At 46.0% G+C, this 71,859-nt stretch overlaps 3 protein-coding genes across 3 annotated transcripts; all 3 read right to left on the reverse strand.

The window, feature by feature from the left end:
• Positions 1-7,908: 7,908 nt before the first annotated feature.
• Positions 7,909-10,443, reverse strand: LOC109751563 (uncharacterized). The gene is made up of 3 exons (XM_020310447.4): positions 9,866-10,443; positions 8,476-9,741; positions 7,909-8,365 (listed from the first exon to the last, which is right to left on the reverse strand). Exons 1-3 carry the CDS (start codon positions 10,252-10,254, stop codon positions 8,287-8,289), a joined length of 1,734 nt encoding a protein of 577 aa, XP_020166036.1. The 5' UTR covers positions 10,255-10,443; the 3' UTR covers positions 7,909-8,286.
• Positions 10,444-16,398: 5,955 nt separating this feature from the next.
• Positions 16,399-19,539, reverse strand: LOC109751559 (BTB/POZ domain-containing protein At5g03250-like). The gene is made up of 4 exons (XM_020310440.4): positions 19,349-19,539; positions 18,771-18,840; positions 17,229-18,464; positions 16,399-17,152 (listed from the first exon to the last, which is right to left on the reverse strand). The coding sequence occupies exons 1-4, from the start codon at positions 19,420-19,422 to the stop codon at positions 16,580-16,582; spliced, it is 1,953 nt and encodes a 650-aa protein (XP_020166029.1). The 5' UTR covers positions 19,423-19,539; the 3' UTR covers positions 16,399-16,579.
• Positions 19,540-31,768: 12,229 nt separating this feature from the next.
• On the reverse strand, positions 31,769-33,342 carry LOC120974745 (probable nucleolar protein 5-2). The gene is made up of 4 exons (XM_040401149.2): positions 32,850-33,342; positions 32,600-32,773; positions 32,293-32,493; positions 31,769-32,196 (listed from the first exon to the last, which is right to left on the reverse strand). Exons 1-4 carry the CDS (start codon positions 33,000-33,002, stop codon positions 32,026-32,028), a joined length of 699 nt encoding a protein of 232 aa, XP_040257083.1. The 5' UTR covers positions 33,003-33,342; the 3' UTR covers positions 31,769-32,025.
• Between the last annotated feature and the right edge of the window lie 38,517 nt (positions 33,343-71,859).

Below are 71,859 nucleotides of genomic sequence, written 5' to 3' on the forward strand. Positions count from 1 at the left end.
AGGAGGACTCCTCCTCCTGGCGCGCCCTACAGGGGCCGGCCGGCCTCCCCCTTGCTCCTTTATATACGGGGGCAGGAGGGCACCGTAGAACACACAAGTTGATCTGTTGATCTATTCCAGCCGTGTGCGGTGCCCCCGCCACCATATTCCACCTCGGTCATATCGTAGCGGTGCTTAGGCGAAGCCCTGCGTCGGTAGCAACATCATCACCGTCACCACGTCGTCGTGCTGATGGAACTCTCCCGTGAAGCTCTGCTGGATCGGAGTTCGCGGGACGTCATCGAGCTGAACGTGTGCTGAACTCGGAGGTGCCGTATGTTCGGTACTTGGATCGGTCGGATCGTGAAGACGTACGACTACATCAACCGCGTTGTGCTAACGCTTCCGCTTTCGGTCTACGAGGGCACGTGGACAACACTCTCCCCTCTCGTTCCTATGCATCACCATGATCCTGTGTGTGCGTAGGAATTTTTTTGAAATTACTACGTTCCCCAACAGTGGCATCCGGGCCAGGTTTTATGCGTAGATGTTATATGCACGAGTAGAACACAAGTGAGTTGTGGGCGATACAAGTCATACTGCTTACCAGCATGTCATACTTTGGTTCGGCGGTATTGTTGGATGGAGCGGCCCGGACCGACATTACGCGTACGCTTACGCGAGACTGGTTCTACCGACGTGCTTTGCACACAGGTGGCTGGCGGGTGTCAGTTTCTCCAACTTTAGTTGAACCGAGTGTGGCTACGTCTAGTCCTTGAGAAGGTTAAAACATCACTAACTTGACGAACTATCGTTGTGGTTTTGATGCGTAGGTAAGAACGGTTCTTGCTCAGCCCGTAGCAGCCACGTAAAACTTGCAACAACAAAGTAGAGGACGTCTAACTTGTTTTTGCAGGGCATGTTGTGATGTGATATGGTCAAGACATGATGCTATATTTAATTGTATGAGATGATCATGTTTTGTAACCGAGTTATCGGCAACTGGCAGGAGCTATATGGTTGTCGCTTTATTGTATGCAATGCTATCGCCCTGTAATGCTTTACTTTATCACTAAGCGGTAGCGATAGTCGTAGAAGCATAAGTTGGCGAGACGACAACGATGCTACGATGGAGATCAAGGTGTCGCGCCGGTGACGATGGTGATCATGACGGTGCTTCGGAGATGGAGATCACAAGCACGAGATGATGATGGCCATGTCATATCACTTATATTGATTGCATGTGATGTTTATCTTTTATGCATCTTATCTTGCTTTGGTTGACGGTAGCATTATAAGATGATCTCTCACTAAATTTCATGGTATAAGTGTTCTCCCTGAGTATGCACCATTGCGAAAGTTCTTCGTGCTGAGACACCACATGATGATCGGGTGTGATAGGCTCTACGTTCAAATACAACGGGTGCAAAACAGTTGCACACACGGAATACTCAGGTTAAACTTGACGAGCCTAGCATATGCATATATGGCCTCGGAACACTGAGACCAAAAGGTCGAGCTTGAATCATATAGTAGATATGATCAACATAGTGATGTTCACCATTGAAAACTACTCCATCTCACGTGATGATCGGACATGGTTTAGTTGATATGGATCACGTGATCACTTAGATGATTAGAGGGATGTCTATCTAAGTGGGAGTTCTTAAGTAATATGATTAATTGAACTTAAATTTATCATGAACTTAGTCCTGGTAGTATTAGCATATCTATGTTGTAGATCAATAGCTCGCGATGTTGCTCCCCGTTTAATTTTTATATGTTCTGAGAGAAAACTAAGTTGAAAGATGTTAGTAGCAATGATGCGGATTGGATCCGTGATCTGAGGTTTATCCTCATTGCTGCACAGAAGAATTATGTCCTTGATGCACCGCTAGGTGACAGACCTATTGCAGGAGCAGATGCAGACGTTATGAATGTTTTGACAAAAGCTCGGTATGATGACTACTTGATAGTTAAGTGCACCATGCTTTATGGCTTAGAACCGGGACTTCAAAAATGTTTTGAACGCCACGGAGCATATAAGATGTTCCAAGAATTGAAGTTGGTATTTCATACTCATGCCCGTGTCGAGAGGTATGAGACCTCTAACAGTACTTTGCCTACAAGATGGAGGAGAATAGCTCAACCAATGAGCATGTGCTCAGATTGTCTGCGTACTACAATTGCTTGAATCAAGTGGGAGTTAATCTTCCAGATAAGATAGTAATTGACAGAATTCTCTAGTCACTATCTCCAATTTAATAGAACTTTGTGATGAACTATAATATGCAAGGGATGACGAAAGTAATTCCCGAGCTCTTCGTGATGCTAAAATCAACGAAGGTAGAAATCAAGAAAGAGCATCAAGTGTTGATGGTTAACAAGACCACTAGTTTCAAGTAAAGGGACAAAGGGAAGAAAATGGAACTTCAAGAAGAACGGCAAGCAAGTTGCTGCTCAAGTGAAAAAGCCCAAGTCTGGACCTAAGCCTGGAACTGAGTGCTTCTACTGCAAAGGAAATGGTCACTGGAAGTGGAACTGCCCTAGATACTTGGCGGCTAAGAAGGATGGCAAAGTGAACAAAAGGTATATTGGATATACATGTTATTGATGTGTACTTTACTAGTGTTTATGGCAACCCCTCAGTATTTGATACTAGTTCAGTTGCTAAAGATTAGTAACTTGAAACGGGAGTTGCAGAATGAACAGAGACTAGTTAAGGGTGAAGTGACAATTTGTATTGGAAGTGGTTCCAAGATTGATATGATCATCATCGCACACTCCCTATACTTTCGGGATTAGTGTTGAACCTAAAATAAATGTTATTTAGTGTTTGCATTGAACATGAATATGATTGGATCATGTTTATTGCAATACGATTATTCATGTAAGCTAGAGAATAATTGTTGTTCTGTTTGCATGAATAAAACCTTCTATAGTCATACACCCAATGAAAATGGTTTGTTGGATCTCGATCGTGGTGATACACATTTTCATAATATTGAAGCCAAAAGATGCAAAGTTAATAATGATAGTGCAACTTATTTGTTGCACTGCCGTTTAGGTCATATTGGTGTAAAGCGCATGAAGAAACTCCATGCTAATGGACTTTTGGAATCACTTGATGCTTGCGAACCATGCCTCATGGGCAAGATGACTAAGACTCCGTTCTCCGGAACAATGGAGCGAGCAACAGATTTGTTGGAAATCATACATACTGATGTATGTGGTCCGATGAATATTGAGGCTCGCGGCGGGTATCATTATTTTTTGACCTTCACAGACAATTTGAGTAGATATGGGTATATGTACTTGATGAAACACAAGTCTGAAACATTTGAAAAGTTCAAAGAATTTCAGAGTGAAGTGGAGAATCATCGTAACAAAAATAAAAGTTTCTACGATATGATCGCAGAGGTAAAATATTTGAGTTAAGAGTTTGGCCTTTAGTTAAAACAATGTGAAATAGTTTCACTACTCACGCCACCTGGAACACCACAGTGTAATGGTGTGTCCGAACGTCGTAACCGTACTTTATTAGATATGGTGCGATCTATGATGTCTCTTACCGATCTACCACTATCGTTTTGGGGTTATGCATTAGAGACAGCTACATTCACGTTAAACAGGGCACCATCTAAATCCGTTGAGACGACACCGTATGAACTATGGTTTGGCAAGAAACCTAAGCTGTCGTTTCTTAAAGTTTGAGGTTGCAATGCTTATATGAAAAAGTTTCAACCTGATAAGCTTAAACCCAAATCGGAGAAGTGCGTCTTCATAGGATACCCAAAAGAAAATGTTGGGTACACCTTCTATCATAGATCCGAAGGCAAGATAGTCGTTGCTGAGAATAGATCCTTTCTAGAGAAGGAGTTTCTCTCGAAAGAAGTGAGTGGGAGGAAAGTAGAACTTGATTGTACCTGCTCCCTTATTGGAAAGTAGTTCATCGCAGAAACCAGTTTCTGTGACGCCTATACCAATTAGTGAGGAAGTTAATGATGATGATCATGGAACTTCAGATCAAGTTATTACTGAACCTCGTAGGTCAACCAGAGTAAGATCCGCACCAGAGTGGTATGGTAATCCTGTTCTGGAGGTTATGTTACTAGACCATGACGAACCTACGAACTATGAAGAAGCGATGGTGAGCCCAGATTCCGCAAAAGGAGTGAATGACATATTGTTGATCGGAAATAATGTAGAATTATTCTACAAAGCATAAAGGAGTGTTTGAAAGGAGTTTTTCAAAAGAAAGACCTCGGTGAAGCTGCTTACATATTGAGCATCAAGATCTATAGAGATAGATCAAGACGCTTGATAAGTTTTTTCAATGAGTACATACCTTGACAGGATTTTGAAGTAGTTCAAAATGGAACAGTCAAAGAAAGAGTTCTTGCCTATGTTACAAGGTGTGAAATTGAGTAAAACTCAAAGCCCGACCATGGAAGAAGATAGAAAGAGAATGAAAGTCATTCCCTATGCCTCAACCATAGGTTCTATAAAGTATGCCATGCTGTGTAACAGATCTATTGTATGCCCTACACTAAGTTTGACAAGGGAGTACAATAGTGATCTAGGAGTAGATCACTGAACAGCGGTCAAAATTATACTTAGTGGAATAAGGATATGTTTCTCGATTATGGAGGTGACAAAAGGTTCGTCGTAAACGGTTACGTCGATGCAAGCTTTGACACCGATCTGGATGACTCTAAGTCTCGATCTAGATACATATTGAAAGTGGGAGCTATTAGCTTGAGTAGCTCCCTGCAGAGCATTGTAAACATATAAATTTGCAAAATACTTACGGATTTGAATGTGACAGACCGTTGACTAAAATTATCTCACAAGCAAAACATGATCACACCTTAGTACTCTTTGGGTGTTAATCACACAGCGATGTGAACTAGATTACTGACTCTAGTAAACCCTTTGGGTGTTGGTCACATGTCGATGTGAACTATGGGTGTTAACCACATAAAGATGTGAACCATTGATGTTAAATCATATGGCGATGTGAACTAGATTATGACTCTAGTGCAAGTGGGAGACTGAAGGAAATATGCCCTAGAGGCAATAATAAAAGTTATTATTTATTTCCTTATATCATGATAAATGTTTATTATTCATGCTAGAATTGTATTAACCGGAAACATGATACGTGTGTGAATACATAGACAAACAGAGTGTCACTAGTATGCCTCTACTTGACTAGCTCGTTGATCAAAGATGGTTATGTTTCCTAGCCATAGACATGAGTTGTCATTTGATTAATGGGATCACATCATTAGGAGAATGATGTGATTGACTTGACCCATTCCGTTAGCTTAGCACTTGATCGTTTAGTATGTTGCTATTGCTTTCTTAATGACTTATACATGTTCCTATGACTATGAGATTATGCAACTCCCGTTTACCGGAGGAACACTTTGTGTGCTACCAAACGTCACAACGTAACTGGGTGATTATAAAGGTGCTCTACAGGTGTCTCCAAAGGTACTTGTTGAGTTGGAGTCAAGATTGGGATTTGTCACTCCGATTGTCGGAGAGGCATCTCTGGGCCCACTCGGTAATACACATCACTATAAGCCTTGCAAGCATTGCAACTAATGAGTTAGTTGTGGGATGATGTATTACAGAACGAGTAAAGAGACTTGCTGGTAACAAGATTGAACTAGGTATTGAGATACCGACGATCAAATCTCGGGCAAGTAACATACCGATGACAAAGGGAACAACGTATGTTGTTATGCGGTTTGACCGATATAGATCTTCGTAGAATATGCAGGAGCCAATATGAGCATCCAGGTTCCGCTATTGGTTATTGACCGGAGACGTGTCTCGGTCATGTCTACATAGTTCTCGAACCCGTAGGGTCCGCACGCTTAAAGTTAGATGACGATCAGTATTATGAGTTTATGTGATTTGATGTACCTAAGGTAGTTCGAAGTCCCGGATGAGATCGAGGACATGACGAGGAGTCTCGAAATGGTCGAGACGTAAAGATCGATATATTGGACGACTATATTCGGACATCGGAAAGGTTCTGAGTGATTCGGGTATTTTCGGGGGTACCGGGGAGTTACGGGAATACGAGGAAGAAGTAATAGGCCTCATGGGCCAAGTGGTGGAAGAGAGGAGGCAGGGCGCGCAGCCCCCCTAGCCCAAACCGAATTGGACTAGGGGGGCAGCCCCCCTTTCCTCCTTTTCCTCCCTCTCCTTCCTTCTCCTTCTCCTTCTTCCTTTCCTCCTCCTAGTAGGAGTAGGAAAGGGGAGTCCTACTCCTACTAGGAGGAGGACTCCTCCTCCTGGCGTGCCCTACAGGGGCCGGCCGGCCTCCCCCCTGCTCCTTTATATACGGGGGCAGGGGGGCACCCTAGAACACACAAGTTGATCTGTTGATCTTTTCCAGCCGTGTGTGGTGTCCCCCTCCACCATATTCCACCTCGGTCATATCGTAGCGGTGCTTAGGCGAAGCCCTGCGTCGGTAGCAACATCATCACTGTCACCACGCCGTCGTGCTGACGGAACTCTCCCGTGAAGCTCTACTGGATCGGAGTTCGCGGGACGTCATGGAGCTGAACGTGTGCTGAACTCGGAGGTGCCGTACGTTCGGTACTTGGATCGGTCGAATCGTGAAGACGTACGACTACATCAACCGCGTTGTGCTAACGCTTCCGCTTTGGTCTACGAGGGTACGTGGACAACACTCTCCCCTCTCGTTGCTATGCATCACCATGATCCTGTGTGTGCGTAGGATTTTTTTTGAAATTACTACGTTCCCCAACAGTTACATAGCCTGGCCATCCGAGGACCCCCTAATCCAGGACTCCCTCAACCACATCAACCGAAAATGCAACTTCACACCTAACTGGACGTCCCTTGTCTACATGGGCCGTCGATTGCTCTAAGATTCGTGATTTTTTTTGCAATATACACCTTTAGCTCTAATTGTTATCCATAGAGTCACACCAATGCCACTACAGGCACCTCCGGAAATTGTACTAGACCCACATCATAATCTTATTGGTTGCCCAAAGTTTCAATCCAACATAAAGATAGCATGAGCAAGATTCAATTCACGACAAAGATAATATGAGGGGATACATACATAGTTTAACTCCATTAACAAAGCTGACCGCAATCAAGATCAGACACTTACATGATCAAAGGAGAGAGATAGAACACATCAGTGGCGGAGCTACACCAGAATTCCTTGGGGGGGGGGGGGGGGAGGGGACACAAAATGTGAACATTTGAGGGGGCAAAATACTAATTTTCTTGCAGCTAAACCCTCTACTTAATATTTTCTTCATAGAATTGTCCAAGGTTGAGCTCCCCCCCCCCCCCCCCCCCCCCCGCAGTACACTCAGCTCGCCAGTGAACACATAGCTACTGGTACAAACCCTCAACCTCGAGGGTTAACTACTCCCGGATCATCATAGGAGCAGCAAGGGATGATGGAGAGGTTAATGAAGATCAAAATTTCCCTATGACATGGTGCCAGAACACGGCCAAAACCAAGATTGGGAAGTGGAAGCGGCGAACAAATTAGGGTTGAATTACGCCGGGTTATTTTTAGTACATATGGAGCTAGGGCTTCAAAATGCGGTGGAGGCGATGCCCACGCCTCGAGCTCATGCCAAGGGTGGCGGGTGGAGGTTGTGCCCCCCCTCTCCAGTTGAGCTTCTCACCCAGTGGCTCCTCTGACTTGAAAACTAGCGTCCTATTTTTATTTTCTTTCTTTTTGGATTCAAAAATTTTATATCCCGAAAAGTCCAAAAACAACAACTGACTCTACGCACTAGATTAATATGCTAGTCCAATAACAATCAACGAAATTATGCCACTCATGCATAAATTGTGAATATAGCATGAATACTTAAAAAATTATAGATATATTTGAGGCATATCAGTAGCTGAATGTTGCCCTCATCACTGACACGGTCAGTGATGAGTGATCAATAGTAATTTAATTTGTAGTAGTGTGCATAGTTCGTTGCAAGCCGGACATTATAAAACAAGCACGGCGATTGCTAGCTCAAAGACATGGTTGACTCTACCCTAATTACAAATCGAAAGTGGCAAGAATATTATTGTCACCAATCCACACCGACAAGTGGAGAATCAACCAAACAAAGCTGTACAACCTAATTAATCAAGGTTCTTTTCCTGACTAGATTTCCATTGTTCGCTCGAGGAAACATTTTTTGGATGAAGGCTTGAGGAAATTAACATGGCCGAGATGAACTCATGTGGTAGTTGGTAGTAAGAAGCGTCCCTCCATAGCCAACCAGACCGTTATTAGCGCTTGCACTTGTTGCAGTAATGGTTTTGCGCGGACAACTCGGATGCGCATCGGTAGCAGAAGCTGTATCCACACCTACAATCGGCCGGAGAAAACAAGCCGGGGATGAGCTCAAATCATGCATGCATGCATGATGAGATCGTAATTTACAATAAGGAGAACGTAGGATGATGGATTTGTCGTACCTGCATTTGATGTAGTTGCACCCTTCCGATTTCTCCACGAACATCTGGCACTCGGGGCACCGCTGCCAGCCCTCCTTGCCGACGAGACGCCGGAGCAAGAGGTCCTCCCGGCCGCGCTCCTCCGGCCCGAGCTTCTGGAACTCGTCGCACCCGAAGCCGCCGTGCCACGGCACGGCGCACCGGGCGCAGAAAAGCCGGTGGCAGTGCGGGCACTCCGCCTCGGCGATCGCCGCCTCGCTGTCGGCGAGCAGGAGCGCCGAGCATTCCCGGTACGGGCAGTACATCCTCTTGGCGCCTACCGCGAGCTCGCACAGCAGCAAGCCCCACTTGTCGAGGAGGTCCGTGGGGATGATGCCGTGGCAGCTCTCCGGCTCGACGGCACCGTCCTCACAGCCTGGGTGCGGGCATCCGATGCGAGCGACCTTGTCGTCAAGCTTGGCGGCGATGTACTGGGCGACGCAGCCCGAGCAGAAGGCGTGGGCGCACGAGTTGACGCTGAACTTGAGGGTGCCGGGCACCAGCTCCATGCAGATGGCGCAGTCGAAGAGCTCCCCGCCAACGTCGACCGGCAAATCTCCATTGCCCTTGGGGAGGAGGTCGGTGTCGGTGGGGTGATGCCGCGGAAGCTTTCCGGCTTGGCAGCGGCGTCCTCGCAGTTGACGAGAAACACAGCTCGAGCAGAAGTCGTGGGCGCACGAGGTGAAGCTGGGCCGTATACATGCACATGGCGCCACATGCATGCACTTGGCGCAGTAGAAGCGCTTACCGTTGCCGTCCGCCCGTGAATCTCCATTGCCCTCGCCATCGCTGTTCAACAAGGGGTCGCGGCAGGCGTCGTCCTCGCAGTCGGGGCATTCGACGGGAAGAGCGATGTCCTGGCGCTGCTTCACAGCGACGTACTTGGCGACACAGCTCGAGCAGAAGGCGTGGTCGTCGCACGAGTCGAAGCGGGATTTGAGGATGATGGGCGCCGCCTCCATGCACATGGGGCAGTAGAAGAGCTCGCCGCGGCCGTCGTGGTGGCCGTCCACCAGCGAATCCCCATTGGTATCGGCGATCAACATGGGGTCGTGCGGCTGGGGTCGGGGCATCGGACTCGATCCACGTTCTCGCCTAGTTTCGCTTGAGTCGACGCTGACTTTGAGGATGTCGGGCACCGTATCCATGCCCATGGTGGTATGTTCGTTGCCATCAACCGGCGGATCTCCCTCGCCGTCGGTGATGAACATGCCGTCGATTCGCGGTGATACTAGGAACGTTTCAGGCCTGAGTGAGTAGAGTGGGCAAATTTTGAGCTCGTTTCTGCTAGACAATACAGATACACCCCCACGCCGCGCGCGGTGGTAGAATTAATTAAGCAGGCGCGAGCGAGAAAGTAAAGAGAACTCACCTCACCACGAACACGACGACCACCGTTGCCACGGCGAGGACCCAGCAGCACCATGCCTTGGCTCGCCAGCTCAAGCCCGTTTCAGCGGCAGGCGGGGCTAGCGCTGGAGGTGCGGGCGCGTGCGTGTCCGCCGGGACTGCTGTTGTCTTTGACGTCGGCACTGCGCCCAGGCCCAGCTCAATAGGGCCGACGGCGACCGTCTTGGTCAGCTTGGCTTCCCCGTCGGTGACGCTCCTCCGGTAGCAGTAGCACACCTCTGGCTCTGGCGCCAAGAAGGCCTCGCTGCCGTTCTTGGCCATGAGGCCTTCCGCCGGCTGCCCCTCGGCCAAGAGGACGAATAGGAGGAGAAAAGCCGCGGCGGAGGAGGGCACGATCCCGGCCAACGGCATCGCGCTTCTTCGAATCCACCGTCGCTGTGCGAGTGCGATTCGTCCGGTCAAGGTCTTTCAGCTGTAGCCCCCCGCTCCGCGTACGGCTCAAGCATATCATCCGCGTACGACTCGCCGCCACGGCATCACCGTCGAAATTTCAGCTCGATTTCGTCCTCAAATCAGCCGGCCGTCTCCGTCGCCGTTGCGTGGCCTGTTTCCCTTCCTCTTTTGCACTTCTTTAATCTAGAGTTAACTGGAATGTTTTGATCCAAACCGGCGACGTTGGGGGGAGCCCGTAGCCGTAGGTGTAGTAAGTATTTTTTGCGTCATGGGGACAGAAGATGGGTCAAACGTGAGGTATTTCGGTACGTCAGGAAGACATACGTGCGCTGCTACCATCGTACTATATCTACGTTTTTTTTTCTTCGAATAATCGTATATGTCTACGTTGTTGCTAAATGCTTTCGCGGCTATGCGTGGCCGATAGAGGAAGAACACGGCTGGAAGCTGAGCTTAGCTTGGACCGTACGCGAAAAGGACTGACTAGCAAAGGATATACAACAGCTACACGTACCTCCACGGAAACGCACACGATACTTCTTTCGCTTTTCCTCGAAACTTCAATCTTCTGCACCCGGTTTTTGCTCAGTGACTGTCGCTCGGGGCCCACCCATTCTGAAAAATACACACTTCTTACAACCGGAGACGACCATGTTATATGATATACAGATACTTAAATATATGATTTTTCTGAGCCTCAATAGCGATCAATTAATCGCTGATTACCCCTAAAAAAGTTAATCAAAGTCCATCAGGGTTCAAGTCCCAGTGCTCGCATTTTTTCGATGATGCGCGTTTAATGGAAGGAGACGTTCCCGTCGACTATGAGGCGCCTACAGTTGCTTCATAAATCTTAAGATGATATGCCGGCTCATTCATAGGGTGAGTGTATGCGCGTATATATAAGCGCTTGCGTCTGTACCGTGTTAAAAAAAAGTTAATCGATAATTTTTTTCAGCCCATTGCAAAATCAAAAAAGCAAAAAAAAAATCATCTTAAAAGAAAATTGACTAGCAGGGCATCATGGAATGAAAAGATGCCAGTTAAGTAACAACTGCCGTAGGGTCTAATTTCCATGACCTAACCACGCCCGCGTCGCTCCTTCAGCGACACGAGCGGAATCCCAGCCCGCCGCTATCGTCGCCCCTTTCCCGCGCCTCCTCCCCCCTCCTCACCACTGGAGGATGCCGACGGGCTAAGCCCTCCCGGCGGACAGCGGCGACGGAGAGCTCCCTCGCGCGCCCGCGAGCTCTTCTTGGTGGGGGAGGCTCTTCCTCCCGATCTGCGTGCCGCATCTCCCCCAAAGGAGGGAGACGGCATCGTGGATGATGTTGGAGACGGGGTCAAGGAGGCCAAGGCAGAAGCCACCGGTGGCGAGGGAGCAGGCGAGGCCCGGCATGGTCGCGCATGGTAGTCGGTCGAACGCCTCCTCGTAGAAGCGGGCGATGAGGCTGTGGACGACCTATTGCGAGTCTTCTTGGGGCGCATCGCCGGCACTGCAGCATCTGCTGTTTAGGCACGAGATCAGGCCCCTCTGAGAGCCGCCAGAAGTGGATCGGGACGTCATCAGCTAATCTCGATCGAGACCAGGCACGAAGACACGGCGGGACTGGTCCTCTTTTGTGCCGGCGGAAGGCGTTGGTTTCGACGAGATTGATTTGTTATAGTGATCGATCAATCCTCGAAATAGGCTTTCGCCTCGCTATATAGATATAGCAACCACCCGATACATTTGTGAGTCTAATGCTAGGGTAAATAGCTTTAGGAAGGAACAGGACGATGAAGAAAACGATGATGACCCGCAACCGCTGCGCCCTCCAGAGAATAGCCACCACTGGGCCCGGCGTTTCTTGGGCCAGCCCTACTGGGCTCGTGGCGTGCTGGGCGTGAGGAGGAGTCTGAGCAGAACACATTCATTCTTCGATCTCTATCCCCCGTAGGACCAGGCAGCGGCAGCGGCGGCGGCGATTGTACTCGCAGACGGCAAGCCCGAATCCCCGAAACAAACCAGAGAGCGAGAGGATTTGGACATCCCTCATCTGCGAAGGAGATGGCGGGTGTCTCCGAGGAGGAGCAATCTGAGCTCTTCAACGTGGTAAACGAGATCATGTCCCTGCACAGGGAGCGCAGGGACCTGCTGGCTGCCCTCACCCCCGGGGTCTCCGTCTGGAAGCGGCGAGGGCCAGGAGAAGAGACCCTAGTCCGGAGGCTCGCCGGAACGGATCACACGGCGCCCGTCCAGGTCCAGGCCGAGGAGATGGAGGCGGAATCGGCCTCCACAGCGGAACAGCTCGGGAGGTACTTCGATTCTATCGTGCAGGACACGGGGGACCTGAGTCACCGGATGCTGTCCATGGCGCACGCTGTGGTCAAACCCGATAATGGTGCCGCCCTCTCCTCGTACATGGCCGATGAGCTCGTTAACTCGACGTCCGCATTAATGCACGCCTGCAAGGAGCTGTACGATGACACCACCGACGGTAATGAGCAGGCGGCAGCAGAGGAACACATTCTTGGATCTCTGCGACAAGTTCCTGAGCGAGCCCTTGAGTTACGAGAACGAGTTGGCGTTAGCGGTTACCAGGGAGGAGGTGGAGGAGTACGAGCAGGAGGTGGAGAAAAAGAAGAAAATGGCGGAGGAGCTGCGTCTGCAGAGCATGGCGTATCGGAAGCAATGGGAGTAGAGGCAGAAGCAGAGGGATAGGTACGAGAAGTTGAAGGAGATGGGAAACGTGAAGGAGTACGAGTTGAGGTGGGCGAAGGCGAAGGCGAAGGAGAAGGAGGAGAAGAAGAAGAGGGAGAAGGACCAGGAGGAGGAGAACAAGAAGGAGGAGGCCACAATGGAGTATCTCAAGACGGGGATGGAGGCGACCGGGGAATTATTCGCGGATTATCGGTTCGGTTGGGAAACCGGATGGGGCAGCAAGAGTGTAAGATGCGGCGACTTCCGAGACATAAGTAAGCAAAACGTGCATCTTGACTCTCTGCTTGTCTAGAAATTCTAGCATATCACTTAAATTTGTGCTTTCTATAACTTGCTTTTCTTTCTTGAGTCAAGTGCATATGAGTTTCAGTTTTTACAACTTCCTTACAGTTCAAATGATAAGTAGTTTCAGTCTGCTGTCATCCTACTTTTTGGTTCAACAAGTCTTGAAGGTCTTACAGTGTTGTCTGAACTTTCATATACAGTTCAAATGTTCACGAATTACATTGTGTAGGCAGTTGTAATTTGGTCGAATTCTAAGTGCAAAGTGATCCTTTTATGTCTGAAGTTTTCTATTAGTTTAGAGAAACATCAGTTATAGGCTTATAGCATTTAGGACTTGTATTGTAGCTTGGTATTCATTAGTGCTTGTATATGGATTACTCTGCTTCGTAAGCTATTTTTATTGTCTAGTTGTACATGATTTAGAGTGTTGAGTAAATGTGCTTTCCGTGGTATTATTCTCAACACATCACACGTAACATTTGTCAGGGCATTTATCTTTTTTGCTTAATGGTTCAGGCTAGAGTTTATTTGAGTGTATATGTTCACAAGGATGACTTGACGTTTAGCTTTTTTTTTTTTTACAGTGATCACTTCTATAATTCATGGTTCAGGGTAGTACTGTTTTTCTACTTGTACTTCTGCCTTAAACTTGGGACGCATATATACATGTTATTGGTTGTAAATTTCGAATCAAATTGTAGCTGATCACTAGCTTCCTTTATCCCTGTATAAGTAAAAGGAATATATTTGCTTAATTTGGTTGCTCATACATTCTCAAAAAAAAAAAAGGTTGTTCATATTAGATTTCTGACAGACTTGGCTTTACTTTTTGCTGAAGCGACATTGAGCCCTATGCACTTTACGGTCTACACACCCAATACCATCCCATCCTCTTGTGGTGTCACTGGGAGCACCTTGCAGATCTACTCCATCAGAATTCTTGAACTAAAAAGAGGATTGAACTGGCCACTCAAACTGTACGGAGTGGTTGCTGCTCGAGACACGGTGGATCGCAACCGTAACATTGTCTTCTCTCGGTCAAGTCGTTACTCTCAAGAACTCAATGAAGATGTATGTACTGTATACAATTTTCTCATCGTTTTCCATTGTTTCTTCTTCGTGCTTTTGTAGTCTATTGCAATTAAGTAAGCATTTTTCGCCAAACCATCGCAATTAAAGTGTTAATGATATGATGCTTGCAGGGCTCTTCTTTATGTTTGACTGGTCCATCTCGTGCAATTGTCGCTCTGGGCCCTGTTGACTTTGAAATTGAACTGAAAATAGAAGAGGGAGAGGAGTCCCAAGACAAAGAATTGATCACTCTTAGCAAGCGGTATGACGGTACAGGTACCTCTCTCATGTTCGAGAACAGTTTGTGTGTAGCGGAGCTAAAACTTAAGCAGCTTTCTGAAGCGGTTCAGGCCACTGTCTTGGGTGTATGCGTTGTTGAAGGGGATTGGCCTTTCGAACATGGATGCCGAGTTGCTTGCACCTTATCTGCTGCTGCAGATGAAGTTGTGGCTGATGCAGATGAAATTGTGTTGCTGGATTGTCGCGGTGATGATGAAGAAGTGCGTGTAGGATCAGATGGTTACCTTCATCTGTCAAGGAGTGTTGTCTCAGTGCAAAAACGAGGAACACTGGTAGTTGTCATACGGACCTACTTGGAGTCTGGTCACGCTGCTCAAGATTCGAAGGTTGAATTCCCTGCCAAGCTTTGCCAAACCAGTGAGAGTGAATGTTCAGTTGGTAACAGCAAGGTAAAGATCGTTGTTGCTTGGTCCCTCCTTGTCAAGGAGAAGCAGGACCTCCTGCTGGATTGCCCAACGGTAGAGCCTTGAAGAATTTGTGTATCATGTAAGGTGTTCGACTCTAGCTTATGCTATCCAACTATTTAACTCTGGGTGGGTTATTGATATATTTGTGTACCGACTATTTAACTCTTAGTGGTTTGTTGAATTATCTGTGTACCCGACTATTTAACTCTTAGTGGTTTGTTAGAATGTTGAAGTCTTTGTATATCGATCTGTTTGCATTTCATGGCCCGACTCAGGTGTTATTCTATCTGTTCTTCCTTTCTTTTCATCACTTTCACATTAGCTTCCAAGAGTAAAGTCTCTCTCTCTCTCTCTCTCTCTCTCTCTTTACTGGATGGGTGCCTGTGGGACATCTAGTATGCTCCTTGGTTCCAACGGGATCATTAAAAAGATGTTCTTTTACTAATGGATGACTGATCTCTTTTGGGCTGTTCGCAAGAAATTAACGGAATCGTCAAGTATTTTCAGCAAGTTGGAGCAGTAAATTTTCTGCAGTAAGGATTGCTGTCAAAAGTTTCCACAGTAGGAGCATCTGATAGAAAATCAGCTTCAGAATATAGCACAATGAAGGAGCATCAAAAACAGGGAGTAGATCATTTTGTACAAGGGGCACAAAATCAACAGCCACTTTGGATGAAGAGCAAGCTTCAACAGAAAATGCAGGGTGAAAGTTAATAGCAGAAGTTTCCATCACTCCCTTTTTAGATTCAGATGGAACATTAGCAGATCTTTTCGGTGTTCGTGAATGCTTTTAACTCTTCGTGCAATTCCTCAACTTGGAACCTGTAAATTTAACAGTGTTCTTCGGAGAACGATATGATTATTTAGGATGAGGAAAATGTATGACAGCTCCTGGGTACCACTACACCCTCATGAACAATACATTAAAAAAAAATAAAAACAAAATAAAAAAATCTGAAACTTTGGAGGCATGATCAAAATTTTGACGTTCTTGCAAAGTTTCTGCCACAAATAACATTCGAGGAGCCCCCACCAAAAAAAACAAAATCACTGCTCAAAAGTGCACATAAACTTTGAACGCTGATGTTATTTCTTTAGGTGAGGTCTCCTCGAATGTTATTTGTGGCTGAAACTTTGCAAGAACATCGAATGTTTGATCATCTTTGGTCCCCCAGAGTTTTAGATTTTTATTTTATTTCACTTTCAATTGTTTACTAATTTACTGTTCATAGAAGGTGTAGGGCACCCAGGTGTTGAAAGTCCTGTCTTGAGGAGAATTATCAAAGCTAGCTGCTCCTATTCTTTCTTCCAGACTGTATCTAGTTCTTGCCAAAATTATGCTAGGAAAACTTGTATATCTGCTTTCACCTAAATCAATACCTGAAGAAATAATCAGCTGTTCAAAAAATGTATATACGCTCTAAAATTCTTATTTCAGCGGGGAAAAAATGGAACCAGTGTGCTAACCTATTCTACAGTCTGAAAACCACATGCGACCGAGCTACATCTTCCAAAACTAACACCCCAAATCCAAGAACCTGCTGCGCTTCTCCTCGCCGGAGCTCGGCAGCTGCCCCTGCTGCCGCGACGACGATGGCCTGCCACCGCCGCTGAGCCCGAGCTTCCGGAACAGCCTACTCAGCGCTCCCTTGGGCTTCCCTAGCCGGTGCATCTCCTGCCGCATGCTGGAGCACTCCCCCTCCAGGTCCACCACCCTCTGCTGGATCCCCGGCACGCTCATCGCCGATGCCGGCTCGCTGCTGCTCCCGGGCGTGTACACCTCGACCTCTTCGTGGTCGTTGTTCTCCGACCCCGTGCCGAAGTCCACCTCGCCGGTCCGGCTCTTCCTCGGGCGGGAGCTCCTTGGGGAGCCCTGGTCGGCGGCGGCGGCGTTGTTGTCGCCGACGAAGAACCAGCTGGCCACCGTGGTGCGCAGCCGCAGCTGCTCAAAGAAGAGCACCTGCACCACCACCCGCAGCGGCAGCCGCTCGTTCTGCGCCGCGTGCGTGCACGCCTCCAGCGACAGCTTCTGGCAGTTCATCAGCCGGCACAGCTGCTCCCGCTCCGACTCCGTCAGCCACGGGTGCGCCTGCCATGACAGAGAGGTATCAAACGCAAGCTCAAGAACAATCATTTGTTCATGGCCGCCACCGGCCATTACCTACCTTGATGAAGATGTCGATGGCGCGGTAGAGGCCGTCGTCGAGGGACCGGGCGTAGTCAGGGACGAGCGCCAGGATTTGCTGGAACTGGGAGCACTTGAGGTTGGCGTCCGTGCCGACCTCGGCGAGGTACCCGTCGACGAGCTTGGCAACGGTGCTGGCCGGCATGAGCTCGCCGGGCGGGGCCTCGTCCGCCGTGATCTCCGGCAAGTGGTCGGCGTACGCCGTCGTGTTGGACAGCAGGAACTGCTCCAGCATGCGCTGCATGCAGTCCACGTCGTAGAGCGTGTCCGTGGAGTAGCTGGTGTTGGGGATCAGGAGGTCCTCCAGCGCCGCCTCCTCCAGCTGCTCGCCGGCCCGCCTCTCCAGCGCGTCACGGCACGCCGCGCCGGCGTGCAGGACCGTCGCCGTGCGGAGCATGCCGAGCAGGAACCTCGTCGTCGTGACGCCCTTCTCGGCGGGGAGCAGCGCCACGATCTCCTCCAGCAGCACCCGCTGCTCGCCGACCACGCCGTCAGACGACGTGGTGTCTGAGGCGCCGCCGCCGCCCACGTCGCGCCGGTTGAGGCCGGAGAGGTGCCGCCTGGCGTAGTGCGCGAGCGAGCCGGCGATGCCCTCGGGGCTCATGCCCCTGGACCGCATCTCGGAGATGAGCCGCTTGTACAGGGGCAGCCGGAGCGACGACGCCTGCCTGTACCACCACCCGGCGCCCGGCGACCGCGGCTTCCCGTAGGTGCTGATCCCGTTCCACATGACGGGCGCCGCGGCCGCGTCGACGCACCTCGCCGTGTAGTTCTCGACCATGGGCCAGCCGAAGAGCGTCGGGTCGGCGCACGCCTTGGCCGCCAGCGACTCGATGCAGCGGGGCGCGAGGAGGAGGTCCTCGGCGAGCTGCCGCACGCCATCGTCGCCGTCGTCGCACGCCTGCAGCGCGCGCACGGCCGCGTCCCAGCTGCCGAGCACGTCGCGGACGAAGAAGGCCTCGGCGTGGGCGGCGAGGTTGCCCTCGCCGGCCATGCCCAGGCGCTCGGCCGCGCAGCGCACCGGGACGACGTTGGCCGCGTTGAGCTCGAATTGGACATCGTAGCAGAACTTGGCCACGAGCCGGAAGGCCGCCGCGCCGCCCGGTAGGTCGTCGAGCTGCACGGTGCAAGGCTTGCCTCCGTCTTGGTCGTCGGAAGAGGTGGTGGACTCGGCGATGAGCTTCTGCAGCGTGCTGCTCCGGTTGATTAAGGGGAACTGGATGGAAATACAGAGGGAAGTTACTTTGCTGCATGCTGTCAGTACAGTAAATATGAAAGAACCAACAATGTACTACAAGTGCAGCAAGCAAATTACTACAGGTAAGTGAGAGAGATGGCCAATTTCAGTAGTGAGTAGAAAAGTTTCCCTTGTTGAGGATCATAATTACTGCATGTAGATGGGTAGAATTTTCAAACTTGGAGCATGATGTGACAATTTGACACTGGTTTCCAGAATCACCGGGACAGAGAAGTTTCTCCTTCAGGTAATATAGGACAGAGATAGAGAGAGCAAAGTACGTACCTTGTGTAGATGGAAGGAAATGTCCCCGACCTCGACGACCACATCGCTCGCAAGCTCGTTCAAGCAAACCCTGCAAAAATGGCAAGGAAGGCACTGTGATGATTTGTAAACCAAGATCAACATAGCAGTACTCTGTAATGCTGCTGTTTTGCGCTGTGTTTCCAATTGCAAAAGTGCAGGAAAGGTATCTACTGAAGGTTATGCACTGTTTCGCTCCTGAATAATCTGCAAGTTTCTCCTGACAAATAATGGCTCTCGAAAATGATCTTCCTCTCATTCGCCACTACCTTGTACGTACGTAGTACAACCTTATTTGCGCGTTACTTTGATTCAGTCAGGTGGCGGACATGGGCAGTTGTTACCGCGAAGGAACAAATTCCTCTCACCAAATTAAGTGCAGCATTGGATTGTAGTTTCTAAAATGAAAAGCGCAGTCCTGCATGCGTAGGAAGACGTGATTCGAAAGAGGCTGATGTCGACATCGGTCGATCGATCAACATAAGTAGAAGTTGGGAGAGAGATGCGGAGGGGAAATCCATCGGCAAGGTGAGGCGGCGAGGAGGAGGAGGAGGAGGTACCAGGAATTAGGGTCCCGGAGCTGGAAGCGGTCGGGCGATTTGGATCCGAGAACCCTCGTCGTAGCCGCCGCCATCAATCAGCCAGTCAGCGGATCACTGTATCATCGATCGCGCGTGGGAAGGGAGGAAGGACCCGGCCGGCCGGGAGACGCCGCGACGAGATTGGAGAAAGGGAAAGGAAAAGGAAAAACCAGGAGAGAAGACGAGACGAACGAACCGAACGGCATGCATGTGCGGGAGGAACCCGTGGAGGTCGCCCCCGCCTGGTCAGCGGGAGCTCCACGCCCGCGCCGACAGGTGGGCCGGCCCGAACGGCCCCGCCTACTTCCGCGCAAACCCACACCCAAGCTGCTTAGACATCTTCCACTTTGACACCTTCGCACAAAGCGTCAATCAGACACAACTCACAAAAACCCATAAGACAAGACAAAAAGGCAAACTGCAATCAAGACAAAGAGTTCGCTTAGCTCGACGCGGCTCCACCGCTGATACACAACTTTCCGGATCTCTAAAGTAGCTTACCGAATGCGAAGTTATTGTCGTTGACAAAATATAGTCGAGACAGTACCCCGAACACGCCATCGAACTTCATATATGGCACCCCCGCTCGACGATGATGTCGGAGGAGGAAAGCATACCCGCTAGCCGCCAATCATGAACCCAACACATGATCCACAGTCTTTCACTTGGCACCGACGCAGACAACGTCATAGTTAGGATTCAGGCACCCCGGGTCGTGGCGCCGCGGTTCTTTATTGACTGTACCATGAGATGACACTATTCAACACTATACGCTCCGTTTATGTTCGGACATCAAACATGCACCCAATAGGCTCCCCAAAACCCAATCGTCTGGACAGTCAGGACTCCATCAAATCTAACCTATATATAGGGGAGAAATATGTTCTTCCAAACTATTCGCCGTGTTATCACTAACACGGGGTCCCAACATAGAAAACCCACTCCACAACTCACCCTTTCCTTTTGCTGCTAAACCTCCCCTTCCCGCTCGGTTTCCCGTCGTAGCGGGACATTTCTTGTGGAGCCCTCTTCTTTAAAACCAAATGATTCCCACCTCATCTTCGCCATGGCGCCTTCTCTCATTCACATCGTATTTCTGCACAGACCGCTAAGGAGGAGTCCTCCCGCCAACCAACCCACGCTACACCCTGATCCCCTCCCCCATTGTTCGTGTTGATCCACCACAGTCATGAAGGGGGCGAGGTGTGCGTCACATGTGACGCCCCCAAGCCAAGAAGGTAGATCCGATGTCTTTTGAGCCATTGTCACATTGTAACATACAGTAGAATGTCATGGATTACCACGGAACAAAAATATGATGTCCATTGTTGGGCACTCAATTGATATGATACCGTCTCTGTTATCAACTCAAAACAACCAACCAATGCATTTACTCCTCTATCCTAACCAAAAAATTGTATGACTTGATAAAAAAATATGAATTGCTCACTCATGCAATTTGCTGCAAAGCCATCTCTAATGAAATGCATTTTGCCATATTTTCTAAAATAGGGAAATCATTCCGCTCAGGCTATCGTAACTGAACAGACTAACCCTATCATGGTTTCGTCACGGCAGATGTCCTAGTGTGATGACTTAGTCATGAGGCCATCGCAACTAGACGGTTAGCTTGTCCGGGTTGATCGGAATCGAGAGACACATATTTACCCAAGTTCGACCCCTCACGATCGAGGTAATAGCCTACGTCCTGCTTATTGTTTATTGCTGGAAGATCAATTACAAGGGAGAGGATTCGCTTGACCTAGCTATTGATTGATTGTAACTTCGTCTTCCTACCTCAGGTACTCGCCTTTATATATAGGTCGAGGCCCTTGGCTTACAAGAGTCCGAGTCATAACATGATATGTGACTTAGTATGCTTCTAACTTGCCTTGTTCTCTAAGAAAGGAAACTCCGGGCGACTTATTCTTCTAGGCCATGAGCCGCCATCTTCAGATGCCAGGCCTTGAGTCGGCCCATTCTGTAAGCCGCCCTGCTGGTCTTGTACCTGGGCACCATGGTCCATCTTGAGTCTTATTCATCAGCCGCCACCTGGATGACCCGGCCCAATATGGCGGGTTATATCGTGTGGTCATATCCCAAACATTAACCCCCAGATTGATTTGAATTTTATTCATGTCAATCTCCGACCTTATTATCTGGCGGCTATCTTCTGGTTAAACGTGTATCCTCTCCAGGACGTAAAATTCCGCTCACATGATCCTAGACTTGTTATTTTTCTTGTCTTCTCATCAATGACATCATCCGCTGGAAATCCAGGAAATCCATGATGACATCACAACAAATCTTGATGCATATCCACTCAACCCGAGAATCGAGGCGTCACTTACCCCAAAAGTTATTGCGCCTCCTCGGTCTCCGCACCTATCATTTTATCTCTTCGGCTCTTCGCCTTATAAATATACGCGGCCCCCCTCTTTTCACTTTTACCTCTCCCCCGTCGCTTCTTCTTCTTCCTCAGGCCCGAGCTCTCTATGGCGCCGCTGCTTCAGTTCATGCGCCGCCGGCCAACCCGCCTAGGAGTGCAGCGCTTCCCAGTCTCCATCGGAGTTCGATTAGGCACCTCCACTGCCCTCTGCAACCGTCATGTACACTATCCTTTTTTCTTCAGATCCGCACTTGTTCCTTTGTAGTTCATCGGAGTTCACCGCTCCTTCATCACCATTGCCAGTCTAGATATATTTTTTGATGAACTTTCTCATAGAAATATAGCGGAGCTAGTGATGGCACCATTTTTGCATCTAGAAAACTCCCCTCAAGAATCCGTAAGTTAGATAACCACTGCTATCAGGGCTTCGTCCTAGGTTTAGCAATTATTTTTCTTTTTTGAACTGTTTGTAGATCCATAATTGTAGGCACTCCCAACAGAAACTTGTTTATCAACACTTAGCAGTAAACTATAGATCCCCATTTGACAATAAGGCGTCCTCTATGTTTGCCGGCTCATCCCTATGATTGTGGCCCGCCATGCTTTATAAATTGCTCTGTGGTTAAGCCGGCTTACCTGTTAGGCGACTCACCCATTATAATCAATAATGCCGACTTATCTTTAATCATAGCTGTCCGTGCATTGCCTTTTATCACATAATTTCACCAGGCGAGTTTATCGTTTCATAAATAACCCGCCATTCATACTTCTGCAGTTCTTAACCTTACTTAGGCGGCTCATCATGGAGAAAACCACAATTTGCAATTGGGTAGCTTCCCATGTTTCCCAACTCGTGCTCAATGATTACAGAGAGCAGGGTTTTCTGCCGCCTCAAGAGGTGAATGGCTGGCGAGCTCTGATACGTCTCCATCGTATCTATAATTTTTTATTGTTCCATGCCAATATTCTACAACTTTTACATACTTTTGGTAATTTTTTATACTATTTTTGGGACCAACATATTGATCCAGTGCCCAGCCCCAGTTCCTGTTTGTTGCATGTTTTTTGTTTCACAGAAAATCCATATCAAACGGAGTCCAAACGGGATAAAAACTTACGGAGGTTTTTTTTTGGAATTTATTGAATTTTGGGAAGCGGAATCAACGCGAGACGATGCTCGCGCCCTGGGCCCTCATGGCCACTCCGTAAGGCAGTTGGTGCCCTTCTTTTGCCGCAAGAAAGCCAATATCCGGATAAAAATCGTGTAAACATTTCAGCCCAATCGGAGTTACGGATCTCCAGGAATTTAAGAAACGGTGAAAGGGGAGAATCAGGGAGCGCAAAAACAGAAGGAAACAGAGAGAGAGATCCAATCTCGGAGGGGCTCCCGCCCCTCCGCCGCCATGGAAGCCAAGGACCAGAGGGGAAACCCTTCTACCATCTAGGGGGAAGGTCAATGAAGAAGAAGAAGAAGGGGGCATCTCTCCCCCTCTCTCCCGGTGGCACCGGAACGTCGCCGGGGCCATCATCGCGACAATGATCTACACCAACAACTTCACCCCCGTCATCACCAACTCTTCCCCCATCTATGCAGCGGTGTAACCCCTCTTTTACCCGCTGTAATCTCTACTTAAACAAGGTGTTCAACGCTATATATCATTTCCCAATGATATATGGCTATCCTATGATGTTTGAGTAGATCTATTTTGTCCTATGGGTTAATTGATGATCGTGATTGGTTTGAGTTACATGTTTTATTATTGGTGTTGTCCTATGGTGCTCCCAGTGTCGCGCAAGCGTGAGGGATCCCCGTTGATGGGTTTGCAATATATTCATGATTTGCTTATGGTGGGTGGCGTGAGTGACATAAGCACAGACCCGAGTAAGTAGGTTGTTTGTGTATGGGAGTAAAGAGGACTTGATGCCTTATAATGCTATGGTTGGGTTTTACCTTAATGATCTTTAGTAGTTGGGGATGCTTGCTAGAGTTACAATCATAAGTGCATATGATCCAAGAAGAGAAAGTATGTTAGCTTATGCCTCTCCGTCAAATAAAATTGCAATAATGATTACCGGTCTAGTTATCGATTGCCTAGGGTCAAATAACTTTCTCGTGACAAAAAGCTCTCTACTAGAACTAACTTAGTTGTGTCTTTATCTAAACAGCCCCTAGTTTTTACTTACGTGCTCTTTATATTCTTGCGAACTTATCCCACAACACCTGCAAAGTACTTCTAGTTTCATACTTGTTCTAGGTAAAGCGAACGTTAAGCGTGCTTAGAGTTGTATCGGTGGTCGATAGAACTTGAGGGAATATTTGTTCTACCTTTAGCTCCTCGTTGGGTTCGACACTCTTACTTATCGAAAGAGGCTACAATTGATCCCCTATACTTGTGGGTTATCAAGCTCCTCCTCAAGGGGAAGATGTTCCCCAACCTGGTGAAGGGGAAGTCATGGTATTCACAGACCATCTCCTTAGAGGCTTCTCTCCACCCGGGTCAAAATTCTTCCGGGACGTCTTAAATTTCTTCAATCTTCATCCTCAAGATCTTGCCCCAAATTCTGTATCCAACCTGTGCCAATTTCCAGAACTCTGTGAAGTGTATCTGCAAATCGAGCGTACCGTTCCTATCTTCCAATTTTCTACATCAACCGTCAAACTGAGTGCGCTGATGGCCCCAACCTAGAACTTACTTGGCGGGGTCTCAATACAAAGGCGTAGAGATGTTCCATTCCCTCTAGTTACTCTGCGGAGTCACCCTAAAGGATGGATCAAGACCTGGTTCTACTGTAAGAACACATCTCCTGCTAATGAGAACCCTTTGCCGGGTTATAGACCACACCATCTTGTCACCAACTTTGAACTTCCTGGTTGGGCTCCTCCATAAGGGCGTGCCCAAGTCGCCCACGTATATCCAAAACTAAGGGCCCTGGAGATAAATGGGTTAACCGGGGTTGATTTGACCTGGTGCTGGATTACCTGGAGGATGCTGCCATTAAGCCGTCGGGCTGGTTTAATATGCAATTATTCAGGCAACTCAAATTACGCACAACGGTACAGTCCCATTGACTTGGAGGATGATGAAATAAACAATATCGTGAAGAAGCTGCTTGGGGAGTCTCAAGAAAACTGCAACAAGACGGGGCTGAAACCGTTTTATGCTCTTAACCCGGCTCTTCCAGTTAGTATTCTTGCAACCACTTGTCCAGCTTATCAATTTTAAACTTAAAATCACTTGTTGAACTTGTTTAAACCCATGCAGGCCAATTCTCCATTCCGGAACAGGAAAACGAAAACACAAGCGACCAAGTTAAAGTTGCGCCGACTCAAAAAAGGAATAAACCTGCATTGTGAATGAGCCGGTAGCTAGGGGCGAGTCACCAATAGCTGATGCTCAGTCGGAGGTAGAACTTGACTCCCTTGGCCATCCTTTTATTGAACTCGTTGACGCTTCTTATTCTCCGGGTGATGCTGCAACAAGTCGGGCTGATGATGTTGAGGTAATTTTCATCTCTTCCGTCTCAGAATCCTTGCCTCCAAAGAAAACAAAGCGGGCCATTTAGAAAGTAAAATTTTCTCATCCAGATGCTTATTTTGATCCAAACGTTCTTTTGAAGAAAACCCAGCATGAATCAAGACGCCACACTCGAAGCAGCTCCGAAGATCTTGCGATTGGCTTACCTGAAAATCAGCTGCCCACAAGCGACGTATTGAGGTGCCTCACGGTCCAACTTCTTCTCTTCCATGAGCTAGCCTTATTAGGCAACCTCTTAATCCCTCTAATTCCAATTATCAGGAGTTGCCACCATCTTCTGGAGACTCATATGCCACTCAGCCGACGCCCCTCATCATCAACCAAGGGCAAGCTTCTTTTAACTAAGTTATACCTTATCCTGGTCAATTTCACATATATTTTATCATGCTGTCTTATTTGTAGGGACAAGGCCAAAACAAAGAAAAGAAAATTTGGCGAGTCATCAACAACTCCTGAAATTCATGAGTCAGAGGACCCAACCTTGGTGACCCCCGAAGCTTATATTGAGGCACCAGAAGCCCGTCTTGATGAACAGACTGAGCCGCCCCCATAGAATGAGTCGGTGACTACTGAAGCAACAGATGCCCAAGCTATCCTTCACAACCTGGCGGATGATCTTAACCCGCCAAGTCTGGCTCGCGCTTCAAGCTTCGGTAAGGTGGCTGAAGATGTGTCTCCTCTTGAAAAGAACAGTGATGGAATTGCTATCACTTGGGAGGCATATAAATCTCCAGAAGTATCCAATGTGCTGAGACGAGACACCCTTGTCTGAGAAGGGAAAAGCAAAGCTTGAGCTGCCCAATTATGAGGAATTCAGCACAGAAGAGCTGCACGCAGGCTATCTAGCCCGCGTTTCTACCAGCCGCGACAAGGAAGCCGACATGGTGAATATGATGAAGAGGAAGTTATTCTTCACCCACCTCTATTTTAACATCTATGCACCGTAATTTTACGTTTCGTAAATTTTGTCTTATTTTAGAGATAAAAAGAGAACGTAAGAAAACCTATAATCGTCATAATTTTTTTTTATGTTACGTAAAAATACAAATGTCAAAACATAGTGTAAAATGTACATAAAATACATTTTTTGACCTATATTTTTTTTGTTAATGCCAAATTTTATACAGTAAATCAATATGAATGTAACTATTTGTATTTCAAATGTAATTTATTTATGAAATGGTCGTAAGATTACCTCGGGTGAAGAATAACTTATTCTGCACCCTGGGTGATATATATATATATATATATATATATATATATATATATATATACCCAAGTCTCACACATAGGAAGTCTTGAGTATGTATGAGACTTGTAAGTGAATATTGAAGCTTGAAGTGTAGCCCCCAAGGGCCGGGTTATCATGCCAATGATAAGCTGGTTCTTTAGATAGAAAAATTGTTAAGAGAAAACGCCTGGTAGCCCCCAATGGCCGGCTCATTTTCCTGAAATGAGTCGGGTCTTCCAAATACACTTTGAAAAGGTAGCCTGTAGCCCGCAAGGGCCGACTCGTTTCTATGAATTGAGTCGTGTCTTCTCGTGTTAACTCTTGAAGAAAAACTGATATGCATTAGCCTCCAAATGTCGAGTATGTTGCTTGCAAAATGCTTGGGACTTCAATAATAACATTAATTTGCCTGTCATAGCCCCCAAGTACTGTGTTGTACATTGTTGCCGGCTTGGGACTAGTAAAATTTCTTACAGATGAATTACCTCCTTGTCTTGCAGGAAGCTTTGAACATGGCCGAGTCAAATTTGTCCGGCTTAAAGAAAGATCTTGAATCAGAACAAGCTCTACGAGCCAAAGCTGAATCAAGCTTGCAATCCTTGTTGGGAGAGCTGGAGACAATCAAGGTGGCTTTCGAAACAACAAAGACTGCCTTTGAAACCGAAAAGGCTGCTCTAACCAAGCGTGCGAAAGCCGCCGAGAATCAACTGAAACCAGTTACTGAAGAACTGACTGGGTTAAAACGACATATCTCCCAAATGAGCCAGGCAATATTGGGTAAGCAATTCCTGTGAATTCATGCAAATAACTTGCCTACCAAGTCACGTATAGATAATAACTCGCCTGGCGACTCATACATGTAAACTATTTGCAGGTAATAGAACGTGCAACGTCCAGGATAACAACTTGATGAAGCTGAAGGTTGTATACTCTTTCATAGAGCAATTATATGCTGGAAGCATCTTTACCATCAAAGCTGTAATGGGTGAAAAAAATCCGGTGCAATTAATCAAAGATGTACCGAGGCGCCTCTCGACCATCCCAAAGCAGATTGAGGAACTGCAAAAATCAGCCGCCCGAGCAGGAGCAATGATCTCGCTGAGCGGGGCCATAGCTTATGCACCAGAGTTGGATATCTTGGAGACGGCTAGCGGGTTCCCCCAATACGAAGATGACGGAACTGAATTTTCAGCCACTGATTATGCCTGTTGTGTGAGGGAGACTCCTGTGTTGGCGAGTCAACTTGTTGCAGACATGGACTTGGAAAAATATCAGGCGACTTATGCTGGCAACAACACACGAATTCAACCGCCAACCTTTGAATCTGTTGAATTGACTCCACAACGGCGTAAGCATATTTTTGCCCCTGATGTTGACCCATCTCCTATCTTGCATGATGAAGCCATCTTCCAAGCCTTAACCGATGTCCACTGGAATCTGGACAACCTTCAGATCAAAGATGCAGAAGAGTCGGCGCAGGATAACCTGGAGGCGTCAATTGCTGGGGGCTATTAAGGAGCTAACCCGGAGGGAACCAACCCGGACGGAATAGAGGCCGACTTACAGGAGTAGCGTATACTCCACCAAAACTCTATTGAATATTTGGAACTCAACTGGAGCCTTGTAATAGTTTTAGCAAAACAGTTGGTTGCCTTTGTCGTTCCTTCGTGCATGTTATCTTTTGATCAAACACCAGTCTGATGATGAATGTAAGCCAACACATTATCTTTTTATGTACCCACCCCTACCCCCGCCGACAAAGTTACCAGGACTGGGTACATAATTTATCATGTCTATGATGTGTGAGTTATCATGTTATTTGCATAGAAATTACTGTGGTATGTTTCAACGACCCCCCCCCCCCCTACCCCCGCCGACAAAGTTACCAGAACTGGGTACATAATTCATCATGTCTACGGTGTATGAGTTATCATGTTATTTGCATAGAATTTACTAGGGCAGTGATGCGTAATCTATCATCATATTTACACAGAAGTTATCGAGGGTATATTTCATCAAAACCCCTCCCTCCGGCGAAGGGAAAAGTTATCATGTTTGCGGTGCGTAAATTATCATGATATTCACACAGAATTTACCGGGGTATATTTCATCAACTTTTTCTGGTTTGCATGTAAGTTATCAGGTCCGCGGTGCATAAATTACCAGGCTATTCACATAGAAAATTACCGGTTGGTATATTTCAACAACTTCTTTCACCTCGGGCTAAAATTATCACGGTGTGTGTACGTAAATTATCACGGTTGCGGCCCAAAAATTACCGTCTTTCAGAGACGACCTACCACCTTTCCTTCGTCAACATCTCCTACCTCTCGGACTGAATATTCTTTAGAAGAATCGTTAATCACATCACCAAAATCATCCGCGCCGTCATCCGAGTGTTGGCGGAGATACCTACTTCCATCATAAAGTGGAACAACAACGATAAACTAGAGAAAACTCATGGAATTAAAAAGAGAAAAATGTATATTTTGTAAGAGATACAGTACTAAATATCGTGATCAAATAGTTTAGCTTTATCCAACTTAACATGTACCTAGATAGTGTGGAGTGGTTAGTGTATCAAGGTCTTCCTTGACTACATGTCACAGGTGCTGAGTTCGAGTCCCCCGCATGAAATTTTTCGAATAACTAGGCTTAACGTACTAGAAGACAAAATCACTAATTGAGTACTTGTTGCAAAGATCACTTCCATCTCCCGAGGTTGCAACAAGTGTCGCGCTGCGTCACTTGTCCCAACTTGGGAGTTTTTCCTTTTTTCATAGATTCGTTTATTCAAAACGTTTTATCCCTTAAACCGTGCATCCAAATCTCGAATCGTTTTCATCGTTGGATTCCTCGCGCCGAGATCTTCAAAACTAGATCCTTTGTTGATAGGTTTCGACGAACTTTTTTCATGAAAAAAACCGAACAAAAAAGTCGAACCGGGAGCACGGGTTTTTTCCCTTTTCGAAAGAGGCACACTCGTGCCTCTCGCGAAATCACAACTGTGCATCTTGTGGAAGGAAAAAAAACGCGTTTTTTTCGTTTTCGAGATGCCCGGCCGTGCCTCCTGCGGAAAAAAAAAAATAGAAAACGCATTTTTTCGCTTCCGAGAGGCACGGCGGTGACTCTTGCGAAAGCACAACCGTGCCTCTCGCGGAAGCAAAACCGTGCCTCTCGCGGAAGGAAAAGAAACAGAAAATGCGTTTTTTTCGTTTTCGAGGGGCACGGCCGTGACTCTCGCGAAAACACAACCGTGCCTCTCGCGAAAGCAAAACCATGCCTCTCGCGGAAGAAAAAAAACAGAAAATGCGTTTTTTTATTTCCGGGAGGCACGGCTGTGACTCTGACAAAAGCAAAACCGTGCCTCTCGCAGAAGCAAAACTGTGACTCGTGAAAGAAAAAAACGCGTTTTTTCACGCAATTTTTTCCTATTTTTTAATCAAAAAGCTAAGGAAGACCGGTGAAAAACCAAAACGTCGAAAAAAACCCGTTTAAAAAGCAGAAAACGTGTGCGGGGAAATAAAAACAAAAAAACAAAATCGAGAGGAAGCGCCCAGAGCGCGACACGTGGCGGGCGGCTGAGAGCGCCAAGTGGCGCTGATAGTTCTGAGGCTCCCGAAGGAGCGCTCGTCAACTAGTTGCTCCCACTAGAAGATAGGTGCTGATGAAGCTGAAATGGCTATGGCCAGTGCAGCCCATTTTGCACATGTTTATGTTTTTATTAAGAATTTGTAGATAGTATTTAAATTATAATTTCAGTAATAAACATAACATTTTGATATTCGTGTGTTATAAATATTGTACATGCAAACGAAATAACCTACTTTCAAAATTATTCATGTATTATTTAAAAATATATATAAAATAATATTTATGAAAAAATTCAATCATGTATAATTTTTAAATTTATATTTTTTTTGAAGTCATTAGTAAACAATAATACACAAGTGAATATTCATAAATATTTAGTAATATTTGTATTCATCATTTTGTATAATTTTTTATGGATTCACTAAACATATTTATGTAATAAAATAAATTCAATGTCCGCATAAACTAAATATTTTTAGTATAATACACAAGTTTATATTTAGATGTTTTATGTATAATGTTTTTAACACATAAATATTTTTACATAACTTTATTACATACTTTTTACAAATATCTTAAAAAGTATCCTTAATGTTTTTATTACTAAAATTTTACTAAATATTTTTTATAGAATACTCCCTCCGTTCCTAAATATTTGTCTTTTTAGAGGTTTCAAATGGACTACCACATACGGATGTATATAGAATATTTTAGAGTGTAGATTCACTCATTTTGCTCCGTATGTAGTCACTTGTTGAAATCTCTAGAAAGACAAATATTTAGGAACGGAGGGAGTACATGTTTATATTTAAGTTTCCAATTAACTAATCATTGTATGTATGTATAATGTTTTTAACACATAAATATTTCAAAAAGAAATTACTTACGTTTTACAAATATACATAAAAATAATGCGTGCAAAATGGGCTGCAGTATCTCCAGCCAATTTAAGCTCCCCATGCGTTTTCGCTCGGTACGTATGAATATTTGTTTTCTGAAACTCTTAGTACGTATGAATTTGTTACACATAGTAGACATGTGAAACTGTTTGGCTGAGTCACCTAAATTGGCTAGTGTTTTAAGCGTTGGTCGCGGGTTCAGCACCTGGGCGCACCTATTTTTCATGGTAATTTTCACATTGCTGGTTTGCTTTTCTGCAGATAAAAAATTGCAAGGTTTTTACTTTTTTTTGCAAAAATGCATCCCAGCTTTATTCATGAATAAAAATAATATAAAGGTGCTTTGTGCAAAAACAAATCCATGAATAAAAATATATAAAGGTGCTTTGTGCAAAAAGTGCATCATCCGAGCGCCTTCACTCACTGCCAGGTGGGGCCATACACATGGATACACACATGTACGCATTTGTGACCGCATGTGCACACTTTGAGTCAATTTAAATGGCTACGACTCCGTATTTTCAAAGTTTTAGCACCAAACCGAATATCAAGTGCAAGTTCTATGACTACTGGTGATATTACCTCTAATCTTTCCCATGACTGAAATCCAAGCACATTGTGCAATATTGCAGGTGAAATATTACACAACATGAGACAGGATATATTTGCATTTTACACTGGATACATACACATCACCTACGAGGTGTAACGCTGCGCATGCACCCGGCTACTCCTTCACAAAACACATACTTAGGCGTAACCGATCTGACATTCCATATGACCAGATAAAAACAATAAGTTCAAATTAAGATAGCAAAATACTTGGTAGACAATTAAGCAGGGTTGCTCAAATTTAATTAGCACTACACTTTTTCGTACGGACCATCTCAGACTGAGACTGCAATAAAGTCAACCAAGATCAGCTTATGTTCAATAATACCCGGTGAACCAACATGCCAAAAACTCCCTTCAGACCAAGGACCAGCAGTTTCAGCTAGCTGTGAGCCTTATGGTTTCTTCAGGCCCTCAACCAATGATTTCAGTAGTTCTTCTTTCGAGATCCTATCATCATGAGCTTTCAACATTTCTTTGTAGGCTCGAAAAAAAGGATACTTATTCACCAGAGCTTCATATTTAGATGCATCGTTCACCAATCTTAGTGCCTCATCTTTTGAAACCTGGAAGAAACATGATTTAGACCAAGTGACAAGTTTGCAAGAAATGGGATAGCATGCAGCTGATAAGACATTCACAAAATAGTATCTACAATTTACCAGAGAAGAATTGCCAACTTTTTTAGGCTTCCATATCATCTTCAGAGCTGTTGCAATGTCCAGTAAGCTCCAACCCTCACAGCTGATGCCAGACACATCCTTAATGACAGCACCTGCTTCGCGCAAGACTAGAGAATATTTCTTCTCAACATAATCACACGCAGACAATGCGGAAGCCGTCGCGACAATTTGTTCATTGACCTGGAGACAAAGAAGATTGCTTCATCACTAAAGAAGAGATGCTAAGCACAATTTTTCTACTGAAGTTGCGTCCAAAACTTTGGTCCATGGCAACTAATTAACTCACCATCTCTGGTTTGACATTGCAGCCATAACGCTTCAAGAATTCTTGCAATCCCTTACTCGGGAGGCGGTCCTCTTTAGCCAGCTGTGATTTTTCTATAGGTATCAAACCTGGCATGCAATTCTGTATGCCCCACATTACCTCCATCACCCGTTCATTATACAGGCATTCTATTTCCTGCAAGAAGTCGCAGCGAAAATCATGATCAAAGTTGCTCAAAGGTATAGGTAAAGCTGCAGGAACTTATACTCACCAATCTCTCTTCAATGATTTCCTTATATTCAGGATTTCCGACTGCCATTTTCTTCCCAGGGAGCCACACCCTGATCATCTCAGCAAGCCTTTCACTGACACCAGTGTTCTGATTAATGGCACTGGACTTGTCCTCAAAAGTTTGGAACTCCATCAGCAAAACAACCTGATGAAGAAATAAAACAAGGGTAGGGGGTAAAACAAAACAATTGATCAAGTATCATGTCATGTCTCTCGACAAGGAGAGGGGGCTGAATCAATAATTATATCTCAACCGTAACGATGTACCCATGTTCCAAGTCCTCATTCATCAAAATACCAGTGTAATTCAGATTACGTTCATAAACAAAGGTGCTGCTCTTCATAGAAGCACATCAAACGAATTCTTTAGAAATACTGTTACACCCATGGTGGACATTTAGCAGTAGTAGTTCTTGGGCATGCATGCATTCGCGTCCAGGCTACATGCTTTAGAACCAGATTTATGAGGGAAAGTTGTGTTAAATCTTAATTATTTAATCAAGAAGTAATGAAGAATATGTTTGTGTTGCTCTCCTTCAACACAAAACAAAATAAATTAACAGAAAATGATGATGCAATCAAGAATGGTGCAAGATAGCTAGTAGAAATTATTATTTGGCGGCAAGCAACATCAGGATATAAAGTCAGAAGCAGGAAACCGAAGGAAAGGAGGCACTAACCCATTTTGCCGTGTAACTGTCAGTGAAATTAAGCCATATGTCCTGCAGGAGACGAGGATAAAACAGAAAAGTAGGTAAATGACATGGACAACAAGAGAAAGCAAGCAAGCACATCAGTAACCAAGGAAGGAAGAACATATAGTACCTCCAGAGATTTAGGTGGGTTAATGAGTGACCCACAAAAACGGAAGACTGCAAGGCCAGAGGGTGTCTCGAACAGAGAAGCAGCATGTATTCACGCATCCGATATAGGTCAGCTGCAAACAAGTTAGCAGACTTAAGCAAGCATGATTACCAAGAAAAGAAAACACAGATTTCAGATATCAAGCGTGATGCCAGCGGCCCTTGCGACAGCCCCTGGCACGGCCCACTGGATTGGCTGCCCATCATAGATCACACCCACAATATGGCCTGTTTAATGGGTCATCTTTCACCCTGTGCTTCTGTGGGAGCGGGGCGACCCCGTCAAGGTCGCTCCTCTCCTCTCGTCCAATGCTTCTGCACGTCTGCTGGGTGTGCTGACCTCCAGTCAGATGCCTGCCACCGCCTGGGCTTCCCACCACTTGATCCTCCACAGATTTCGCCGCTACCCATGGCGAGCCCTCGGAAGCCTATATATTGTCTTCTAGCCGGTGCACTCAACTGTTCCATGCCATTCACTGGAACGTTCCAGCGATGGAAGGCAATTGTTCCCACCAGTTGGAAATAAATTTCCCAAGGGCGCAGCGGGAGCAAGAGTTCTAGCGGTAGCCCGGAGGTGTTTGCGGTGGCAACTGGCAAGCAGTTGATGGCTTGATGCTGCCTGGAAGTACCAGCTGTGCAAGCAAAGCAGAGGCGGGAGTGTGAGAAACCAATAATGCTAGATCTACAGGCTGAATCCCAACCTTACGGGATGATGTTGTGTGCAACCACGCAACTGCTCGAGAAAATTCCAGAGCAAACCTAGAAACCCACGAACTGCGTGGATCCACGTCGTGTGCCTAAGGTAAGTGTAGTATTATTGGTGAGAGGCGGTGGGCGGAAGGAACCACGAATCACATCCGCGTGGGCGATGTGCCGCCTGTTCCGTGCCTCAGCCAAAACACTGCCAACGCACCCACAAACCGCGGATCGATCTAGGCCTCCCCCTTTACGACCAAGCTCACGAAACCTAACCTAGGGTGTCCGGATCTGTGGGTTCGAACCAAAACTGGTCTCGTGATCGAACGCCCCCACGGCAGGTATGTGCTCCTACAAATCTAGGGTTTCCTTTCGCATTCCTACTAAAAGTTTCCCTGTCAAATAGATGAGATTGGGAGACGAGGATGACAGCGGGCGAGTGGCTCACAAGGGCGTGGGGGTCGCGACGGAGCACGAGCGCCCCGGCGTCGCCTCTTCGTCGCCAGATGAGAAGATGCTGAGGAGAATCGCCTCTTCATCGCCGGAGAAGAGGAAGTGTCTTTTTTTTTAACTGGAGAAGAGGAAGTGTGAGGATCTGAATGCTTTGATGGAAAACTCGTGGAATCCCTAGCTGAGTTTATCTGCTATCCTTCTTCTTTCCTTCGATATTTGGCAGGCCTTCAAAATGAGGAGGACAGAAGGATGGTGGAGCAAGGAGTTGATTGCTTGCAAGGTGAGGCGATAGGAGTGCTCGCCGGTCGCACACGACCTCATTTTGCCGAACGTATGTGTCAGGAGGGCATATCCCCGACGGTTTCTGGGTCATGTGGAAAGAACCCCCATCGCCCACACTCACTTGGCGACGGTTCCAAAGGCGTCGCGGAAAGGGGTTAAAAACCGTTTGTTTAGGAGCTCGCTGTACTAGTGTTAATTCGGCGGTATTGTGGGATGAAGCGGCCCAGACCAGCCTTACATGTCCACGCACATGAGACCAGTTCCACCGACATACATGCAACTAGTTATCGGCAAGCGGCAGGAGCCTTATGGTTGTCTGTTTATTGTATGAAATGCATACGCCATGTAATTGCTTTACTTTATCACTATGCGTTAGTGATAGTTGTAGAAGCAATAGTTGGCGAGACGACCACGACGCGACGATGGAGATCAAGGTGTAAAGCCGGTGACAATGGAGATCATGACGATGCTTTGGAGATGGAGATCAAAAGCACAAGATGATGATGGCCATATCATGTCACATATTTTGATTGCATGTGATGTTTATCTTTTATGCATCTTTGCTTAGTACAGCGGTAGTATTATAAGATGATCCCTTCACTAAATTTCAAGGTAAAAGTGTTCTCCCTGAGTATGCACTGTTGCTACAGTTCGTCGTGTTGAGACACATGTGATGATCGGGTGTGATAGACTCTACGTTCACATATAACGGGTGCAAGACAGTTTTGCACATGCGGAATACTTGGGTTAAAATTGACGAGCCTAGCATGTACAGACATGGCCTCGGAACACTGGAGACCGAAAGGTCGAACGTGAATCATATAGTAGATTTGATCAACATAGAGATGTTCACCATTGATGACTACTCCATCTCATGTGATGATCGGACATGGTTTAGTTGATTTGGATCACGTATCACTTAGATGACTTGAGGGATGTCTATTTAAGTGGGAATTCTTAAGTAATTTGATTATTTGAACTTAATTTATCATGAACTTAGTCCTGTTAGTATTTGCATATCTATGTTGTAGATTAATGGCCCGTGCTACCGTTTCCTTGAATTTAAATGCGTACCTAGAGAAAGCTAAGTTGAAAGATGATGGTAGCAACTACACTGAGTGGGTCCGTAACTTGAGCATTATCCTCTTTGCTGCATAGAAGAATTATGTCCTTGATGCACCGCTAAGTGAAAGGCCTGCTGCAGGAGCAGATGCTAATGTTTTGAACGCCTGGCAAGCTTGATCTGATGAATACTCGATAGTTTAGTGTGCCATGCTTTACGGCTTAGAATCAAGACTTTAAAGACGTTTTGAACGTCATGGAGCATATGAGATGTTCCAAGAGTTGAAGTTAATATTTCAAGAAAATGCATGAGTTGAGAGATATAAAGTCTCCAACAAGTTCTATAGTTGCAAGATGGAGGAAAACAGTTATGTCAGTGAACACATACTCAAAATGTCTGGATATCATAATCACTTGACTCAGCTGGGAGTTAACCTTCCAGATGATAGTGTTATTGACAGAGTTCTTCAATCACAGCCACCAAGCTACAAAGGCTTCGTGATGAACTATAATATGCAAGGGATGGAGAAGACAATTCCCGAGCTCTTCGCAATGCTCAAAGCTGCGGAGGTAGAAATCAAGAAGGAGCATCAAGTGTTGATGGTTAACAAGACCACTAGTTTCAAGAAGAAGGGCAAGGGAAAGAAGGGGAACTTCAAGAAGAATGGTAAGCAAGTTGCCACTCCCGGGAAGAAGCCCAAAGCTAAACCCAAGCCTGAAACTGAGTGCTTCTACTGCAAAGGGACTGGTCACTGGAAGCGGAACTGCCCCAAGTATTTGGCGGATAAAAAGGATGACAAAGTGAATAAAGGTATATTTGATATACATGTTATTGATGTGTACCTTACTAATGCTCGTAGTAGCGCCTGGGTATTTGATACTGGTTCGGTTGCTGATATTTGTAACTTGAAACAGAAGCTATGGATTAAACGAAGATTGGCTAAGGACAAGGTGACGATGCGCGTCGGGAATGGTTCCTAGGTCGATGTGATCACCGTCGGCATGCTACCTCTACATATACCTTCAGGATTAGTTTTAGACCTGAATAATTGTTATTTGGTGCCAGCGTTTAGCATGAACATTATATCTGGATCTTGTTTAGTGCGAGACGGTTATTCGTTTAAATTAGAGAATAATGGTTGTTCTATTTATATGAATAATATCTTTTATGGTCATGCATAGGGCTGGGCATTCGGTAGAAAGCGAAATTTCGATTTATACCATTCGGTTTATTTTCAAAATCGTTTTGTAAAACTAAAAACCGAAAATAGCAAGGCAAAATTGCTAACCGATAGTTCGGTTAACCGATTAATTCGGTTTAGTTTTCGGTTTTTACCGAACACTGTTTCCAAGTCAGAGCGGAGCAGCGAGCGCTTCTTCTCTAAGTAGTGAGCACCACCGTAGTATTATATATCATCCAATGCCTTGTCCTCTGAGCACAGCAAGCGATGTGGGATTAAACAAATATGCCGATGTTGCGCTACACACTCCACCAAGCCGATAGAAGTACTACTAGTTTTTGTGTTCGGCCTTGTAGCCAACAGAACTACTACTAGCTACGGGCTGCATTACATTGGGCCGTTCGCATGCGTGTGGTTGGACGCGCGTACGTGGCCGCTAGCCACTACTAGGAAAAAGCCTAGCAGTAGCGCGTGTTTTAGGCCTATCAGTAGCGCGGGCAGGGGCGCAACTGGTACGGCGCTACAGCTAAAGGTTAGCAGTAGCGTGGGTTAACTCACGCTACTGCTATATCGACTTAGTAGTAGCGCTTTCTCCAAAGAGCGCTACTGGTAATTACTAGTAGCGCTTCTCCCTGCCCGTGTTACTACTATTATTCCGTATTTTACTTCTTTTTTATTTCATGTTGTATTCATACACCTTTATACAAGTTTTCATACAACAGCAATTTAGAGATTGTTTTTACATCATAATGAGTTATTACATAACTGGGTGAAAGAACCGTGGACTAGTTTCAAGTGGATGGACATCCACTTGAAACTAATCCGCGGTTCTTTCACCCAATGATATAATAAATATCATCATCATCATCATATCATTAACAACTTATCATCATAATACATCATTGTCATATAACACCTCCTCATGATCATCGTTTTCATCAATGAGACATCACATAGCAAGTTGGTCACTAGTCATGATCACAACTACTCCTCATCATCAACTCTAACATATTGTACCACATAATAAACATATTGTACCTCATAGGACCTACTACATTCTCTTAGGACCTACTATATTCTCTTAGGTAAAATAGCATAAAACAAGATAGCCCCTGACTCTCCATTATGGAGAATGGAGATTATCCTGTCTCCAATTCTTGCCTTTTGCACAATGTTGCTTCCAAGAACCTCCTTACGACTGTCCATACATTTTTTCCATTCTTTGATTACCATGTGTTCACTAGTTTTAGAAATCCGATATGGACATGTGAGATTCGTAGGATGACCTGGCTGTATGTTCAAAACATCAAGGCGACCATTTTGATACATCAGATGAGGCACACAATCCTTCGGGATTTTCTGTTGAAAAACATAGTAATAACTTCGTAGTTAGCAATGTAGTTCAGTTTTAGAAGTATGCAAAAGATGCACGGATGTCGTAATAGTAAAAAATCTTACCATGGCATCTCTATGGATGTTACGTGGTTCAACACATGCACTAGTGGCACGTATTGACCATAATGTGGAGGAGTTTGATAATAGGTATTGTAATTCTCAAGTTCAGTACAAAATGCGATCAGATGATTTTTCTCTTGATAAGTTAATTCAGAGCAATCAGTGTAGTAGGTTCTGTCTACCATCTTCCGCACATTTTTTGAAGAATGAAAATAAGCTGTCAACTATTTTGAAATAAACAATATAAATTAGTTAATAACTATGTTTGAGAAACTCACATAGCGGTAGAATTGGAAGCATATCAACAAGGACCCAAATGTCCATATTGTCTTGCTCGATGTCAGGATCACCAAGATCCATGGTGACAAGCATATCCTCATAAAAACCATACATCTTGCAAAGTGCTTCCCAATTTGGGCAACCAAAATGGGTCACTGATAACCCACAAGTATAGGGGATCGCAACAGTTTTCGAGGGTAGAGTATTCAACCCAAATTTATTGATCCGACACAAGGGGAGCCAAAGAATACTCTCAAGTATTAGCAGTTGAGTTGTCAATTCAACCACACCTGGATAACTTAATGTCTGCAGCAAAGTATTTAGTAGCAAAGTAGTATGATAGTAACGGTAACAATGGCAAAGGTAACAGTAGCAGTTTTGTAGTGATTGTAACAGTAGCGACAGAAAAGTAAATAAGCAAAGAACAATATGTGAAAAGCTCGTAGGCATTGGATCGGTGATGGAGAATTATGCTGGATGCGATTATTCATGTAACAGTTATAACATAGGGTGACACAGAACTAGCTCCAATTCATTAATGTAATGTAGGCATGTATTCCGAATATAGTCATACGTGCTTATGGAAAAGAACTTGCATGACATCTTTTGTCCTACCCTCCCGTGGCAGCGGGGTCCTAGCAGAAACTAAGGGATATTAAGGCCTCCTTTTAATAGAGTACCGGACCAAAGCATTAACACATAGTGAATACATGAACTCCTCAAACTATGGTCATCACCGGGAGTGGTCCCAATTATTGTCACTTCGGGGTTGCCGGATCATAACACATAGTAGGTGACTATAGACTTGCTAGATAGGATCAATAACTCACATATATTCATGAAAACAAAATAGGTTCAGATCTGAAATCATGGCACTCGGGCCCTAGTGACAAGCATTAAGCATAGCAAAGTCATTGCAACATCAATCTCAGAACATAGTGGATACTAGGGATCAAACCCTAACAAATCTAACTCGATTACATGATAAATCTCATCCAACGCATCACCGTCCAGCGAGCCTATGATGGAATTACTCACGCACGGCGGTGAGCATCATGAAATTGGTGATGGAGGATGGTTGATGATGATGATGGCGACGGATTCCCCTCTCCGGAGCCCCGAATGGACTCCACCTCAGCCCTCCCGAGAGAGATTAGGGCTTGGCGACGGCTCCGTGTCGTAAAACGTGATGAATCCTTCTCCCTGATTTTTTCTCCCCGAACGTGAATATATAGAGTTGGAGTTGAGGTCGGTGGAGCACCAGGGGGCCCACGAAGCAGGGGGCGCGCCCAGGGGGCAGGCGCGCCTCCCACCCTCGTGGACAGGGTGTGGGCCCCCTGGCCTTGATTCTTTCGCCAGTATTTTTTATTATTTCCAAAAATAATCTCCGTGAAGTTTCAGGTCATTCTGAGAAATTTTGTTTCTACACATAAATAACACCATGGCAATTCTGCTGAAAACATAGTCATTCCGGGTTAGTTCCATTCAAATCATGCAAGTTAGAGTCCAAAACAAGGGCAAAAGTGTTTGGAAAAGTAGATACGTTGGAGACGTATCAACTCCCCCAAGCTTAAACCTTTGCTTGTCCTCAAGCAATTCAGTTGACAAACTGAAAGTGATAAAGAAAAACTTTTACAAACTCTGTTTGCTCTTGTTGTTGTAAATATGTAAAGCCAGCATTCAAGTTTTTAGCAAAGATTATGACTAACCATATTCACAATAACATTTAGGTCGTATGTTTACTCATATCAATGGCATAATCAACTAGCGAGCAATAATAATAAATCTCGGATGACAACACTTGCTCAAAATAATCATAATATGATATAACAAGATGGTATCTCGCTAGCCCTTTCTGAGACCGCAAAACATAAATGCAGAGCACCTTTAAAGATCAAGGACTGACTAGACATTGTAATTCATGGTAAAAGAGATCCAATCATAGTCATACCCAATATAAATTAATAGTAATGGATGCAAATGACATCGGTGCTCTCCAGCTAGTGCTTTTTTATAAGAGGGTGATGACTCAACATAAAAGTAAATGGATAGGCCCTTCGCAGAGGGGAGCAGGGATTTGTAGAGGTGCCAGAGCTCGGTTTTAAAATAGAGATAAATAATATTTTGAGCGGTATACTTTCATTGTCAACATAACAACCAAGAGATGGCGATATCTTCCATGCTACACCCATTATAGGCGGTTCCCAAACAGAATGGTAAAGTTTATACTCCCCCTCCACCAACAAGCATCAATCCATGGCTTGCCTGAAACAACGAGTGCCTCCAACTAACAACAGTCCCGGGGGAGTTTTGTTTGCAATTATTTCGATTTGGTTTGCTTAAAGCATGGGGCTGGGCATCCCGGTGACCAGCCATTTTCTCGTGAGTGAGGAGCGGAGTCCACTCCTCTTGAGAATAACCCGCCTAACATGGAAGATACAGACAACCCTAGTTGATACATGAGCTATTCGAGCATACAAAACAGAATTTCATTTGAAGGTTTTGAGTTTGGCACATACAGATTTACTTGGAATGGCAAGTAAATACCGCATATATAGGAAGGTATGGTGGACTCATATGGAATAACTTTGGGGTTTAAGGGATTGGATGCACAAGCAGTATTCCCGCTTAGTACAAGTGAAGCCTAGCAAAAGACTGGGAAGCGACCAACTACAGAGCGGCAACAGTCATGAACATGCATTAAAATTAATAAACATTGAGTGCAAGCATGAGTAGGATATAATCCACCATGAACATAAATATCGTGAAGGCTATGTTGAATTTGTTTCAACTACATGTGTGAACATGTGCCAAGTCAAGTCACTTAAATCATTCAAAGGAGGATACCACCCTATCATACCACATCACAACCATTATAATAGCATGTTGGCACGCAAGGTAAACCATTATAAACTCCTAGCCAATCAAGCATGGCACGAGCAACTATGATCTCTAATTGTCATTGCAAACATGTTTATTCATAATAGGCTGAATCACGAACGATGAACTGATCATATTTACAAAAACAAGAGAGGTCGAGTTCATACCAGCTTCTCTCATCTCAGTCAGTCCATCATATATCGTCATAATTGGCTTTCACTTGCACGACCGAACGGTGTGAATAATAATAATAGTGCTCGTGCATTGGACTAAGCTCGAATCTGCAAGCATTCAATAAACAGGAGAAGACAAGGCAATATGGGCTGTTGATTAAATCAACAACAATGCATATAAGAGCCACTTCAACAATTTCATCAAGGTCTTCTCCTATCGACCCCCAAAGAAAAGAAAAGAAATAAAACTATTTACACGGGAAAGCTCCCAACAAGCAAAAAGAAGGACATGAAATCTTTTTGGGTTTTCTTTTAATTACTACTACTACAGGCAAGAAAGTAAACTAGCTAAAATCTACAACTAATTTTTTTGGCTTTTCTTAAGGTTTTTCAAACACACAAGAAGAAAGCATAGAAAAATAAACTAGCATGGATATTACAGTGAAAAAGTATGAACACCGACAACTAGCATGAGTGTGTGAACATAAATGTAATGTCGGTGAGAAATACGTACTCCCACAAGCTTAGGCTTTTGGACTAAGTTGGTTTATGGCCACGGCTGGCCTGGCGGATATCCAAAGTTGTAACTGGGGTCGTACTGAGAAGAAGCCTCGGATTGCCACTGGTTGGCAATCACCTCCGGATCCCACTGGTAATCAGACTGTCATGGAGGATCAAATTGTGGTTCCGGCTCTGGCTCTGTAGCTGATGTAGGGTTCCGGTAGGCGTGGATGGCCGCCAGCGGAACGAGATACTTGCCTGCAGATAAGTCAAACAAGGAAGGAGCAGGCAAGGTAATAGTCTCAGGGTGATTTTTATCAAATAACAGTCCGTACTTAAGCGCCTTTTCCCTATTCTTAACAATAAAATCATGCACTACCATAATCTTATAGTCTAGAAAAACAGGAGGCAGCAATTTTTCTTCTTTCTCATAATGCCTAGTAGGTATGTTATAGTATGCAGCGAGGCGCGAGGCGAAGATGCCTCCAAAGATGGGGCCCTTAGTACGGTTAAGGTTTAACCGCTTTGCAACAATAACGCCCATAATAAATGTGTCATCAAGAAACAAGTCATGGCACAAAATAACAATACCAGGGGCACTCAGGTTTCCACAGTTTCCGCGACCAATTAAGCACCTACTAGCAAATACAGCAAAGTAATGTAGAACAGGAAAGTGTATGCTAGTGATTCGTGCGTCGGAAACCTTCCTCGTTTCCCCTACAGCAATTGTATCAATAAACCCCTCCACATCGTCACGATGTGGTTCCTCTATGATGCCCGAAAAGGGCAACTTGGAAACCTCACAAAATTCATGAAGGGTCATCTCCTTATACTTGTCATATAAATAAAAATCCACCGTAGGTGGTGACCTCCTAGAATGGAAATGAAAACTTTGCACAAAGATATTGGTAAGTAAGAGATACTGTTCGCGTTGGTTGCGGAGGAAGTCGGTGAGGCCTGCATTCTCAGCAAACTCATAAAAATCATCATAAATCCCAGCTGCTCTCAAGAAATCATCGCAAGGCCATTCACACGACCGAACCTCCGCGGTGCGAGGCAGATTATATTTGGGCCTCTCTTCTTCTTCGCTTTGCTTATCCTTCGAGCTTCAGCTCGAAGAGCCCCTCAAAAATCTCTTCATCATTTTCTGAAAATTTCTGAAATTTTTAGTAACTTCAAATAAAAGTGAACCAAACTCAATAAACTTGATAGCAACTACCCCCTCAAGTGCCTAGAGAATATATCATGCATTAGAACTACTTGGGACCATATAAATTTGACATGCAAGCTCAAGAACCTGGTCACCTAAGCAGCAAAAGTTGCAATAAATAAAGCACTAGAACAAAAACTAATTGGACCATTGGAGGAGTCACATACCGAAGAACAATCCCCCAAAGCAGTTTTGTGAGAGGTGCTTTGAGCTAGGAGATCGAGAATCGTAGAAAAATGAGCTAGAACTCGTGCTTGAGCTGGTTGGTGATTTTTTTGGGAGGAAGAAGTGTGTGGTGGCTGGAATAAGTGGAGGGGAACCACCATGGGCCCACGAGGCAGGGGGCGCGCCCAGGGGGTGGGTGCGCCCTGGATCCTCGTGGCCAGGTGCTTACTCCCCCTGCTGTGTTCTCACTGCCAAATATTCTCAAATATTCCAGAAAAAATCATATTTAAATTTCAGGGCATTTGGAGAACTTTTATTTTCGGGGTATTTTTATATTGTACGGATAATTCAGAAAACTGACAGAAAATACTATTTTTACTATATTTAATCTAAATAACAGCAAGTAAAAGGAGGGTACAGAAGGTTGTGCTTTCTAATTTCATCCATCTCATGCTCATCAAAAGGAATCCACTAACAAGGTTGATCAGGTCTTGTTAACAAACTCATTCCGAATTGCATGAAACCGGAGAATTTTCGAATAGCACTAAGTTACCTCAACGGGGATATGCATGTCCCCAATAATAAGAATATCATATCTCTTTCTGACAGTAGGAAGAGGAAATTCAAAACCTCCAAAAATAATCGATGGAATTTTTCCAATAGAGTTTATACTATGAATTTGAGGTTGTTTCCTCGGAAAGTGTACCGTATGCTCATTACCATTAACATGAAAAGTGACATTACCTTTGTTGCAATCAATAAGAGCCCCTGCAGTATTCAAAAAGGGTCTTCCAAGAATAATAGACATACTATCGTCCTCGGGAATATCAAGAATAACAAAGTCCGTTAAAATAGTAACATTTGCAACCACAACAGGCACATCCTCACAAATACCGACAGGTATAGCAGTTGATTTATCAGCCATTTGTAAAGATATTTCAGTAGGTGTCAACTTATTCAAATCAAGTTTACGATATAAAGAGAGAGACATAACACTAACACCGGCTCCAAGATCACATAAGGCAGTTTTAACATAGTTTATTTTAATGGAGCATGGTATAGTGGGTACTCCAGGATCTCCTAGTTTCTTAGGTATTCCACCCTTAAAAGTATAATTAGCAAGCATGGTGGAAATTTCAGCTTCCGGTATCTTTCTTTTATTAGTAACAATTTCTTTCATATACTTAGCATAAGGATTCATTTTGCGCATATCAGACAAACGCATATGCAAAAAGATAGGTCTAATCATTTCAGCAAAGCGCTCAAAATCCTCATCATCCTTTTTCTTGGATGGGTTAGGAGGAAAAGGCATGGGTTTCTGAACCCATGGTTCTTGATACGTCTCCGTCGTATCTACTTTTCCAGACACTTTTGCCCTTGTTTTGGACTCTAACTTGCATGATTTGAATGGAACTAACCTGGGCTGACGCTGTTTTCAGCAGAATTGCCATGGTGTTATTTATGTGTAGAAACAAAAGTTCTCGGAATGACCTGAAACTTCACGGAGATTATTTTTGGAAATAATAAAAAATACTGGCGAAAGAATCAAGGCCAGGGGGCCCACACCCTTTCCACGAGGGTGGGGGGCGCGCCTGCCCCCCCTAGGCGCGTCCCCTGCCTCGTGGGCCCCCTGGAGCTCCACCGACCTCAACTCCAACTCCATATATTCGTGTTCGGGGAGTAAAAATTCAGAGAGAAGGATTCATCATGTTTTACGATACAGAGCTGCCGCCAAGCCCTAATCTCTCTCGGGAGGGCTGATCTGGAGTCCGTTCGGGGCTCCGGAGAGGGGAATCCGTCGCCATCGTCATCATCAACCATCCTCCATCACCAATTTCATGATGCTCACTGCCGTGCGTGAGTAATTCCATCGTAGGCTTGCTGGACGGTGATGGGTTGGATGAGATTTATCATGTAATCGAGTTAGTTTTGTTAGGGTTTGATCCCTAGTATCCACTATGTTTTGAGATTGATGTTGCTATAACTTTGCTATGCTTAATGCTTGTCACTAGGTGTCTGTGTCAAAACCGGCGGATCTCGGGTAGGGGGTCCCGAACTGTGCGTCTAAGGCGGATGGTAACAGGAGGCGGGGGACACAATGTTTACCCAGGTTCGGGCCCTCTCGATGGAGGTAATACCCTACTTCCTGCTTGATTAATCTTGATGATATGAGTATTACAAGAGTTGATCTACCACGAGATCGTAGAGGCTAAACCCTAGAAGCTAGCCTATGATTATGATTGTTGTTGTCCTACGGACTAAACCCTCCGGTTTATATAGACACCGGAGGGGGCTGGGGTTACACAAAGTCGGTTACAAGGGAGGAGATCTACAGATCCGTATTGCCAATCTTGCCTTCCACGCCAAGGAGAGTCCTATCCGGACACGAGACGAAGTCTTCAATCTTGTATCTTCATAGTCCAACAGTCCGGCCAAAGGATATAGTCCGGCTGTCCGAGGACCCCCTAATCCAGGACTCCCTCAGTAGCCCCCGAACCAGGCTTCAATGACGATGAGTCCGGCGCGCAGATTGTCTTCGGCATTGCAAGGCGGGTTCTTCTCCGAATTCCGAGTACCTGTTAAGTAGTGCCCGGCTTCCCATGAATGTTGCACTCCTCGGCTTCTGCGCCTAATAATGGTTATCCTCCACGTGTCGAGCGAATGTGAGAAGTCGGGGCATTTTTACATTTGCCACCCTAACCATGTATGTAAATCTAAAGAGACGGGGATCCTCAGATCCAGATCACACAATCCTCCCACAACGAGTATCCATCGGAGCAAAAGTCCATCCCATCATGGCCGGCCATCGCAGCTCCTCCTCTCGCTCCCATAGCCCTAAGCCAGGCAATTGGAAGAAGTGTTCCGTCCCTCACAACCAATTAGTAGAGTTACAGACCCAGGGATTTCTCCCTCCAGCGTATATAGTCCCCGTTCGAGCCGGACTCACCACCTACAATGGCGGGGAGCAAGTGGAGAGCTTTCCCAACCCATCCATGGGGGAGCGGGTATGCCTTGTCCCTTACTTATTAAGGGGGCTCGGATTTCCAATCCATCCATTGCTCCGTGGGCTCCTGGAGTTCTACGGCCTCCAGCTGCATAACTTTACTCCCGCCTCCATATTACACATCGCTGGCTACGTCGCCCTTTGCAAGCTGTTTTTGGGCTGCGAAGCTCATTTCGAGCTATGGAAGAGGCTATTCTGCCTCGTACCCCGTACACAGGAGGGGTCATTATATCAAGTGGGCGGAGCCGAGATATGGCGCATCGCCGGGACCGGATACCTGTCCGGTACTCCGAAGAAAACCTCTGAAGACTGGCCTTCGGAGTGGTTTTATATGGATGACGTCCCCCTTTCGGAACCTATTCGGATGGGCCTTCCTGAGTTCGACAACGCTCCCTTGAAGAACGCCGTAGCTGGCGCCCTCGGAGCCCCTAGGAGGAAGATAACGGAGAAGTCCTTTACCTGATGGGCCAGATAAAGACGCTGGCCAAGTCAGGATTGACAATAATCGAGGTTATGTCAATATGTATAATGCGGGGGGTGCAGCCACTTCAATATCGGGGACAACCCATGTGGCACTTCAATGGAGAAGACGATGCCATCCGCTGCGGTCGTAAGGGACCAGACTCAGTCGCTGCTCTAGCGAAAATTCTGTCCGATTTATACAAAGGAGAGGAAGAGGAGTTCATCCGCATTAAGCCACGGGATGGATTCTCCATGTACAACCCCCCAAGCTGGGTGAGCTGCTACTTTTTATTCCAAACCTTCCCGCATTCTTCGTCATAAGTATTTACCTTGCCATTTCATAGCAGGAACCGCGAAAAGCTGTGAGGGAGGTCCACAGCCCGCCTCCACAACCAGAGGACCCTGACCGGGCCCTCGACCCCGGACTCGAAGAAGATCCGGACACATTTGTGGAGCTTATTGACAGGACGTTCTATCAATTAAGCTGCGATGGTGCCATGGTGGCCATCATAGCCGATTATCCTGGACTACTCCCTGCATCGCATGTAAGTAAAATCGGAGTCCCAACTTCCGAGAAGGATCCCTTTTTCTGCACTTCACCTACCGCACATGGTGTCTTACAGGGAAGGCCCTCGGGACGCCATGCCGAACCCGCAGTGACTCACCAACAAGGGGCACCGAAGCCGGGTTGGCTTAAAAGGAAGGCGGTCAGGACTGAGACGCCGTCGCAGAGGTATGAAAAAGAACCCCACTCCGTGGTTGTCGCCTTTTAAAATATAATAACGCCCATGTTTCCTAGTAGGAAAAACGCTCGCCGGACTATATCCGGAGAGCCTGCCGGCCACGCCTCCACCAGTCGGGCTCCAGAGCCGGACTTAGAGGCGGGCGCTAACATGGGGCCAACACCGGATGTTCCTCCTACAGAGGATGCGGATAGGCTGTCCGCTACGAATTCCGAAGTGGAGAGTGCCATGAATCACAGGCGTCGCCGGGCCGTACTCCGCAACGCTTGTTTCTCCCATGAGGCGTTCGATGCCTTCAACTCAGGAGACGCGTACATCCGAGCTGCTCAAAATGGTATTGCCAGAGCCACGGACCAGTATGTAAAGGATATACGGGTAAGAAAATCTAATAATTACGTATATCAATAGCCCCTGAGACTTGAAACAGTTGGCACAACTGATTTAAGGATCATTGTTTGCATAGGTTCTTACGGAGAAGAATACCCAGTTGTCTCAAGAGCTTGAGGAGTGCAAAGCCCAGCTTCAAGCCGCAGTTGCCGCAGTGAAGGAGTCCAAGAAGGCCCCATCTGGTAACACTTGTTTCTATTGCAAATAATGACATGTACCAGGTAGTATGCGGCATGTATGCAAATCTAACAATAGATTCTGCAGATGACCCCGGAGTGAATCCGGAGGTCGTGCTAGGGGATGAGCAACATGCTCAACGACAGCTAAAGGCTGGCGAGCGCGTGCTTACATGGGTTAGGCGGGAGAAAAACGATCTCCAAGACGCCAATACCCGGCTGGGCATTGAACTGAAAGATGTTCGGGCCCAGCTTGCTGACTCCGTAAAGGAGAATAGGAGGCTTCGACGCGGCATTTTCAGTAAGTGCTTGAACGAACTTTTAAAGAGTTCGGCGAAGAAACCGGCTAACAGAGTTATATCTATAGGTATGCTGACGGGTCGTCCCGCGGAGGAGATGCCCGGGTCTACGGGTGATCTTCTGCCAGAGCTCTCACAACTGCACGAGCAAGTACGGCAGGTGATGCAGGGCATTGCCCAAGCCTTGTGGCCATCCGCCTCCCTGCCAGGAGGCATGGGGGAGCTCGTGGAGATGCTCAGAGGAGCGCGGCGGCGCTTCCGGTTATGGAAGATATCAGCCTGCTGACAAGGTGCAAGGGAAGCCTGGGCCATGGTGAAGACGCGATATACCAAGGCTGACCCGAACCACATGGCCGAGGTCAGACCTGTGGGTCCTGATGGGAAAGATATCCCTGTCAGTTTGGTGTATGACCAAGTTAAATTAGCCGCAAAGTATTCTCAAAAGGATTGTAGGCTAGACAGCCTGTTGGATGGTATAGAAGAAGAATTTAGTCAGTCTAAGTGACTGTGTACTTCAAGTGACATGTATTTTCCCTAGCCGGATTGTAAATCATTTGTCATGGCAGACCTTTTTGCTTCGACCTCTGGACCCGACAGTCCGGAGTGTATCTGAATACCCGCTCAGTTATGTAAAACCGGGGTACGCGTGGAAACCAGGTGTAGGGGTCATAAGTGCTTGAACAGACAAGTACCCAACTAGCTATGTTATATTACATGGATAGTAAGAAACATCTTCCAGGGAGAATAGTTCCGTTAAGGGTTCCTTTCCCTGGGTACGCATGCATTAATGTGCATGTCTGAACTACGAAAAGAGACGCAGGATATAAACATCTGGGGGCATGTATTACAATAAATAAAAGTCATCTTTTGTTCACCGACCGAATATTCCCTTAAGAACGCTAGCTTTCGGCTTCACCTAGTCTGAGGTACACATCCGGCTGACCCGGCAGTAACAATCGCAGAGGTGCTCCCCTTATGCCCTAGCCGAATTAACGGGAACGTAGGGCATAAACACAAGAGCCAGGCAACCCAGCTTGGCCAAAACTAAAGTCATATCGATGCATATAATGGCGAAGAAAAGGTACATGTGCAAAAGTAACACATGTGCGGAGGGCATAGAGCCCGAAACATAGCTATATTAAGCTTCTGTATAAGAAGCCCCCAGGTATAATGAGCACGCCTAGCGCGTCAAGATTGTGTAGTCAAGACACATTTTAGCCTTTTAAGGCCTTGAAGAAAAATGGAAGAAAGAAAGAAAGAAAAGACAGATAACGGATATAAAAAAAATTGACGGAGGTAAGGAGACGAACATAGAGTCCGGCACTAGGAGTAGAACCTTCGGAGTCTGGCTGCGTCCCATGGGTTTGGCTCGAGTCGATTGTCAGATGCATCCCGCAGACGGTACGCTCCACCGGTCAGAACTTGGTCAATAACGAAGGGACCTTCCCATTTGGGCTTGAGCTTGTTCTTTTTCTTCTCCGGTAGGCGTAGAACGAGTTTGCCAACGTTATAAGTTTTGGCCCGTACTTCTCTGCTTTGATACCTTCGAGCCTGTTGCTGATAGAATGCGGAACGGGCTTTTGCCACGTCACGCTCCTCCTCCAGGGTGTCCAAACTGTCCTGCCGATCAAGCTCGGCTTCTTTCTCTTCGTACATGCGCACTCGAGGTGAGTCATGGATTATGTCGCAGGGCAGTACCGCCTCTGCGCCGTACACCATAAAGAACGGTGTGTATCCGGTAGTGCGATTCGGCGTGGTCCGCAGCCCCCATAGTACAGAGTCGAGCTCCTCTACCCAGTGCGTATCCGATTCTTTCAAGGATCGCACTAATCTGGGTTTAATGCCGCTCATGATAAGACCATTTGCTCGCTCGACTTGACCGTTAGTTTGCGGGTGATAGACAGAAGCATAATCGAGCTTAATGCCCATGTTGCTGCACCAAAGTTTTACCTCGTCAGCTGTAAAGTTCGAGCCGTTATCGGTGATGATGCTGTGGGGGACGCCGTAACGGTGTACAACCCCAGATATGAAGTCTATCACTGGTCCGGATTCGGCCGTTTTAACTGGTTTGGCTTCTATCCATTTGGTGAATTTATCCACCATGACCAATAGGTATTTTTTCTTATGGCTTCCCCCTTTAAGGGGTCCGACCATATCAAGCCCCCAGACCGCAAAGGGCCAAGTAATGGGGATTGTTTGGAGAGCGGTAGGTGGCATATGGCTTTGATTTGCAAAATGCTGGCAACCGACGCATCGTTGAACGAGGTCCTGTGCGTCTGCTCGGGCCATCGGCCAGTAAAAACCTGTACGGAAGGCCTTGCTTACAAGGGCCCGGGCTGCGGCGTGGTGGCCGCCAAGTCCAGCATGAATTTCTGCCAAAAGTTGCCATCCTTCCTCTTCGGAGATGCACCTTTGCAGGACTCCGGTAGCGCTTTTCTTATAAAGCTCTCCCTCGTGGACCTTGTAGGCTTTAGACCGCCGCACAATGCAACGTGCCTCGTTTGGGTCCTCAGGTAGTTCCTGCCTAGTTAGGTAGGCCAAGAAGGGTTCTGTCCACGGGGCGATGACAGCCATAATCATGTGGGCGGAAGGTGTTATTTCGGTGGCAGAGCCTCCGATTACGTCAGAGTGTTCGATATCTGGTGTTGTGGCCAAGTCCGGGCTGTTGTTGCCGGTCTCTCCTTCCCATACCACAGATGGCTTAAACAGCCTTTCCAAGAAGATATTGGGTGGGACTGGGTCGCGCTTAGCGCCAATGCGGGCGAGGATATCCGCCGCTTGATTGTTTTCTCGGACCACATGGTGGAATTCAAGCCCCTCGAACCGAGCTGACATTTTGAGGACGGCGTTGCGATAAGCCGCCATTTTTGGGTCCTTGGCGTCAAAGTCTCCATTTATTTGAGATATTGCGAGGTTCGAATCCCCACGCACCGCTAGGCGTTGAATGCCCATGGAGACTGCTATCCGGAGACCATGCAACAGGGCCTCATATTCTGCTGCATTGTTGGAGTCTGTGCATAATATTTGGAGTACGTATTGGACTGTATCTCCGGTGGGGGATGTCAGGACGACGCCTGCCCCCAGACCAGCCAGCATCTTTGAACCGTCAAAGTGCATGATCCAATTGGAGTACGCGCCGTACTCTTTAGGGAGTTCGGCTTCCGTCCATTTGGCGACGAAATCGGCTAGTACTTGCGACTTAATGGCTCGCCGTGGTTTATATGTTATGTCGAACGGGAGGAGCTCGATAGCCCATTTAGCAACCCGACCCGTGGCATCGCGGTTATTTATTATGTCGTTGAGTGGTACTTCCGAGGCCACCGTAATTGAACACTCTTGAAAGTTGTGTCGTAATCTCCGGGATGCCATGAAGACCGCGTATGCTATCTTTTGATAATGTGGGTACCGTGATTTGCATGGAGTGAGGACAGTGGATACATAGTATGCCGGCTTTTGAAGCGGGAACTTATGTCCGTCCGTCTCTCGTTCGACGACGAGCGCCGCGCTTACAACTTGGTGTGTTGCCGCTATATATAACAGCATTGGTTCGCCGACATTTGGCGCGGCCAGGATGGGATTGGTGGCCAAAATGGCTTTTATTTCTTCCAATCCGGTCATGGCCGCATCCGTCCACTCGAAGTGTTCGGTGCGTCGGAGAAGGCGATAAAGGGGTAGTGCCTTTTCTCCTGATCGGGAGATAAAGCGGCTTAAGGCAGCCACGCATCCAGTTAGTTTCTGGATTTGCTTGAGGTCTGTTGGGATAGCCAACTGTGACAGAGCTCAGATTTTAGCCGGATTTGCTTCAATTCCTCTACTGGAGACGATGAAGCCTAGGAGCTTTCCGGCAGGCATGCCGAAAACGCATTTTTCTGGATTGAGCTTGATGTCGTATGTTCGAAGATTGTCGAACGTGAGCCTCAAGTCGTCTATTAAGGATTCGACGTGTCTGGTTTTAATGACCACATCGTCTACGTATGCCTCCACTGTTTTGCCGATCTGTGTTTCCAGGCATGTCTGAACATGCGTTGATAGGTTGCACCGGCGTTTTTAAGCCCGAAAGGCATGGTGTTAAAACAGAAGGGGCCGTATGGGGTGATAAATGCCATTGTGGCTTGGTCGGACTCCACCATCTTGATTTGATGGTATCCGGAGTATGCGTCGAGGAAACACAATGAGTCGTGTCTTGCGGTAGCGTCGATAATTTGATCGATGCAGGGGAGGGGGAAGGGATCCTTGGGGCAAGCCTTGTTAAGGTCTTTGAAATCGACACATAGGCGCCAGGATTCGTCCTTCTTTGGTACCATCACCAGGTTTGCTAGCCAGTCTGGATGTTTTATTTCTCTAATGAATCCGGCCTCAAGTAACTTGGCTAGCTCATCTCCCATGGCTTGTCGCTTAGGCTCAGAGAAACGCCGAAGAGTCTGCTTGACCGGCTTGAACCCCTTTAGAATGTTAAGGCTGTTGGAAATATGCCCTAGAGGCAATAATACAATGGTTATTATTGTATTTCCTTGTTCATGATAATTGTCTATTGTTGATGCTATAATTGTATTAACTGGAAACCGTAATACATGTGTGAATACATAGACCACAACATGTCCCTAGTAAGCCTCTAGTTGACTAGCTCGTTGATCAATAGATGGTTATGGTTTCCTAACCATGGACATTGGATGTCATTGATAACGGGATCACATCATTAGGAGAATGATGTGATGGACAAGACCCAATCCTAAGCATAGCACAAGATCGTGAAGTTCGTTTGCTAAGAGCTTTTCTAATGTCAAGTATCATTTCCTTAGACCATGAGATTGTGCAACTCCCGGATACCGTAGGAATGCTTTGGGTGTACCAAACGTCACAACGTAGCTGGGTGGCTATAAAGGTGCAGTACAGGTATCTCCGAAAGTGTCTGTTGGGTTGGCACGAATCGAGACTGGGATTTGTCACTCCGTATGACGGAGAGGTATCTCTGGGCCCACTCGGTAATGCATCATCATAATGAGCTCAATGTGACTAAGGAGTTAGCCACGGGATCATGCGTTACGGAACGAGTAAAGAGATTTGCCGGTAACGAGATTGAACGAGGTATTGGGATACCGACGATCGAATCTCGGGCAAGTAACATACCGATGGACAAAGGGAATTGTATACGTGATTGATTGAATCCCCGACATCGTGGTTCATCCGATGAGATCATCGTGGAACATGTGGGAGCCAACATGGGTATCCAGATCCCGCTGTTGGTTACTGGCCGGAGAACGTCTCGGTCATGTCTACATGGTTCCCGAACCCGTAGGGTCTACACACTTAAGGTTCGGTGACGCTAGAGTTGTTATGGGAAATAGTATGTGGTTACCGAAGGTTGTTCGGAGTCCCGGATGAGATCATGGACATGACGAGGAACTCCGGAATGGTCCGGAGGTGAAGATCGATATATTGGACGAAGGGTATTGGAGTCCGGAATTGTTCTGGGAGTACGGGGTGACGACCAGCGTGACCGAAAGGTGTTTCGGTGGCCCGGGCAAGCGTTGGGGGGCCTTATGGGCCAAGGGGGGGGGGCACACCAGCCCACTAAGGGGCTGTGCGCCCCTCCCAACCCCTCTCATGTAACTTGGAGAGGTGGGGGCGCCTCCCCTAGGGCAGCCATCCCTCCCGGCTTGGGGGGCAAGTTTCCTAGGGGTGGGGGCGCCCAAACTCATCTAGGGTTTCCCCTGTGGCCGCCGCCCCTCCCCTAGGGAACCCTAGGGCGCCTCCTCCACCCCCTTCCCCCTATATACAGTGAGGGAGAGAGAGGGCAGCCGCACCCTTTGCCTGGCGCAACCCTCTCCTCCTCCAACCCCTCCTCCTCCTCCGTAGTGCTTAGCGAAGCTCTGCCGGAGAACCACGGGCTCCATCGCCACCACGCCGTCGTGCTGCTGGAGTTCTCCCTCAACTTCTCCTCTCCCCTTGCTAGATCAAGAAGGAGGAGACGTCCCCGGGCTGTACGTGTGTTGAACGCGGAGGCGCCGTCCGTTCGGCGCTAGATCGGATCTTCCGCGATTTGAATCACCGCGTGTACGACTCCATCAACTGCGTTCTTGTAACGCTTCCGCTTAGCGATCTTCAAGGGTATGAAGATGCACTCCCTCTCTCTCATTGCTAGCATCTCCTAGATTGATCTTGGTGACACGTAGGAAAATTTTGAATTATTGCTACGTTCCCCAACAGTGGCATCATGAGCTAGGTCTATGCGTAGATTCTTTGCACGAGTAGAACACAAGTAGTTGTGGGCGTTGGTTTGTTCAATATGCTTACCGTTACTAGTCTTATCGTGATTTGGTGGCATCGTGGGATTAAGCGGCCCGGACTGACCTTACACGTACACTTACGTGAGACAGGTTCCACCGACTGACATGCACTTGTTGCATAAGGTGGCTAGTGGGTGCCAGTCGCTCCCACTTTAGTCGGATCGGATTCGATGAAAAGGGTCCCTATGAAGGGTAAATAGCAATTGGCATATCACCGTTGTGGCTTTTGCGTAGGTAAGAAACGTTCTTGCTAGAAACCCATAGCAGCCACGTAAAACATGCAACAACAATTAGAGGACGTCTAACTTGTTTTTGCAGTGTATGCTATGTGATGTGATATGGCCAAAAGGATGTGATGAATGATATATGTGATGTATGAGATTGATCATGTTCTTGTAATAGGAATCATGACTTGCATGTCGATGAGTATGACAACCGGCAGGAGCCATAGGAGTTGTCTTAATTTATTCTATGACCTGTGTATCAATGAAAAACGCCATGTAATTAGTTTACTTTATTGCTAACCGTTAGCCATAGTAGTAGAAGTAATAGTTGGCGAGACAACTTCATGAAGACACGATGATGGAAATCATGATGATGGAGATCATGGTGTCATGCCGATGACGAAGGTGATCATGCCGCACCTCGAAGATGGAGATCAAAGGCGCAATATGATATTGGCCATATCATGTCACTTTATGATTTGCATGTGATGTTTGTCATGTTTACATCTTATTTGCTTAGAACGACGGTAGCATAAATAAGATGATCCCTCACTAAAATTTCAAGAGATGTGTTCCCCCTAACTGTGCACCATTGCGAAGGTTCGTTGTTTGGAAGCACCACGTGATGATCGGGTGTGATAGATTCTAACGTTCGCATAGAACGGATGTAAGCCAGATTTACACATGCGAAACACTTAGGTTGACTTGACGAGCCTAGCATGTACAGACATGGCCTCGGAACACGAGAGACCGAAAGGTCGAACATGAGTCGTATGGTAGATGCGATCAACATGGAGATGTTCACCGTTGATGACTAGTCCGTCTCACGTGATGATCGGACACGGTCTAGTCGATACGGATCATGTATCACTTAGATGACTAGAAGGATGTCTATCTAAGTGGGAGTTCATTAAATAATCAGATGAACTTAATTACCATGAACATAGTCAAAAGGTCTTTGCAAATTATGTCATAGCTTACGTTTTGGTTCTACTGTTTAAGATATGTTCCTAGAGAAAATTTAGTTGAAAGTTGATAGTAGAAATTATGCGGACTGGGTCCGTAAACTGAGGATTGTCCTCATTGCTGCACAGAAGGCTCATGTCCTTAATGCACCGCTCGGTGTGCCGAACCTCGAGCGTTGTCTGTGGATGTTGCGAACATCTGACATACACGTTTCGATGACTACGTGATAGTTCAATGCGTAATGTTAAACGGTTTAGAATTGAGGCACCAAAGACGTTTTTGAAACGTCGCAGAATATATGAGATGTTCCAAAGACTGAAATTGGGATTTCAGACTAGTGCCCATGTCAAGAGGTATGAGACCTCTGACAAGTTTCTTAAGCCTGCAAACTAAGGGAGAAAAGCTCAATCGTTGAGCATGTGCTCAGGTTGTCTGAGTACTACAATCGCTTGAATCGAGTGGGAGTTAATCTTCCAGATGAGATAGTGATGGTTCTCCATAGTCACTGCCACCAAGCTATTAGAGCTTCGTGATGAACTATAACATATCAGGGATAGACATGATGATCCTTGAGCAATTCGTGATGTTTGACACCGCGAAAGTAGAAATCAAGTAGGAGCATCAATTGTTGATGGTTAGTAAAACCACTAGTTTCAAGAAGGGCAAGGGAAAGAAGGGATACTTCATGAAACGGCAAATCAGTTGCTGCTCTAGTGAAGAAACCCAAGGTTGAACCCAAACCCGAGACTAAGTCTTCTGTAATGAGGGGAACGGTCACTGAAGCAGAACTACCCTAGATACTTGGTAGATGAGAAGGCAGGCAAGATCGACAGAAGTATATTGGATATACATTATATTAATGTGTACTTTACTAGTACTCCTAGTAGCACGAGGGTATTAGATACCGGTTCGGTTGCTAAGTGTTGGTAACTCGAAATAAAAGGCTATGGAATAAACGGAGACTAGCTAAAGGTGAGATGACGATATGTGTTGGAAGTGTTTCCAAGGTTGATGTAATCAAACATCGTACGCTCCCTCTACCATCGGGATTGGTATTAAACCTAAATAATTGTTATTTGGTGTTTGCGTTGAGCATAGACATGATTGGATTATGTTTATCGCAATACGGTTATTCATCTAAGGAGAATAATGGTTACTCTGTTTATTTGAATAATACCTTCAATGGTCTTGCACCTAAAATGAATGGTTTATTGAATCTCGATCATAGTGATACACATGTTCATGCCAAAAGATATAAAATAGTAATGATAGTACCACATACTTGTGGCACTGCCATTTGAGTCATATTGGTATAAAACGCATGAAGAAGCTCCATGTTGATGGATCTTTGGACTCACTCATTTTTGAAAAGATTGAGACACGCGAACCATGTCTATTGGTAGATATGCATGAAGAAACTCCATACAGATGGATCGTTTGGACTCACTTGATTTTGAATCACTTGAGACATGCAAATCATAACACATGGGCAAGATGACTGAAAGGCCTCGTTTTCAGTAAGATGGAACACGAAAGCAACTTGTTGGAAGTAATACATTTTGATGTGCCCAGTCCAATGAGTGCTGAGGCATGCAGTGGATATCGTTATGTTCTTACTTCACAGATGATTTGAGTAGATGCTGAGTATATTTACTTGATGAAACACAAGTCTGAATTATTGAAAGGTTCAAGTAATTTCAGAGTGAAGTTGAAGATCGTCGTGACAAGAGGATAAAATGTCTGTGATATGATCATAGAGATGAATATATGAGTTACGAGTTTGGCGCACAATTAAGACATTGTGGAAATTGTTTCACAACTAATACCGCCTGGAACACCATAGTGTGATGGTGTGTCTGAACATCATAACTGCACCCTATTGGATATGGTGCATACCATGATGTCTCTTATCGAATTACCACTATAGTTTATGGGTTAGGCATTAGAGACAACCGCATTCATTTTAAATAGGGCACCACGCAATTCCGTTGAGACGACACTGTATGAACTATGGTTTAGAGAAACCTAAGCTGTCGTTTCTTAAAAGTTTGGGGCTGCGACGCTTATGTGAAAATGTTTTAGGCTGATAAGCTCGAACCCAAAGCGGATAAATGCATCTTCATAGAATACCCAAAACAGTTGGGTATACCTCCTATTTCAGATCTGGAAGCAAAAGTGATTGTTTCTAGAAACGGGACCTTTCTCGGGGAAAAGTTTCTCTCGAAAGAATTGAGTGGGAGGATGGTGGAGACTTGGTGAGGTTATTGAACCGTCACTTCAACTAGTGTGTAGCAAGGCACAAGAAGTTGTTCCTGTGGCACCTACACCAATTGAAGTGGAAGCTTATGATAGTGATCATGAAACTTCGGATCAAGTCACTACCAAAACCTCATAGGACGACAAGGATGCGTACTACTTCAGAGTGGTACGTAATCCTGTCTTGGAAGTCATGTTGCTAGACAACAATGAACCTACGAGCTATGGAGAAGCGATGGTGGGCCCAGATTCCGATGAATGGCTCGAGGCCATAAAATTCGAGAGAGGATCCATGTATGAAAGCAAAGTATAGACTTTGGAAGAACTACTTGATGGTCGTAAGGTTGTTGGGTGCAGATGGATTTTAAAAGGAAGACGAACAATGACGGTAAGTGTCACCATTAATAAAGCTCGACTTGTCGGTAAGATGTTTTCCGACAAGTTCAAGGAGTTGACTGCGATGAGACTTTCTCACTCGTAGCGATGCTAAGATTCTGTTGGAATTATATTAGCAGTTACTGCATTATTTATGAAATCTTGCAGATAGGATGTCAAAACATTGTTTCCTCGACGATTTTCTTGAGGAAAGGTTGTATGTGATACAACCAGAAGGTTTTGTCAATCCTGAAAGATGCTAACAAGTATGCAAAGCTCCAGCAATCCTTCTAAGGACTGGAGTAAGCATCTCGGAGTTGGAATGTACGCTTTGATGAGATGATCAAAGATTTTGGGTTTTTACAAAGTTTATGAGAAACTTGTATTTCCAAAGAAGTGAGTGGGAGCACTATAGAATTTTTGATGAGTATATGTTGTTAACATATTGTTGATCAGAAATGATGTAGAATTTCTGGAAAGCATACAAGGTTATTTGAAAAGTGTTTTTCAATGGAAAACCTGGATTAAGCTACTTGAACATTGAGCATCAAGATCTATAAGGATAGATCAAAAACGCTTAATAGTACTTTCAAATGAATACATACCGTGACAAGATTTTGAAGGAGTTCAAAATAGATCAGCAAAGAAGGAGTTCTTGGCTGTGTTACAAGGTGTGAGTATTAAGTAAGACTCAAGACCTGACCATGGCAGAAGAGAGAGAAAGGACGAAGGTCGTCCCCTATGCTTTAGACGTAGGCTCTACAGTATGCTATGTTGTGTACCGCACCTGAAGTGTGCCTTGCCATAAGTCAGTCAAGGGGTACAAGAGTGATCCAGGAATGGATCACATGACAGCGGTCGAACTTATCCTTAGTAACTAGTGGACTAAGGAAGTTTCTCGATTATGGAGGTGGTAAAAGAGTTCGTCGTAAAGGGTTACGTCGATGCAAACTTTGACACTAATCCGGATGACTCTGAGTAGTAAACCGGATTCGTATAGTAGAGCAGTTATTTGGAATAGCTCCAAGTAGCGCGTGGTAGCTGCATCTACAAGATGACATAGAGATTTGTAAAGCACACACGGATCTGAAAGGTTCAGACCCGTTGACTAATAACCTCTCTCACAAGCGAGATATGAACAAACCCCATGGGTGTTGGATTCATTACAATCACATAGTGATGTGAACTAGATTATTGACTCTAGTGTAAGTGGGAGACTGTTGGAAATATGCTCTAGAGGCAATAATAAAATGGTTATTATTGTATTTCCTTGTTCATGATAATTGTCTATTGTTCATGCTATAATTGTATTAACTGGAAACCGTAATACATGTGTGAATACATAGACCACAACATGTCCCTAGTAAGCCTCTAGTTGACTAGCTCGTTGATCAATAGATGGTTATGGTTTCCTGACCATGGACATTGGATGTCATTGATAACGGGATCACATCATTAGGAGAATGATGTAATGGACAAGACCCAATCCTAAGCATAGCACAAGATCGTGTAGTTCGTTTGCTAAGAGCTTTTCTAATGTCAAGTATCATTTCCTTAGACCATGAGATTGTGCAACTCCCGGATACTGTAGGAATGCTTTGGGTGTACCAAACGTCACAACGTAACTGGGTGGCTATAAAGGTGCAGCACAGGTATCTCCGAAAGTGTCTGTTGGGTTGGCACGAATCGAGACTGGGATTTGTCACTCCGTATGACGGAGAGGTATCTCTGGGCCCACTCGGTAATGCATCATCATAATGAGCTCAATGTGACTAAGGAGTTAGCCATGGGATCATGCGTTACGGAACGAGTAAAGAGACTTGCCGGTAACGAGATTGAACGAGGTATTGGGATACCGACAATCGAATCTCGGGCAAGTAACATACCGATGGACAAAGGGAATTGTATACGGGATTGATTGAATCCCCAACATCGTGGTTCATCCGATGAGATCATCGTGGAACATGTGGGAGCCAACATGGGTATCCAGATCCCGCTGTTGGTTCTTGGCCGGAGAACGTCTCGGTCATGTCTACATGGTTCCCGAACCCGTAGGGTCTACACACTTAAGGTTCGGTGACGCTAGATTTGTTATGGGAAATAGTATGTGGTTACCGAAGGTTGTTCGGAGTCCCGGATGAGATCCTGAACATGACGAGGAACTCCGGAATGGTCCGGAGGTGAAGATCGATATATTGGACGAAGGGTATTGGAGTCCGGAATTGTTCTGGGAGTACCGGGTGACGACCAGCGTGACCGAAAGGTGTTTTGGAGGCCCCGGCAAGCGTTGGGGGGCCTTATGGGCCAAGGGGTGGGGGCACACCAGCCCACTAAGGGGCTGTGCGCCCCTCCCAACCCCTCTCACGTAACTTGGAGAGGTGGGGGTGCCTCCCCTAGGGCAGCCATCCCTCCCGGCTTGGGGGGCAAGTTTCCTAGGGGTGGGGGCGCCCAAACTCATCTAGGGTTTCCCCTGTGGCCGCCGCCCCTCCCCTAGGGAACCCTAGGGCGCCTCCTCCACCCCCTTCCCCCTATATATAGTGAGGGAGAGAGAGGGCAGCCGCACCCTTTGCCTGGCGCAGCCCTCTCCTCCTCCAACTCCTCCTCCTCCGTAGTGCTTAGAGAAGCTCTGCCGGAGAACCACGAGCTCCATCGCCACCACGCCATCGTGCTGCTAGAGTTCTCCCTCAACTTCCCCTCTCCCCTTGCTGGATCAAGACGGAGGAGACGTCCCCGGGCTGTACGTGTGTTGAACGCGGAGGCGCCGTCCGTTCGGCGCTAGATCGGATCTTCCGCGATTTGAATCACCGCGAGTACGACTCCATCAACCGCGTTCTTTTAACGCTTCCGCTTAGCGATCTTCAAGGGTATGAAGATGCACTCCCTCTCTCTCGTTGCTAGCATCTCCTAGATTGATCTTGGTGACACGTAGGAAAATTTTGAATTATTGCTACGTTCCCCAACAAAGGCTATGCTCGGCCAGCCTGCGTGGGATTCCTGGCATGTCTGAAGGATGCCAGGCGAAGATGTCCCAATTCTCGCGCAAGAACTCCCATAGTGCGGCGTCTACTGTGGGGTTTAACTGTGCCCCGATGGATGCTGTTTTTGTAGGGTTCGTTGGGTGGACTTGGAATTTGACTATTTCATCCGCTGGTTTAAAAGAGGTGGACTTGGGTCTTTTGTCGAGTATCACGTCGTCCCTGTCCACTGTGGAGCGGAGCCGGTTAGTTCTTCTGCCGCAAGGGCTTCGGATAACGCCTCAAGGGCTTGTGCAGCGGTTTTATTTTTGGCGCGGAGTGCTATGTCCGGATCACTAGCTATAGTGATGATTCCATTGGGCCCGGGCATTTTGAGCTTCATGTACCCGTAATGGGGTATAGCTTGGAAGATCGTGAATGCCTCCCGCCCTAGAAGGGCGTGGTATCCGCTATTGAACGGGGCCACTTGGAATGTGATTTCTTCGGACCTATAATTCTCCGGCGTGCCGAATACCACATCCAGTGTGATTTTTCCTGCACATCGCGCCTCCCAACTAGGGATGATTCCTCTGAAGGTCGTGCTGCTTTGCTCAATGCGGCTTCTGTCTATTTCCATTTTTCGAAGAGTCTCCTCATAGATGAGGTTTAATCCGCTGCCGCCGTCCATGAGCACTTTAGTAAGCCGGAAGCCGTCCACAATTGGACTAAGGACCAAGGCGGCTGGTGCTCGGGCTGTTCGGAATTTAGGTTCGTCACTGGCATTGAAGGTGATAGCCGTATCGCTCCATGGATTTATTGCTACCACATGGCAGACTTCGGCAAGGCTGCGGAGTGCTCGCTTACGCCTATTATTTGAGGCGAAGGTCTCGAAGACTGTCAATAATGTATTGTTATTTTCCACGGGATGGTGCTCTGTTGCATTGTTGATGAGGATATCCTCGCCGCTCTTGGCCACCTGCCGGAGTACCCAACATGCTCTAAGGCTATGTGTTGGCATGGTATCCGCTGTACTGTGAATTTTGCATGGCCCATTGAGCCATCCCTCCAATACGGTTCCATGCCCTGTAGTGGGCTTTTGTTTCTTTGTAATTGGATCGGGTGACTTACGAGAGTACACCCTTTTAGTTCGGACAGGGGGTTTAGTGAGAGCCGGAGGATCCCAGAATTTTGTTTGGGTTTTCCAGGTGCTTTCCATCGCACAGTACTTCTGTACTATGGCCGCCAAGTCAGCGAAGTGTGCTATGTCACGGCGACTTATGGCGTTGAGGATTCCCTTGTCCGTGAATTTTTTTCAAAAGAATGAAATTGCGTCTTCCTCGCGACAGTCCTTAACCTTGCTTATTACAAGGAGGAATCTGGCCCAATAGTGATGTACTGTCTCTTGGGGCTCTTGTCTAATGTGGGAAAGATCACTTATATCTGGGTGGGTGGGTAGATCTAGGTCCGAACCCTGACCCGATCTGAGACCCAGGGGCGGAGGAGTTTCCGATCTTAGAAGTTCGGGTTCTGGGATGTTGCTCAATAGGTCTGGCCCGCTGTCTGATTCTAGGTTCAAAGCTTGGGCCATGTCCTCCCGTAGACAGGTATCCGGCTCGGAGAGCTCGGGAATCCGGACATAGTTCGTCCTCAAGATAGAGGAATAATCGCTGCATTGTTCCTCCACCACCGCTATCCGATGGGTGACCGGCGGAGAGTTAATCTCCCTTTGGTCGGGTTTAAGCCCAATCCGATCATAGTCCGTAGCAACTCCCAAGGCGGCGATGCGATCCAAGAGCTCGTTCAAGGAGGAGAGCTCCATTGGATCCATCTGCTCGGCGAATCCCGAGCCGACGTGGAGGCTATTTTTGATGACCCGAGAAGTCATCGTCGGCGCAGCGGCCGAACGGGCGGTCATGATGAAGCCGCCTAGTCGGAGAGTTTGGCCTACAGCCAGGGATCCCCCAGAGGTGATGTTGTCCTTGACAACGAGACGATCCATCAAGCCTTGTGATGACGGCACAATGGAACTCTCAATGAAAGCACCAATGTCGGTGTCAAAACCGACGGATCTCGGGTAGGGGGTCCCGAACTGTGCGTCTAAGGCGGATGGTAACAGGAGGCGGGGGACACAATGTTTACCCAGGTTCGGGCCCTCTCGATGGAGGTAATACCCTACTTCCTGCTTGATTGATCTTGATGATATGAGTATTACAAGAGTTGATCTACCATGAGATCGTAGAGGCTAAACCCTAGAAGCTAGCCTATGATTATGATTGTTGTTGTCCTACGGACTAAACCCTCCGGTTTGTATAGACACCGGAGGGGGCTAGGGTTACACAGAGTCGGTTAAAAGGGAGGAGATCTATAGATCCATATTGCCAAGCTTGCCTTCCACGCCAAGGAGAGTCCTATCCGGACACGAGACGAAGTCTTCAATCTTGTATCTTCATAGTCCAACAGTCCGACCAAAGGATATAGTCCGGCTGTCTGAGGACCCCCTAATCCAGGACTCCCTCACTAGGGCCCGAGTGCCATGAACTCAGATATGAACCCTTTATGTTTTCATCAATATATTTGTGTTCTTGATCTGATATTGCAAGTTATAGTCACCTACTATGTGTTATGATCCGGCAACCCCGAAGTGACAATAATCGGGACCACTCCCGGTGATGACCATAGTTTGAGGAGTCCATGTATTCACTATGTGTTAATGCTTTGGTCCGGTACTCTATTAAAAGGAGGCCTTAATATGCCTTAGTTTCCGCTAGGACCCCGCTGCCACGGGAGGGTAGGACAAAAGATGTCATGCAAGTTCTTTTCCATAAGCACGTATGACTATATTCGGAATACATGCCTACATTACATTGATGAATTGGAACTAGTTCTGTGTCACCCTATGTTATGACTGTTACATGATGAACCGCATCCGGCATAATTCTCTATCACCGATCCAATGCCTACGAGCTTTTCACATATTGTTCTTCGCTTATTTACTTTACCGTTGCTACTGTTACAATCACTACAATACTGCTATCATTACCTTTGCCACTGTTACTGTTACTATCATACTACTTTGCTACTAAATACTTTGCTGCAGATATTAAGTTATCCAGGTGTGGCTGAATTGACAACTCAGTTGCTAATACTTGAGAATATTCTTTGGCTCCCCTTGTGTCGAATCAATAAATTTGGGTTGAATACTCTACCCTCGAAAACTGTTGCGATCCCCTATACTTGTGGGTTATCAAGACTATTTTCTGGCGCCGTTGCCGGGGAGCATAGCTCTATTCTTTGAGTTACTTGGGATTTATATCTGCTGGTCACTATGAGGAACTTGAAAGACGAGAAAACCAAAATTTATCCCTCAACTACGAGGGGAGGTAAGGAACTGCCATCTAGCTCTGCACTTGATTCACCCTCTGTTTTGAGTAAGCTTGCGACACCTAAACGTGCTTCTGCTATTAATTCTGATATGTCGCATGTTATTGATGATGCCACTTCTGCTATGCATGATACTTATGATGAAACTACTTCTATGCTTGATACTACTGTGCCACTTGGTGAATTTCTTGATGAACAACTTGCTAGGGCTAGAGAGAATGAAATTATTGAAACTGATAATATTGATGAAAGTGATGATGAAGACTCTCCCCCTAGATATGAATTGCCTATTGTGCCTGAGGGCTATGTTATGGATGAAGAAACTGCTAGAGACTTTCTTGCTTGCAATGATAGAAGTGATCTTAAGAAATTATTAGCTAAGCTGAAACAAAAATCTCTGAATGCTAGAATGAAATATGATCCTGCTTATGCTACAATATGGGGTCAAAAAGCCAAAAAAGTGATTTTAGCCCTTATAAAAAGAAAACGGATTCTTGAACCTCTTTCACGCTCATGTCACGTCGAGGCACTGCAGAAAAAAGAACTGCAAAATCCGATCCAATTTTTCGTAATCGAACTCCAGGCTAATAATCTGAAGCACATGGATACAAGTCACCTATCTTTGTTACTGATAAGGATTATGAATTCTCTGTCGACCCTGATATAATTACTTTGGTTGAATCTGATCCTTTCTATGGTTATGAATCTGAAACTGTTGTGGCACATCTTACTAAATTAAATGATATAGCCACCCTGTTCACTAATGATGAGAAAACCCGTTACTATTACATCCTTAAAATATTTCCATTCTCATTAAAGGGCGATGCTAAGATATGGTTTAGTTCTCTTGATCCTGGTTGTGTGCGTAGTCCCCAGGATATGATTTACTATTTCTCTGCTAAATATTTCCCCACTCATAAGAAACAAGCTGCTTTAAGGGAAGTATATAATTTTGTGCAAATTGAAGAAGAGTTTTTCCCACAAGCTTGGGGGAGGCTTCTCCAATTACTTAATGCTTTGCCTGATCATCCTCTCAAGAAAAATGAAATACTTGATATCTTTTATAATGGACTAACCGATGCTTACAGAGACCACCTGAATAGTTGTGCTGGTTGTGTTTTCAGGGAAAGAACAGTCGACCAAGCCGAAATTCTATTGAATAATATGTTGACAAATGAAAATAATTGGACACTTCCTGAACCAACTCCTAAGCCAACTCCGAAGAAAAGGGGTGTTCTATTTCTCAGTCCTGAAGATATGCAAGAGGCAAAGAAATCTATGAAAGAAAAAGGTATAAAAGCTGAAGATGTTAAGAATTTACCTCCTGTTGAAGAAATACATGGTCTTAATTTACCGCCTGTTGAAGAAACACACGGTCATGATAACCCGACATAGGTAGTGAAGGTAAATTCTCTTTATAGATTTGATGAAGGTGATATTCCTCGTTATAAGTCTGCTAGCCAATGCTTAGATGAGTTTGACAATTTTGTTGTGAAACAAGAAAACTTCAATGCTTATGTTGGTAGACAAAAATTGAAACACAATGCTTATATGATTGAACACTTGGGTGATTATATGTCTAGAGTTAAAGGTGAGCTTAAACTCATTAGTAAACATGCTTCTACGGTTACCACTCAAGTAAAACAAGTACTTAAGGCTCAGAATGATTTGCTCAATGAATTGAATAGTAAGAATACTGACTTTGCTGTTAGAGTTGCAACTAGGGGAGGTAAAGTGACTCAGGAACCTTTGTATCCTGAGGGCCACCCTAAGAGAATTGAGCAGGATTCTCAGAGAAATAATGTTGATACACCTAGTCCTTCTAAGAGGAAGAGAAAGAAAAATGATAGGCTTCTAGTGAACCTATTGCTGACACACCTGAGAATCCCAACGATATTTCTATTTCTGATGCTGAAACACAATCTGGTAATGAACATGAACCTAGTGATAATATTAATAATGATGTTCATGATGATGCTCAACCTAGCAATGATAATGATGTAGAAATTGAACCTGCTGTTGATCTTGATAACCCACAATCAAAGAATCAACGTTATGATAAGAGAGACTTTGTTGCTAGGAAGCACGGTAAGGAAAGAGAGCCATGGGTTCAGAAACCCATGCCTTTTCCTCCTAAACCATCTAAGAAAAAGGATGATGAGGATTTTGAGCGTTTTGCTGAAATGATTAGACCTATCTTTTTGCATATGCGATTAACTGATATGCTCAAAATGAATCCTTATGCTAAGTATATGAAAGAAATTGTTACTAATAAAAGAAAGATACCGGAAGCTGAGATTTCCACCATGCTTGCTAATTACACTTTCAAGGGTGGAATACCTAAGAAGTTAGGAGATCCAGGAGTACCCACTATACCATGCTCCATTAAAAGAAATTATGTTGGAACTGCTTTATGTGATCTTGGAGCCAATGTTAGTGTTATGCCTCTCTTTATATCGTAGACTGGATTTGAATAAGTTGACACCTACTGAAATATCTTTGCAAATGGCCGATAAATCAACTGCTATACCTGTCGGTATTTGTGAGGATGTGCCTGTTGTGGTTGCAAATGTTACTATTTTAACAGACTTTGTTATTCTTGATATTCCCGAGGACGATAGTATGTCTATTATTCTTGGAAGACCCTTTTTGAATACTGCAGGGGCTGTTATTGATTGCAACAAAGGCAATGTCACTTTTTATGTTAATGGTAATGAGCATACGGTACACTTTTCAAGGAAACAACCTCAAGTGCATAGTATAAACTCTATTGGAAAAACTCCATCGATTATTTTTGGAGGTTTTGAATTTCCTCTTCCTACTGTCAAAAAGAGATATGATATTCTTATTATTGGGGACGTGCGTATCCCTGTTGAGGTAACTTAGTGCTATTCAAAAATTCTCCGATTTCATGCAATTCGGAATGAGTTTGTTAACAAGACCTGATCAACCTTGTTAGTGGATTCCTTTTGATGAGCATGAGATGAATGAAGTTAGAAAGCACAACTCTCTATACCCTCCTTTTACTTTCTGTTATTTAGTTTAAATAAAGTAAAAATAGTGTTTTATGTCAGTTTTCTGAATTATCCGTGCAATATAAAAATACCCCGAAAATAAAAGTTCTCCAAATGCCCTGAAATTTAAATATGATTTTTTCTAGAATATTTGAGAATATCTGGCACTGAGAACACAGCAGGGGAGCTAGCACCTGGCCACGAGGGTCCAGGGCACGCCCACCCCCTGGGAGCGCCCCCTGCCTCGTGGGCCCATGGTGGCTCCCCTCCACTTATTCCAACCACCACACACTTCTTCTTCCTCCCCAAAAAAAATCACCAACCAGCTCAAGCACGAGTTCTAGCTCATTTTGCTGCGATTTTCGATCTCCTAGCTCAAAGCACCTGTCACAAAACTGCTTTGGGGGATTGTTCTTCGGTATGTGACTCCTCCAATGGTCCAATTAGTTTTTGTTCTAGTGCTTTATTTATTGCAAATTTTTGCTGCTTAGGTGACCAGGTTCTTGAGCTTGCATGTCAAATTTATATGGTCCCAAGTAGTTCTAATGCATGATATAGTCTCTAGGCACTTGTAGGAGTAGTTGCTATCAATTTTATTGAGTTTGGTTCACTTTTATTTGAAGTTACTAAATTCTCAGAAATTTTTCAGCAGAAGAAATATGTTTAGGAAAATGTACCAAGGTGGTCCTTCAAGGAAGCAAGGACCCAGGCTCGCAATGCGCCATGCTGACGATGAACCACCGAGGGAAGCTCAAGTGCGGGCTTGCGAATGGCCTTCAGAGGACCTCATGGATCGAGCGGGAATCAAGGAAGAATTTTACACGTATGTGTGTAACGCTGATCTTGAGAGCTTCGAGGCAGATAAGTGCCGTCAGCATCACTATCTCACTCATTCCTTTGTGAGAAGGTTTGAATTTTCATCATCACGCAATTCTCAAACTGTCCTGTTTGATCTCTATGAAAATTCTTATACTATGGACTTAGACGATTTTACCACTGCTTGCAAACTTCCACAATGGGGTAGCGCTAGTGAGCCTCGCAAATCTGAGTTTAGAGATTTTCTTGCTAGTATATGTTGGGGAACGTAGTAATTTCAAAAAATTTCCTACACACACGCAAGATCATGGTGATGCATAGCAACGAGAGGGGAGAGTGTTGTCCACGTACCCTCGTAGACCGAAAGCGGAAGCGTTAGCACAACGCGGTTGATGTAGTCGTACGTCTTCACGATCCGATCAATCAAGTACTGAAGCACGGCACCTCCGAGTTCAGCACACGTTCAACTCGATGATGTCCCTCGAACTCGGATCCAGCCGAGCTTTGAGTGTGACACCCAAAATTTCATTTGGATTTTTCAAAATTTTTACTTGACTTGAGGGAGGTGATTTAAAATTTTTCTTCAAAAGAACCCTCCCTTTCAAAATATTTTTTTATGGCAAGAGTTTTATTTGGATTCACCCAAGACTTGTTTTTGGTCTTGGAGGTTCTTGCTCTTTATTTTGGACTCAAGCCAAAATACTTTTCACTTGGAAAAAATGCCTTTTGGAAATTCCTTTGAAAATGCCCTATGGCTTTTGAAATGATTCCTTGCCCCTTTCAACATTCTCTCTTACCATGGCCTTAGTGCAAATCCACTCTCCTAAACCTTTCCTTATCTTTGGATCATGATTTACTTCAAATCCAGCAAGTTGGACCTCTCCATATTTTTATTTTCCATTTAAATCTTATCAAAACAATTTCTGTCTTCTATTCTAGCCCTTGGAGGTTTATGAAGGAACTACTCTTTCTGCTTTGGTTTTTGCCCCCAAACCTTTTTCCCTTCCTAGTCCTTTGAACCCTCAACCAAGATCCATGAAGATCCATTGGTCTTCAGTTCAAAATTTTCAAACTAAACTTGCTGCAAGTTTGGACCAGATTTGCCAAATTTGATGAAATTCATTCAAATCCTTCTCCAAAAATTCTGGGAAAAATCAGGCAACCTCTGGGTGCATTGAGAGGTCACCTCACCAAGTCCCAGCCCCAGGAAAATTTTTCTTCATGCCAAATCATTCTGTCGAACACCTGCAGAGCATTGTCAATGTCAAGTTCAGAGATTCAAAAATGCAGTTCAGTGATCTACTGTCGTTTTCTTCAGAACTTGTTTTCGATCTCGACAGTGCCACGTTGGCGCCTTGCTCCCCGTCCCCTCCCCCTTGTTCCTGCGCCGCACAATCCCCTGGAACCTTGCGGACGTCGGCGACGAGCACAAGGAGGTGCGCCGCCCTGTGACCGACGCCAGTGGCGGCTTTGCGGCCGCCAGAGAGAGGCGCGGCGCAGACGGCGCCACCCAGCGCCACCCAAGCCACCGGAGATCGCCGCGTGGCCTTCCACTCCCCAGTGCGCGCTGCCACCCTCGTCGTGAACCGCTGGGCGCGGAGCGCACTCTCTGCCGCCGTCATGCCCGTGCGGCCACCCCACCGTGGACCGGCGCCATTACGCCAAGACCAACCAAGATTAGCAGGGGAACAGCACCAGTACACCTCACTGATGCTGCCTGGCCACCTAATACCCCTGCCAATCCACTGCCTCGCCGTAATTGCTCGCCGAAGATTCTCCGTTCACGACCACCCCCTCGAGCCGCCTATAAATAGAGGCCCCGAGCTCCAGCCAGTACCCACACCACCTCTACACTCCACCAAGACCCTGCCTAGCCACTGGGAGAGCCCCGAGGAAGTCTCCTTCCTCAACTCCGGCCGCCGCGACCCGCCACGGGATCCAGCTCGATTCGCTCCCGTGCGTGCACCTCTGCCTCCCATCTCTTGCCAGTAACTCTCTAGTGCATCCCTCCTTCTGACCCGCGCTTCAATTCGAGGTTTGCAGCACACCACCGGAGTTCCCCACCATCGCCCGAGCCACCGTCCGCCGGAGAAAGTGTCGCCATCGACGTGGTGCTCCCCGACGCCCAAGTCCACCACCCACCGACGCGGAAGGACACGCTGAAGCTCTTGGTACACTCCGATCTCTCTGTCTCGCCGTGGTTCGAAGCCGGCGACCACCGCAGTCTTCGGGCACCGGCGAACTTTTTAAACCTGACATGTGGACCCCCCTGTCAGGCTCTATTCTCTTCTCCCTCGAAACGTTTTCTGTTGGCGCCTTCGGGCAAATACGTTTTCCTTTTGAGCTGGCGCGTTTCTTTCCGAAGCGTTTTCTGTTTTCTCAGTTAAGTCCCTGGATCTTTTCTGTTCCATTACAGATGAGTCCCTGGACAGAAACTCTTATAACT

Source organism: Aegilops tauschii, chromosome 2 (assembly GCF_002575655.3).
Source record: "Aegilops tauschii subsp. strangulata cultivar AL8/78 chromosome 2, Aet v6.0, whole genome shotgun sequence".
NCBI lineage: Eukaryota > Viridiplantae > Streptophyta > Magnoliopsida > Poales > Poaceae > Aegilops > Aegilops tauschii.

What these genes read in the sequence shown, in the direction of transcription:
- LOC120974745 (XM_040401149.2), bottom strand. Translation starts at nt 33,002, where the DNA reads ATGGAGTTCCAAACTTTTGAGGACAAGTCCAGTGCCATTAATCAGAAC. An exon ending in GCAATGTCAAACCAGAGATG is followed by an intron (nt 32,494 to 32,599) that starts GTGAGTTAATTA and finishes CTTTGTCTCCAG; the next exon opens with GTCAATGAACAAATTGTCGC. An exon ending in AAGTTGGCAATTCTTCTCTG is followed by an intron (nt 32,197 to 32,292) that starts GTAAATTGTAGA and finishes TGTTTCTTCCAG; the next exon opens with GTTTCAAAAGATGAGGCACT.
- LOC109751563 (XM_020310447.4), bottom strand. Translation starts at nt 10,254, where the DNA reads ATGCCGTTGGCCGGGATCGTGCCCTCCTCCGCCGCGGCTTTTCTCCTC. An exon ending in GTCGTCGTGTTCGTGGTGAG is followed by an intron (nt 9,742 to 9,865) that starts GTGAGTTCTCTT and finishes CTACTCACTCAG; the next exon opens with GCCTGAAACGTTCCTAGTAT. An exon ending in TGCAACTACATCAAATGCAG is followed by an intron (nt 8,366 to 8,475) that starts GTACGACAAATC and finishes GGCCGATTGTAG; the next exon opens with GTGTGGATACAGCTTCTGCT.
- LOC109751559 (XM_020310440.4), bottom strand. Translation starts at nt 19,422, where the DNA reads ATGGCGGCGGCTACGACGAGGGTTCTCGGATCCAAATCGCCCGACCGC. An exon ending in TTTCCTTCCATCTACACAAG is followed by an intron (nt 18,465 to 18,770) that starts GTACGTACTTTG and finishes ATTTCCATCCAG; the next exon opens with TTCCCCTTAATCAACCGGAG. An exon ending in CCATCGACATCTTCATCAAG is followed by an intron (nt 17,153 to 17,228) that starts GTAGGTAATGGC and finishes CTGTCATGGCAG; the next exon opens with GCGCACCCGTGGCTGACGGA.